At 31.8% G+C, this 72089-nt stretch overlaps 2 protein-coding genes across 2 annotated transcripts; one reads left to right on the top strand and one right to left on the bottom strand.

Annotated features, from left to right (window-relative positions):
* Positions 1-12793: 12793 nt before the first annotated feature.
* On the top strand, positions 12794-53711 carry LOC139523184 (uncharacterized). Its single transcript, XM_071316996.1, has 19 exons — positions 12794-12853; positions 15131-15157; positions 16706-16808; positions 17098-17151; positions 18971-19026; positions 25624-25657; positions 26412-26582; positions 30907-31074; positions 32609-32713; positions 33611-33715; positions 34927-35019; positions 36195-36287; positions 37937-38239; positions 43642-43757; positions 46183-46292; positions 46807-46883; positions 48220-48345; positions 50147-50584; positions 51608-53711. Exons 3-19 carry the CDS (start codon positions 16727-16729, stop codon positions 51649-51651), a joined length of 2175 nt encoding a protein of 724 aa, XP_071173097.1. The 5' UTR covers positions 12794-12853; positions 15131-15157; positions 16706-16726; the 3' UTR covers positions 51652-53711.
* A 13485-nt stretch (positions 53712-67196) lies between these two features.
* LOC139522318 (uncharacterized) lies at positions 67197-71883 on the bottom strand. The gene is made up of 4 exons (XM_071315858.1): positions 71828-71883; positions 71282-71617; positions 69464-69601; positions 67197-68666 (listed from the first exon to the last, which is right to left on the bottom strand). The coding sequence occupies exons 1-4, from the start codon at positions 71871-71873 to the stop codon at positions 68083-68085; spliced, it is 1104 nt and encodes a 367-aa protein (XP_071171959.1). The 5' UTR covers positions 71874-71883; the 3' UTR covers positions 67197-68082.
* Between the last annotated feature and the right edge of the window lie 206 nt (positions 71884-72089).

Here is a 72089-nt window from a genome sequence, read left to right as displayed (position 1 = left end):
TTAAGAGTATCAGAACTTCATTGCTACAAATTACACGTAACTATGTATAATGATGTAGTAATGTGAATGTGTTCAATCAAGTATTTAATGAAAAAAGTAGAGGTGATAAGAGTTCCTCTTGTTCTATTCGAAGACAATTTTTGAATATACTTTCTATAATATCGTTGTTTTTGAAATCATGTAAGATAAGGTTCAAATCATAATTATTAGTGTTATATAATATAGATTATGATATACGTTAATAATATTTAAGATAATAACCAAAAACTGCAACGGGTTGTCTGAAAATTTATGGACAAATAAATCTGATGAATATTTTTATCCGATATCAAATTTTCTCTATATGCTTTAGTTTCAGAGATACTAGAACACACCCGCGAAATCTCGGGCATTCAGAGCGTAGTTTAAAGTATGTAAAGTGTTTTTGGAAGAATTTTGTAAAATATTGAAAGACTGGAGAAATTTCAGCAAGAGTATCATAAGTTTATTTCCAATATTCCAAATTTTTGGTTTTCTATCAATTTCAATACGAACATACATTTAGTATATTATGAACATTTAAGTAAGGAGCCTGTAATTCAGACTCTCTCTTTATAATAAACTCTGTGACCGCCGTAGATAGTAAACTTGAAAATGATAGCAGATAGAATTCTGAAAATACACTTTATTCTTTGTATATGTTTGTTCAAAGCCGTATACAGAAAAACGCAAACCGGAAGTCTAATCTGACTTAAAATTTCGTCCAATGACGGGACAATATCCGGATGCCTTTTTTCTCGTTTTTCTCCCAAAATAACTCAATCTGAATAATCATATGAATGGATGACAAATGCGACTATGCTCTGTACCTATAGGACACAGAGGCGTGTTGATTAATTTATTGTGGAAAGAAGAGAAGCGACACACAAAATGAGGTCTTCTCGTTTTATAGTATAGATAAACCAAAAACTGCATTTTATCCCCCATGTTCAGTTTTCAGCCATGTCGGCCATGTTGGTTGACAGGCGGGGTCATCGGATACGTTTTTTAAACAAGATAATATAAGGATGATTATGGAAAAGTTTGGTTAAATTTGTCTATAAAATCTAGTTTCAGCGGAGAAGATTTTTGTTAGAGATAACAAAACGTTATGAAAAATAAGAATTTATTATTAAGGCAATCACTCCCTAAGGGGTAGATTGACAATTTTGGCCATGCTGACTTATTTGTAGATCTTACTTTTCAGAACATTGTTGCTGTTTACAGTTTATTTCTTTCTTAAATAATATCGAAGATAATAATCAAAAACTGCAAAATCTCCTTAAAATTACCAGCTAAGGAGTAGCAACCCTACAACTTTTTTTGTATTCTTCTGAAAATTTATAGGCGGATAGATATTAACCTGATACACATTTTTATCCCTGTTTTGTTTTATATCCACCATTTAAACCACCATTTTCTACATTTGAAAATGCCTGTACCAAGTCAGAAATATGACAGTTCTTGTCCATTCGTTTTTGATGTGTTTTGTTATTTGATTTTGCCATGTGATTATGGACTTTCAGATTAGATTTTCCCCTAAGTTCAGTATTTTTGTAATCTTACTTTTTAATCTAAATGCTTTAGTTGCAGAGATATAAACCAAATACAGAATTTTCCCCCTTTGTTTTATGTTTATGCATGTGGGTTAGGTTGGTTGTAAGACAGGAGCGACACACATTTTTAAAAATCGATACCTTAATGATGAGTGTGGCCAAGTTTGGTAAAACTTGGCCCAGTAGTTTCAGAGGAGAAGATGTTTGTAAAGGTTTAAACTACAAATTGAATTTTGTAGTATCCAAAAGCAATTACATATTTTTACATTGAATTTCATTTGTAATGATACCATTTAAGTAACATACCCCCTCCCCGATTTAACTTTAGATGATGGACCTAAAAGGAAGTATGAAATGTCAGTTCGATCTATTCTTTTTCGCTGATAGGTCTAACAATAAATTTAAATGACACACCTATCCCAGGTAATTGGTACTTTTCACAAACAAAGATTTATTTAAAGACAATAAAGAATAGGGATTTTCTGACCATACAAAAAACCCACAAAAGGCATGGTAAAATTTTTAAATACACACATATTCTGGAAGTGATCATCGTCATGTGTTGTGAAGGTTTCTTCAATTGATTAAACTTGGGAAATACAATGTAGGTGTTCGGTTAAATATGTTTATATTTACCTTGTTGAATGAATGCATTATCATTAAGTATAAAGTGGAAATAGCATATCGAAAATTGACCCGGGGTCATTATACCGCATACTGGGGTCAGTTTTCACATACAGTACTTTGAACCCCAACATGGAAATTTGACAAATAGTATTTTCTAATGTCAAATATGTTGACTGCTTTTTTTTCATATAAATTGCAGTTGTAAAGTAAGGGGTTCAAAATACCATTGCAGGGGGAAAGGTCAAAATACCATGGCTAAGTAAAATTTTCCCAAACAACAGGATGTTTTATACATACCAACAACTTATTGGAGAAACATTGTTATATCAAGGAGTTAAATAGATATAACTCTCGAAATTTGAGGTGTTAAGAAGGTGGTTAAGTATACCATACAGGGGTTCAAAATATCATAGATATGTTAAATTTTCCAAACATCTTTATAAGCATGTTTAATTCATACCAACTACTTATTGGAGTATTGTTACTATATAAACGATAAAGTACAGCTTTTATTTTATAAGGTGTATAATATATCATGGCAGGGTATTATTACTATATAAAGGATAAAACTAGAGTTTAGAGTATTTTGATCCCTTGTTAGTGTATATTGAACCCCCTCATATACAACTCCAATTAAAAAATTAATAGCTATTCCTCCTCATTCACATAGTTTTTTAATACTCCAATAGGTAGCTTGTATGTGTTAAACATATTTGAAAAGATGTTTGGCACATATTTCTATGCCATGGTGTTTTGGTCCCCTGCCATTTCATATTGAACACCCTCATATACACCTGCAATTTCAATATCTATAGCTATTCTAACCCCTTTACATAGTAATAAAACTGAAATAACTAACTTAATTTTTTTATGTTTTAAACATGATTAGAATTATGTTTTGAAAATTTTACCTAGCTATTGTAGTTTGACCACCTGCCATGGCATATTAAGCCCCCTCATATACACCTTCAATTTCACACAGTATATCAATTCTTTCACGTTGACATAGTAATAATACTTCAATAAGTAATTTGAATGTATTCATGTTATAAAGACGTTTGAATTTTTTTTATTAACCATTGTATTCTAACCCCCCTGCCAAGGTATATTGAACCCATTACAAAACAACTCCAATTGAAAAATATCATAGCTAGTTTAACTCCTTTACATAGTAATAGTTATGTGTACTTTACATAGTAATAGTCGTGTGTACTATTGTTTTTCTGTTTGTCTTTTTTATTTTTAGCCATGGCGTTGTCAGTTTGTTTTAGATTTATGAGTTTGACTGTCCCTTTGGTATCTTTCGTCCCTCTTTTATGTATGTAGTTGGTATGTATTAAACATGTTAGATAAAATGTTGACAAATTTCCTGAGACATGGTTATTTGACCCCTCTCCCAAATTTTTACAGTGGAAAATATAACTCGCTAAATATGTTAAGATTTCAAATAATCAAATCATTTAAGCTACATGGTATAGTTATAATGCTTCAATAAGTATTTTAAATGAAATTATATTCAATTTTGGTAAAGACTTAAGAGCGTTTATTATACCAAGCCATGGTATTATTTTACCTACCATGGAAAATTGACTTTCCCGTTTTGTATCTGATTTTCAATCTACGATAATTTTAAAAATAATGTATAATGTTCTAAAAATTATCTATAACAAAAAAAAAACAACAACCAATTCAGTTCTTAATGAAGATCGAAGTTGGTCCTATGAGTGACAACCATGTAAACGCCTTACTTTGAAGGATCTATAAACTTACCTACAACAGGTTTTTGGCTGGTGATTTTTTTTTTTACACAACGATTGATTAAACGACAGTAAAGAATAGGGGTTTCTATTATTCTCTACCCCAACAAACAACGCATGGAAAAAAATAAAATCATTTGCAGTACTTAAATCCAAATCAGTTCATGTTGAAGATGGCATATTGCATATTTAAGAGTGGCTTATTTGCTGAGCTAGCAAGCGCTCATCTTAATTGAAGGGATCTTTAAACAGTCTGAAGTGAAAGATGTTATACGCGTAAATACATATTGATATGCTTTTAAACATTTCATATTGATATACTTTAACATTAATATATATATATATGAACTTAAATTATTTAAGTAGCGCTTTTCGTGACACCTCAGCGCGACTCAAGTTATATTAGTGGGGATATATAAATGATAAAGGAATGAAAATACAAATTGAATTTCATATACGTCTGCTTAGATTGACTTTCGTTTATATGATATAAAGAAATTAACAAAACAAAACAAACTCACTCTCATATTGTAGTCTTAAAGATTAATTTAAAAGGCAGAATAAAACAGTATTTTAATTCCTTTTTATTGATAACTCTTTAACAGGTCGGGACCACTACCTTATATGGAAATGCATAAATTAGCATACTTATGTTCTCGCACATGTAATTGTTTATTTACATGTGACGCAATTTATTTTTACCTATGTTTTTGACCATTCCACTAAATGAGTAACAATGCATGATAGACTACTACGTGTTTACAATCAAGCGAGAACACGTGTTATTTACTGAAATACAACACATACTTTCGTGCAATGCGGGATTCACAATTTCGCTTAGTTTTTCATTTTGTGTAATTCTAATTTATTGTTCGTGATACAAAGTATTCATTCCATGCTCATATTAACGAAGAGTTGTTTCTATGCGAAGAAAAAAAAAGTTTGAATTACCCGATATATAGCCATTAATATGTTTGATGATGGCACGGAGATTTCATGTATTGCTTAAGGAATAACACGTGATGTACAGTTAGCCAATCAGAAAAAACGTATTCTAATGAAACATACATCTAATGTAATTATAAGTATTTATTTTTTGTCACATTTCGGTATATGAGACTCCCAAACTGTTCCCTTTGTTTTGAAGGTAGTGTAGTCAGCAACTGTAGTTTCATTTTGTTTTCGTTTTTTAACGGGTTAAAATAATATAATAATATAATATAAGTAATAAAATCATTACAGCTGATTTCCTAATGCTTGCAAAGTAAAACTTTGGTTGGCTTGCTTGCTTTGTGTGTATAGTTGTTTATACAAGCTTTGAAAATAAGATTGACATTTTTAAACAATATAAATAGGCATAGTTTAATTTGTATATTTTATATTTGAATTTAATTGGTTGTTATCCTAATATGATTGTACAATATACGAACAAAGCAAACAAGCTAACCAAAGTTTTGCTCTTCATGCATTAGGAAATAAGCTGTAATGATGTTATCCATTTGTATGTGCGACGAGGTGGAAAATTTGATATGTTTTGTGAAAATATCAGCGTTGAATCTTATATAAAAAAGAAGATGTGGTATGATTGTCAATGAGACAACTGTCCACAAGAGACAAAAATGACACAGAAATTAACATTTATAGGTCACCGTACGGCCTTCAACAACGAACAAAGCCCATACCGTATAGTCAGCTATAAAAGGCCCCGAAATGACAATGTAAAACAATTCAAACGAGAAAACTAACGGCCTTAATCATATAATTTTTTTTAACGAAATACAAATATGTAACACATAAACAAACGACAACCACTGAAATACAGGCTCCTATATAAAAAAAACCTATATACGTTTTTATTTATCAGATAGATTTCTTCTTCTTTTATATATTATATTGGGCCGGTTTTTTTTTTTTTTTTTTTTTTTTTTTTTTTTTTTGATTGTTTTACACAAGTAATTTTTGGGTCATTTATAGCGTAATTTTCGGCATTGAACCTATGACTGCTTACTTTACTAGATTATGTCTTTTTTGGAAAGATGTCTCATTTGGCACTCATACCACATCTTCTTATTTCTATATACAAAGCACGTTTTAGAATAAAAATAATAGGTAATATAGCACCCACTGTGATCCAGATGCTTTAAATATTGGAGATATTTCACATACATTTTGTACGTCAACATGACAGCAGCCGAACGATAAAAAACCTCTGAGGTATATTTTGTGATAAAATTAGCAACAAACGTACTTTATCGATGGATGAAGCTTTACAAATTGTATTAAGCTATATACCGTAACCGCTCAGTGGCGGATCCAAAAGGAGGGGGGGTCCGGGGGTTAGACCCCCCCTTTTTTTAAACGATCAATGCATTTGAATGGGGACATGTAGTTGGAAACCCCCCCCCCTTTGTCCTAGGTTAGGACCCCCTTTTTAAAAATGAATATTATGATGTTCTTACTTTCAGTTCAGGTCCTGATAAAAAGTTTACACATCCAGTACAGAAAGAAGTGTGTCAATGAAAGTTTTCGTGTTTTTCTAGGCAGAAATGATTTTGGAATGACATTATACAGGTTTAAAAGAGCTAAAAATTTCATAGTGGACAGTAGTCATTTCATCTGAAATTTCACTGTTTCAGGTCGTAAAATTATTGCACAGATACAATGCATTACAATGGAAAAAAACCTGTTCAACAACATTAACAAGGCGAAAAAGAAAGTCGAATTGTGAAGCCCGTAAATAATACTTTTTTTAATCTGAGCATGCAAATTGAAGATTATGTTATATATTTTACAATAATCACATTCGCAGAAAAAAAAACATAAATTTTGAGAATCCCAGACACTATATTAGTTGACATTTCTTCCACTAATTCACGTTCGGCTGCTGTCCTATTGAATAATTGACGTGTGTGCAATATCTCCAATTCTCTAAATCCTAGAGGATCATAGTGGGTCCAAATTAACTATTAAGTTTTTCTAGAACGTGCTTTGTTTATAGAAATAAGAAGATTAGGTATGAGTGTCAAATGAGTTATCTTTTAATCCAAGACACAATATAGTAGAGTAAGCAATCATAGATTCAATGCTAAAAAGTAAGCTATAAAGGGACCACGAATCACAAGTGCAAAAAAATCCAAACAACATAAAAACAACGGCCTTATTTTATATACTAAAGGAGAAGAAATTTATCCAATAAATAAAAGAAATACAATAGGTTTAGATCCAACGCTGCAATTTTCACAAAACATATCAAAGTTCCCACTTTGTCGCACATAAACATGGATAACATCATTAATAATAATAATCTTTATTTTCAAATAAAAAAAAAATAATCATGTGTGTGACAAACTGTAGAAAAAAACCGAACATACACTCATAATAATCATTTTATTAAGGTTGGCAAATGTCCGAGTCCGTTACAAAAAAATCAAAAAATGGGATATGATTGCCAATGGGACAATTATCTACTTAACCTCAAATGAAGTGGATGAAACTAATGATATGCAACCGTTATACCTTCAAAAATGAGAAAAACTCATACCGTATAATCGGCTAAAAATGGTCCCGCTTGATGATTATACGTTGTTGTTTCTTAAGAACAAACGAATGAACATATTCTTATCGTCAATTTAAATTACTTTTCAATCATAAAGGACGGTACAATATCATAAAAAAAATTGTGAAACCCCATCAGATATTTGACAAACTCTAAGTCTTCGCCTTTTTGTACGAATTCAAAATTCAAGGATCACACATTTTTCTTTAACTTTCTATACAAAAGTTGCTGCCCTCATAAATATTAGCACCGGCTGTAATCGACGGCTAACCGGACACTAGTAAGTTTGTCGTATGGGTAAATAAAGGCAACAGTAGTATACCGCTGTTCAAAACTCATAAATCCATGGACAAAAAACAAAATCGGGGTAACAAACTAAAACTGAGGGACACGCATTAAATACAAAAGGAGAACAACGACACAACATTAAAATGTAACACACACAGAAACGGACTAAGCATTAGACAAAATCCTATGAGAATAACAAATATAACATCAAAACCAAATACATGAATTTGGGATAGATAAGTACCGTGACACGTCTTATAGTAATGTGAATTCACACTCAAAAATAAGAGAAAACAAACGACACAACGGAAACACAACGTTAAAATGTAACACACACAAAAACGAACTATAATATAACAATGGCCATATTCCTGACTTGGTACAGGACATTTTTCAATGAAAGGAAAAAATGGTGGGTTGAATCTGGTTTTGTGGCATGCCAAACCTCGCACTTTAATAGCAATGTTAAATATAACATTAAAATGACAACATAATATTACAGGACTACAATACAAATAAATAAGAGAACGTTTTATGCAAAGAAACACATGAATAATAGATAACAAAAGGCATCAGGTTTAAAATTCAATACGCCAAAAACGCGCCTCGTCCACACAAGACTTACCAGTGACGCCCATTAAAAGTTCGATAGTATTAAGAAAAAAGTACAATGTTGTACAGCACTGAGGATCAAAAGTTGAAAAAAGTGTTTTCACTGTTGTTTCGTTGCTGTCTGGTGGACGAATACCTGAAATCTCCATGTCAAACACCAAACATATTAATGGCTATATATCGGGTAATTCAAACACTTGTTTCTTCGCATAGAAACAACTCTTCGTGAATCGGAGCATGAAACAAATACTTTACATCACGAACTATAAATATGGATACATAAAATGAAAAACTTAGCGAAAACGTTAATCCCGCATTGCACGAAAAAATGTGTTGTATTTCAGGAAATAACACGTGTTCTTTGTTGATTGTAAAATCGTAGTAGTCCATCCTGCATTGTAACTCATTTAATGGATTGGTCAAAAACTCAGGTAAACATAAACTGCGTCAAACGTATATAAACAGTTACATGTGCGAGGACATAAGTATGCTAATTCATGCATTTCCATATATGGTAGAGTTCCCAACCTGTTTAAATAAGTTTTAATGAAACACCTATACAAAGTTCATCAGCCTAAAAACCAGAAAATCAATGTGCAATAATTTATTTATAGACAATTTTTACGCCCGAATAAAACCAATGGTCATAAGTATTTAAAAAAAAGATACACACTGTTATGTGTGGCTTATTGAACAGACTTGTTCAGTTCCAGATTTAGTTTAATTATAACTTGTCTAGCGGCCATCCTTCGATAACTGTTTTTGTTAATTCTTTGTGTTCAAAATCTTCGGCTGTTGACTTTTGAAATCTATCGTACATCTGTTGTGAGATTGGCAAATACGCTAATAAAGTTAATTCGTTTACCGTTAAATCAGGAACCAAGTCTTCTTTGGTTTCCTGCAGGTAATTTCGACTCAAGTGATCTGCTAGAAACATTAGTTTCCCTTGCTTGTATTGTACATTGAGATCGTACTTTTGTAATGACAAAAGTAGACGTTGCAATCTTGGCGGAGTTTGGTATAGCGGCTTTTTAAATATCGCTTGTAACGGCTTGTGGTCTGTTTCAACAAGTACCTTTCGTCCAAAAATATATTGGTGGAACTTTTCACAGCCATACACTATTGCTAGTGTTTCCTTTTCTATTTGTGCATATCTCTGCTGACTTATTGTCATAGCTCTCGACGCATACGCAATCGGTTTTCCTTCTTGAAGAATCACTGCACCCAATCCCTTTTGACTTGCATCAACTGAAAGAGTTAATGGTAATTTTGGATCAAAGTATTTAAGTACTGGCGAGTTCGTAGCCATATGTTTCAGCTTTTGGAAGCTTGTTTGTTGTTGCTCGTTCCAATGCCATGCAGTTTTCTTCTCAAGCAGTTGCCTAAGAGGTGCGCTAACTTCTGACATATTCGGTATGAACTTGGTAAGATAGTTTATAAATCCTAGAAACGTTAACAACTCGCTTTTGTTTTCAGGCGGATTCATAGCTTCTACAGCTCTAACTTTTTCTTGATCAGGTTTCACTCCTTCAGATGTAAGTAAGTGTCCAACATACGATATTTGATTTCTTCTGAATTCACATTTCTCAGGACTCAATTTTAGTTTGTTTTCTCTTACTCTATCTAAATCTTTTTTAAGTCGTTCGTTGTGTTCTTGTAAATCTTTGCCCCATATCAGAACTTCATCTATGATAGATACTGCGCCCTCTATGTCATCAAACATTTCAGACATTGCCTTTTGAAACACTTCTGAGGCTGAGACGATTCCGAACGGTAGTCTTTTGATGAATCTGTACCTCCCAAATGGAGTGTTGAATGTACAGAGTTTCGAGCTCTCTTCTGTGAGCTTGAGCTGCCAAAATCCATTTTTTGCATCAATTTTACTCAGAATTTTTGCTTCGGGCATATTAGCTATCACTTCTTCGATAGTCTTTAATGGATAATGCGCTCGACGGATCCCTTTGTTGAGGTCTATTGGATCTAAACAAATTCGGACCTTGTTATTTGGCTTTATAACCGTAACCATAGAATTAACCCAAGGAGTAGGTTCAGTTTGTTTTACAATTATTTCATTTTGTTCCATTCTCTGGAGTTCCTCTTTAACCTTGTCCTTTATTGCTATTGGTATTTTTCTAGGTGCGTGTACTACAGGTTGTACTGTACTGTCAATTTGAATTGAGTGTTCTCCTGGTATACACCCTATGCCTTTAAAAATGTCTGCGTAATTCTTTCGGATATCTTCCGGTATTGGATTCGTTTGATTGCTTTCAATGATTTGGTTGTCATCTGTTTGTATTGTGTAGAGTCTTTTAATTATTTCAAAGTCTGCACATGCTTTTCCTCCAAGTACTGATGTTGAATCAATATCAACAATATAGAATTTGACATCACAAGTTTGACCTTTCTAAGTGCAGGGAATGTTCATATCGTGGTTTGATACTGTGACCTGAGTTCGACTTTAATGAGATGTCTGGTTTTGTTTTGATTACATCGAGATTTAGCTTCGAGAATGTTTTTGTAGAGATGACGTTGCATTTAGCTCCAGTGTCTAGTTGAAATCTGATTGGTTGATTGTTTATTTTCAAGGTCTCGTACCACGTGTTATCTATAGTGTGTACAGGAGTGTCTATAGTTCCTACATAAAATTCACCTTCTGATGAGCTGTCAGATTCACTTAACGTGTGTATGCTCTTCTTGTTGCGAAAATCACGTGATTTATTTTGTTTTGTTTTACACATTGCAGCAAAGTGGTTCATCTTTAAACATTTGTTACATTTCTTACCTTCGGCAGGGCATTGTTCATTTCGGCGATGATCACGTCCACATATTCCACACTTTGAATTCCTTTGTGAATTGTACTTTCTAGGCACATATTCTTCTCTTCTTGTTGATGTGTGCGCGGACGGTTTCTTTTTTAACGCATTAATTGATGTATCCTCTCCATTCATTGACCTTAGTTGTTTCGATAGTTCGTATGTTCTTGCAATATCGATTGCTTTTTCTAGAGTTAGATCACTTCCTTCGTTTATTAGTTTTTCTCTTATTTTCTGTGATTTAACGGTAAATACGATTTGGTCTCGTAACATTTCTTCTTTTTGTTGATAGTCACAATCATTAATCAATATCCTTAAATCGGTAACAAACTGTTCGAAAGTTTCTACGTCTGATTGCTTTCTTGTTGTGAATTTGTACCTTGCATACAATTTATTTGATTTAGGCTTTACATAGTTTTCGAATTTCTCATAATACGTCTTTAAAAGCATGGCCTCTGCAACTTGTAAATTCCACGTGGAGTAAATATCCCGGCCTTTATTTCCAACCCATATCATGAGGTAGTTACATTTCGTTTCCTCGTTCTTTGATTTAAGTGGTCCTTCGAACATAAACTGCACGTGTTGTTTGCTTTTTGAACGTTTTCCATGCTGTCGGTAAGTCACCACTTTCCCAGTCCATTTTGGGCGTTGATCCTAGTGTGGATTCCATCTTAAATTCCTTTTTACAGAATCTTAACAATTTGCACAACTTTTTACATTGCGAAGTGTTCTTGATGGATAGTCCTCATCTCCATTTTCAATGGATTAATCTGACACCATGCTATGTGTGGCTTATTGAACAGACATGTTCAGTTCCAGATCTAGTTTAATTATAACTACATAATGACGTATACATATATGAAACAGAGGTGTAACCGAGTATAAATAGAATACAGATTTAGGACACGTGACACACACTACATTTAGCATGCGATCATCATCATTGATGTATTTTGAAGATTAAACTTTAGAAATAGTTATTCAATTTAAGGTCAAGTAAAGCATTTAATATAACACAGTGACGATCAGAGACGTAATAAAAGTATGTATATACTTGTAGAAGTATAGGAACATAAAAGAGATGTATATAATTAGATACAGTGTGCCCAGATAAAAACTATAAATAAATTCTATGATGACCCGCGGTATCGATTAAAACATTTAAAATATGCTAGTACGTGGACAAACAACTAGGAAAAGAATAGTTAATGTAGATAACAAGGTAAGAATAACTTTTGTACGGCATGATAATATCTCAAGGATAATTTTTATACTAAAATTACTACTTTTGTTTTTAAATCGAAAGTATTGAACCTTTTTTTAGCTAGCACTTTTTTATAATCAGAAAAGGAACACATATATTTGTATTTGGCCTCCGCAAGTGTAATGAATGAACAGGCTTATTATACAAACTAGAAACACTGACAAATATACTTGTATGAATGTTTGCTAAAACAGTAAATTCCCAAAAACACAAACTTACTAAAAATAGGGAAGGAATTTTCTAATTTACTCTTGATGATATCATATGATTTATTTTTAGATTTAATAACATAACATATATTTATAGCATATGTATTTTTTTAAGATACTAGATTCATTTTACTTCACAGCCACTTAATTAAGGTAAAAAAATTATATATCTTTTAACATTCAAGTTGGCAGTTGCTCCTTAAACCTATTTTTAAATAACTAGAATACATGTCTTTGCTACAGGGAAACATCAGAATTACATTTTCCAATCATTAGGTTGGCCATTTGTGTACCCAAGGTAGGTAGAGGAAGTCAAATAAGAAGCGCTGTGTTATAAGGGTATAATATATTTTTGTAATTATCTTTGAAAAACTGCAGTGTGCATATTTACAATATGAATGTTGATACCGATAGAACAAGTTGTTAGAGAATTATTCGAAAAGACTTTCCATTCATAAAATTTGTGTAAAATGACGGTGGGTATTGATAACATAAACAAGCTTCGTTGAAAGTTTGCCATGAAACTATTTGACTTCAATTTTTAAAGCAGAATAATAAAGTAACACCAAAAATAACTGTTTTGTCCAGGTTTTTATTACTAACGAAAATTTCGCCTATGGTAGAATAAATACTACCGTTTTCCCTACAGTTACTTTACATTTTTAAGAAAACATTTGGATGTAGATCTAATTCAATGTCGGGCAAGATAAGATATAATAACAGTACTGCTTAGAAAGTGTACCTGATTCCCGACCTGATTACGGATATAGGTTTAGTAACCGCTTATAAATCCTTCTATTTGTCTGCATGCCTGCCTTTCTGTCTGAAAGAAAAAAATTTAGGCTTCCACAAATGAATTATTAATGGGTAAAATTTAAGTCTGCAGCTTGATTCAGTTGACAATGGTTGAGTTGTAGTGATTAATCGATTTTCACATCTGCTGTGTAGCCACTTCCTGATTTGTTTTCCATTTAACAACACTCATTGTGCAAGGAAAACCTTTCTTCAAAATTTTTTAGGCACCGATTGGGCGGGCAGCACCAGCTATTTCCAGTATGTAATAGCCTTTTTTTCGATGCTTTTCAAACTATCATAAACATATGTTACTGAAGTTTTTTTTTGTTGCTTTTCTCATCACTTGGCGTCCGTCGTTCGTCGTCGTCCGTCGTTGTTAACTGTTACAAAAATCTTCTCTGAAACTACTGGGCCAAATTTAACTAAAATTGGCCACAATCATCATTTGGGTATGTAGTTTAAAAAATATGTCCAGTGATCCGGCAAACTAACCAAGATGGCCGTCATGGCTAAATATAGAACATAGGGGTAAAATGTAGATTTTGGCTTATATCTCTGAAACCAAAGCATTTAGAGCAAATCAACATGGCATAAAATTGTTTATTAGTTCAAGATCTGTCTGCCCTGAAATTTTCAGACAGATCTTTTACAAACATCTTCTTCTCTGAAACTACCAAGACAAATTTAACCAAACTTCAGTAGCGGATCCAGAACTTTTCCTAAGGGGGGGCCCGCTGACTGACCTAAGGGGGGCCCGCTCCAGTCATGCTTCAATGATTCCCTATATAATCAACCAAATTTTTCCCACGAAAGGGGGGGCCGGGCCCCCCAGGCCCCCCCTGGATCCGCCTATGAACTTGTCCACAATCATCTTTCATGTCTTTAGGGAATCTAGTTTAAAAAAATGTGTCCGATGACCCCGCCTGCGAACCAAGATGGCCGACATGGCTAAAAATAGTACATAGTGTAAAATGCAGTTTTTGGCTAAAATCTCCAAAATCAAAGCCTTTAGAGCAAATCTGATGGGGATACATTTGTTTGTTAGGTCATGATCTATCTGCCCTGAAATTTGCAATTCGTTGTTGGGTTGCTGCCCCTGAATTGGTCATTTTAATAAAAATTTTGCATCTTTTGGTTATTATCTTGAATATTATTGAAGATAGAGATAAACTGCAATAACGTACAGCAAAGTAAGTCCTACAAATAAGTCAACATGATAAACATGATAAAGGAATTATTGCCCTTTAAAGTCAATTTTAAACAATTTTCATAAATTTTGTAAATTTTTACAAAATATTTTAACTACTGGGATAGATTTATAGGTTCATTGTAAATAGAGATAATTGTAAGAAGAAAGAATGTTCAGTAAAGTAAGATCTACAAACACATCACCATCACCAAAACACAATTTTGTCATGAATCCATCTGTATCCTTTGTTTATGATATGCACATAGACCAAGGTGAGCGACACAGGCTCTTTAGAGCCTCTATTTTTTTTTTTAATCTGAAAGTATATCTTTGCTAATGCTTGTAAATTGTTAAAAGGTTGAATAAGATGCTTCCAAAAACAACATAACATGTATATGAATTGTACTTTTTTATTCAGAGTATTAATTTTTTTTTCTCTTTTGCAGGTGGTTGTTCAAGACAGGAATACAACTGTAAGAGTTCTATTATTATTCTTTTTTTGGGGGGATTTATAATTTCATATCCTCCTTTCAAAAAATAAGTTATGATATACAATATAACATCACAGTGGAAGTTGTGGTACCCTTAATGCACACGTAACAATAATACAGTTATCTTTTGTCAGTTATTGTTATTTAGACAGCTTGCATAAGATCCTCATAAAGGGGTATTATCAGCATTTTGTTTAAATTTATTATCTCTCTTTTTGCTGTTAATTCAAATCAGTTACCGGTACCAACAAATATATGATGTATAATTTTTCTATGTGCATATCAATTAAATACTAAAATCTATCTATATCATGTACAGATGTGATTTCCCAACAAGACTAGTAAACTCTGAATTTATTCTTATAACACACTGCATTCGAAACTTTTTATATATACAAATTTTATTCGCTGATATACATAAAATCATTAAATATATGATCTTGTGATAATTTGTGTTTAAGAAATATAAAGGAAGACTTAAACACTGGGTTATTTTTTTCAAATAAAATTAACAGTTGTAGAATACATAAAAACAGTTTCATTTATTTCTTCATTGTCTGTATTAATCAAGAAGTTCGAATATAAATTGTTCACCTCAAACATACGTAAAACATATTTTTGTCATGTGTTAATGGGTGTGCCCAACGTGGAGGCATGCCTGCTTGAATCAACGCATATATTATTGATAGACATATCAACAGTTCTGGGATGAATTTTTATATTTGTACGTGTTTTCCTTATTGATAATGTCACTGTCTCACCCATTTCAGTCTTGTTTGCGGAATCAATGGGCCAACCTGTAAACCTTTAGAGTGACGGGTTTCTGCAGTAGATTAGATAAGTGGATGTTTTGAATATTGCGTTGTAAGTGATCTCATGTCTGTCTGACTTTCTATCGGTCGGTCGGTCCATCTACCAGTCCAGCAATTTAGTTTCCCCCATACCCGTAGCCAGGGGGGTTCGGGGTTCGGGGGGTTCGGATGACCCCCCCCCCCCCTTGAAAACAAATAAGCACTGTTAAAGTCAATGTTCTGTTCGAATTGTGACTCTTAAAGTCGAGTTTGTGAGTCCAACGAACCCCCCCCCCCCCCCTGGAAATTCCTGGCTACGGGCCTGTCCTCACTTGTTTTTTCATGCTTGAATATATTGATTTAATATTTGGTGTATTGTTTTACCATGACAAGTTTCAGATCAAGTTTGAAAAATATTTATTTCCGGTCTAATAATATTATGCAGAATTATGGTTCTTTGACTTTGAAAATTCAACTAAACAATTAACTTTCAACACTTTTTTCATCATGCTTGAAGATATTAACTTGATTTTTGTTATAAAGATTACATAATTACAAAGTTCTAGATCAAATGAGCATTTTGTTCCATTACAACGAATTTTAACTGCAGTTCTCTCTAAATACTTGTTCTAAAAGATTTTCACATTTGAAATATCGATATCCTTTTGAAAAAAGTTATGATGTTATCGTGATTGATACACAGATGATTTGTAATAAATATATCAAAATTAACATTCAGGATTAAAATATATTTGACAATATGCCAACAAGTCCAATCGACCCCTGGGATTCAGAATATGGACCACGGCTTGGAGGAACTAAAAGACAAGAAGACTATAAAGGTAAGTGTAAACATATATTCTGTGCAGACATAGAAGATTATATCTTGAAAATGTAAAGTCCTTAAAATGAGAAAAAATATAAATATCAATAGAATTCCACAACATCATAGTTTTAATGGATATTGATATATCAAAAGGTGAAACCATTGTATGTTGAGTGTGATATTAAGAACTACAAATATAGGCATCCGAATTTATCAAATATCATGCAATGAAATAAAATTTTGAATGTAATTTTGATCAACAAAATGTAAAAAATATGAGGTTGTTTGTTTTTTTACTTTTGTAGATTTCTTGCAGTACTTAGGGAACACAGAGGATTATTATGATCTACATGGTGAAGGTAATATATTAGTGAAATAGCCTACTGACTCTTAGTAGTATCTTTATATCACAGGCAGTTAAATGTTAGGTTTTGGAGGACGTGTTTTTCAACAGATTGTCGGCATTACAATGGGCACCAATTGTGCCCCTCTTCTTGCCAACTTGTTTCTTTATTATTATGAGACCGACTTTATACAGACACTTCTTAGGATGAAAAATAAGAAGTAAGCAATATCCTTAGATTTGACTTTCCGCTATATAGATGATGTTCTCTCACTAAATAATTCAAAATTTGGTGACTATGTTGAACGCATCTATCCCATCGACCAGGAGATAAATGATACAACAGATAATTCTGCCTCATATCTTGACTTTCATATAGAAATAAACAATGAGGGTCGGTTGAAAAAATCATTTACGTCAAACGAGATGATTTCAGCTTCCTAATTTTGAACTTTCCATTTCTATCTAGCAGCATTCCAGCAGCGCCTGCATACGGAGTATATATCTCCCAATTGATACGATATTCCCGGGCTTGTATTTCCTATCATGATTTTCTTGATAGAGGGTTGCTGTTCATAAGTAAGCTATTAAACCAAGAGTTCCAAATGGCGAAGTTGAACTCATCCTTTCGTAAGTTTTACGGACGCCATCCCGAGTTGGTTGACCGTTTATGGGTATAACAATTTCACAGATAATATAGGATATTTTTCTTACGTCGTAATTACTATTCCTTTCTCTTTTGTATGAGGGTGCAATCAACAGTTTTTTACGTGACGTCATTCTGTAACAGGGCATGTAATAGTGGACCCATCATGCAGAAGTCAGATATTCATAGTTATATAGATATCTATACATCAATGGAAAGATAATTCTATGAACTTTCTGAATAAATAAAAAAAAATCCAACATCTCTTGTTTAAACATGCAAATTGGTACAAGTTATCAGCTGGAAATTAGGCATTTTCCCCCTAAAAAACCTTAAAAACAGACCACCTTTGGACACACGGATCAGTAACCTGTGCATATATTTGAGATTTCTTATAATATGCATTTCGAAGAGCTTATCCGGCTGATTTAAGAAAATGTAGTTTCAGCCTACGTTCGCCTGCTCCGAAAGGAGCTATCTTACCTGACAAATCAAAGTGCTTTTTGCAACAGGTGAAAATCAGCTGTTTATGGAGTTGCCTCCCATATAGTAGGAAGTCACAAAAACATTTTTTTTTTAAATCTTGACAAAAGTGGCATTTTAATTGAACTTCAATATATGTTTTTCACATTGAACATAAAAAACAATCAACTTTTTCATTTAGTGGTATATAAATAGCAGGGAATTCCATCAGTATGTAAATCTCACTGGGGAAATACCCCTAGTTTTTAGTACGAAACTGTTTATAGCACCCTGAATGTTTATAAACTCATCATAGATACCAGGACTAAAATTTTATACTGACGTCAGACGCGCGTTTCGTCTATAAAAGACTCATCAGTGACGCTCGTATCAAAAAATGTTCAGAAGGCCAAATAAATTACGAAGTTGAAACACTAATTTCTGCTGAAACAAATGGACTGAATACAAGACTCTTCATTTAATTCGTTTTATTTTTATTTGTATGCCCCAAAAAAAAAAGAATTTGAATCATCAAAGAACATTCTTACACATAGTAATAGAATGTCATAACTATGTACATAAATGACTATTTACACAATACTCAACTTGCTAATGATAATGTTCTATATCATACTTTGATTTTAAACATTTTGAATACTGAAAAGGACCAGGCATATGCAGTTATAAGCTGTAATTTGTTAATATGAAAAGTAACTTTCTTTTTTAGCTGGAGTGAGGAACACTGAACCCGTTATAAAACTTGGACACAATCGTAATAATCAGGTAAAAACTTATTATGCATGAATCTTTAAAAGATTTTTCAAGTGATTACTTTTGTATGCATCCTTGTCAAAGATTATGGAAAATATCTTACTCTTTTTGAAATAAACATATGTTCAAATCTCACGAAGCAATTACGAAGACAAATCAAGGGTTACAAGAATTGGAAGAATTACTGTAACTCAAAACGGTTGACTACCCGGTGAAATAAAACAGAAAAAAATCATAATACAAGTATGACTTCTTCATTAAATCCACTTAAAGGTACGTTTTAAAGCAAATACATACATAAACGAAAGCTCCATTTTTTAAGAGCCCAGGCGGTCGTGTGGTCTAGCGGAACGGCTGCAGTGCAGGCGATTTGGTGTCACGATATCACAGTAGCATGGGTTCGAATCCCGGCGAGGGAAGAACCAAAAATTTGCGAAAGCAAATTTACAGATCTAACATTGTTGGGTTGATGTTTAGACGAGTTGTATATACATTATGTACACAGCCATGTATCACCATCATTGATGGCGATCCGATGGATACATCTGTTGTAGGGTTGTCACTGACTCAGACGTACTTATAAATATAATTATTTTCTGTGACTGTATCTTACATTAATTTGTAGGATCCTTTACTATAGATAATTTAGCTGATCTGTAACAATAACATCTTCATGCCTTATATAAGCATGTTTCTCTATTGTCATAAAAATTCATAATATATAATAAAATTAATAGATTTAGCTAACAAAGTCCTTATATTTCAATAAGGTAACTTTTTTGTTAATGGAAAATTGATTTATTGTTAATTAGGCTTAAATTAAAAATTGTTTGTATTCGCCTCTCTGTGATTAAAGTATGATAACTCTGGTCAATTTTCCTAACATTCAATCATTATAGGAAGATGCTATAGTTCTGTTTTCATTTATAGTCTTTTTCAGAAAAGTTCTAAATGTTTTGGGTAGGTCCCAATTACAATTTTACACTATAGCATTCGGCATCAGTTAGAAGCTTCTGGAATAAAATGGTGGCTATGGTGTACTGTTTTGTGTTTGTGTTAGGCGTTATTACACTACTTTCATGTATTTGTCTTAAGGGATCGAGTAAAGCAGATAAGTTACATCAGCTTTCTGCTCATTTGAGTTCTGGCATAAATGGTATACACCATACCGATCTTAGAAACAAATGCCTTTACGAGTAGAATGACGAATGCTGTTGGACAGTTTTTGATGCATACCACAACTTGAAACAGTGTATTCTTGACAGCACAATTAATGTTTTTCACCGGCATATTGTACCTCAAAAAGTAGGGAAAAAGTGTGTTTTTTTTAATAATTTACAGGATATGGCTTTAATAGAGCGCAATTTCATGAATACTTGGAAGATGCTTTTTCTGTGACCTATTCGCTTGTTCCAGAATATTTTCCCCTATAACAAAGTAAAGTTTTATTCTGTAAGTGCCTGTGATCTGTGATTTAATCAGTTTCTCATCGCTCTAAAAAAGTTAGTGATGATGAAGGCAGATTTGAACATGTTTATTTTTTACGTAAAAACACGGTATGAATACTTACAGATAACAAAAAAAATATTTATAAGATAACAAAATAATTCTTTATATTGGTATATATTAATTTTAAACATTTCAAAACAAATAAAAGAAATTATAGATATACATAAATGTCTTTGATAAACTATTGAAAAATACGAGTATCTAGTACATTACAGATTTTGTAACGATTTTAAATTCAACAAAAAAAACTATATTTATAAGATATAATTATAACCCTGTTCAAGGTAGACAATCAACATATTGACTTTATGAAATTACACATAGACTCATAGTTCAAAGGACTATAACTCTTGTATATAAATGACACATCAATCGAGTTATTAAGCTGCAAATTCGTGAACCACCTTCAAGGAAGATTCTAAATGATCAATATAACCACAAGTTGTTAATCTATAGATACTGACGACTAAGTAATGCTAACCACAGTAAAGAATATTTGTTTGAAATTTTTTAACACTTACTCAGAAAAATGCTCGAACTACTTGACTTTCAAAGCTCATAATTAACGTGTTTACACACTGATATAATATGGTTGTTAAACATTACAAACCTGTAATCGTATAAGACACTATACACCTCGTGTGCTTGCATTAACTTATCCAAAAATATATTTATTTCAAGCCTAAATATTTCGACATGTTGTTGCCATTTAATAAATTTTAGAATCACAATTTCCGGTTAAGATTTGACTAAATACCAAATTCTTGATATCGTCAGGTAAATATGCTACTTATATATCATGTACTGCAGTACGCCGCTGGATTAAAACTTACGTAGAAAGGTAACACACGGCCAGCGAAAGCTCTATTTTTTAAGAGCCCAGGTGGTCGTGTGGTCTAGCGGGACGGCTGCAGTGCAGGCGATTTGGTGTCACGATATCACAGTAGCATGGGTTCGAATCCCGGCGAGGGAAGAACCAAAAATTTGCAAAAGCAAATTTACATATCTAACATTGTTGGTTTGATGTTTAGACGAGTTGTATATACGTTATGTACACAGCCATGTATCACCATCATTGATGGCGATCCGATGGATACATCTGTTGTGGGGTTGTCACTGACTCAGACGTACTTATAAATATAATTATTTTCTGTGACTGTATCTTACATTAATTTGTAGGATCCTTTACTATAGATAATTAAGCTGATCTGTAACAATAACATCTTCATGCCTTATATATCATGTACTGCAGTACGCCGCTAAATTAAAACTGACGTGGAAAGGTAACACAAGGCCAGCGAAAGCTCTATTTTTTAAGAGCCCAGGTGGTCGTGTGGTCTAGCGGGACGGCTGCAGTGCAGGCGATTTGGTGTCACGATATCACAGTAGCATGGGTTCGAATTCCGGCGAGGGAAGAACCAAAAATTTGCGAAAGCAAATTTACAAATCTAACATTGTTGGGTTGATGTTTAGACGAGTTGTATATACATTATGTACACAGCCATGTATCACCATCATTGATGGCGATCCGATGGATACATCTGTTGTAGGGTTGTCACTGACTCAGACGTACTTATAAATATAATTATTTTCTGTGACTGTATCTTACATTAATTTGTAGGATCCTTTACTATAGATATTTTAGCTGATCTGTAACAATAACATCTTCATGCCTTATATATCATGTACTGCAGTACGCCGCTAGATTAAAACTGACGTGGAAAGGTAACACACGGCCAGCGAAAGCTCTATTTTTTAAGAGCCCAGGTGGTCGTGTGGTCTAGCGGGACGGCTGCAGTGCAGGCGATTTGGTGTCACGATATCACAGTAGCATGGGTTCGAATCCCGGCGAGGGAAGAACCAAAAATTTGCGAAAGCAAATTTACAGATCTAACATTGTTGGGTTGATGTTTAGACGAGTTGTATATACATTATGTACACAGCCATGTATCACCATCATTGATGGCGATCCGATGGATACATCTGTTGTAGGGTTGTCACTGACTCAGACGTACTTATAAATATAATTATTTTCTGTGACTGTATCTTACATTAATTTGTAGGATCCTTTACTATAGATAATTTAGCTGATCTGTAACAATAACATCTTCATGCCTTATTTATCATGTACTGCAGTACGCCGCTAGATTAAAACTGACGTGGAAAGGTAACACACGGCCAGCGAAAGCTCTATTTTTTAAGAGCCCAGGTGGTCGTGTGGTCTAGCGGGACGGCTGCAGTACAGGCGATTTGGTGTCACGATATCACAGTAGCATGGGTTCGAATCCCGGCGAGGGAAGAACCAAAAATTTGCGAAAGCAAATTTACAGATCTAACATTGTTGGGTTGATGTTTAGACGAGTTGTATATACATTATGTACACAGCCATGTATCACCATCATTGATGGCGATCCGATAGATACATCTGTTGTAGGGTTGTCACTGACTCAGACGTACTTATAAATATAATTATTTTCTGTGGCTGTATCTTACATTAATTTGTAGGATCCTTTACTATAGATAATTTAGCTGATCTGTAACAATAACATTTTCATGCCTTATATATCATGTACTGCAGTACGCCGCTAGATTAAAACTGACGTGGAAAGGTAACACACGGCCAGCGAAAGCTCTATTTTTTAAGAGCCCAGGTGGTCGTGTGGTGTCTTGCTTTTTTTCCCATCTCCATTCCCTTGCATTTTCTAGCCAGGATGTTGTCAATAATTCTTATCATTCCTAGTTCTCTTTTTTTCCTTTTGCACTCTGATTAATTTTGTCCTCTGTAGTACTGAAATACCTGACCTCTAAATTTATATTAAAATGTAAATTTGTATATTAAAAAGAAAAGCTACTTCAAGTAATTCAGACAATAATTTATAGTCTTTATCTTTTATAAATATCCGTACGCGTCTGTGTGGTATAGTCTTTTTTTAACGCCCCCCCCCCCCCCACCCCCCCTATTTTTTTTTATATTTCAAGCGTTATCTTTTTATAAACTTTTTATATGACTTATAGTTACTCCTACAAACCATTCAAATATCAAGGGTTTTTTGCAAAAGTTTTACCAAGGACAAAAAACTAAATTCAGCCGAGTTCGTATAATTATATACAAAATACAACACATTTTTGCAATGAATTTAGATAAGATTTTTGCATAAGATTAAGAAATAAATACTCTGTTTGATATCTAAAACACTGTTACACATGCAAGTGTGTATATGATCAGGTTTCACAAATATATCGTATATGTTTGCATGCGATTTAGAAATACAATAAAACTAACAAATTCATTTATATTTCATTGAAGTAGGTATTATTATATATCACATTTCTGAAACATTACGGAATAAGGTACATCTTAAGACTGACTTTTTCCATTAACTTCAGTAATGGTCATAAATGTTATCGTTATAGGTTTTAGAAAAAAAAAACGATTAAAATATTGGTAATTTACAATTTGTTTGAAGATACTAATGTTCAGTGGCAAATATTTCACGATGATTAATACGATTGAAATGATTTAAAATCTAACAAATATTTTGCCCGAAACGTATAAACTTCAAGATTAACATTATAAAATGATAGAGTAATATATGTTTTAATTTTTAACAACATCCCTCAGATTAAAAAAATCAAATTGTATTTGTCATTCTTAATCGTATATATCAGATTTTTTAAAGTTACAACTTACATGTTACTTTCTTTCTCTTTGAACCTCAGATGATATGATTTTCTGTATTGTTTTCTTCGTTTTACTGCTTTCTTTCAAATACACAACAGGAAATAACCACAAAAGTGACCATCTCATTACATTCAGATTTCTTATAAACTTAATTACCATAGCAACTATCTTTGAAAGTCGAACATATGGTCAACCTTATCAGAATGTGCTTGATTAACAGACTGGCTATATCAAATATCACTCTACATGTAATTGCTAAATTATTATGTTTCACAAAGTTTAATGAATAAAGTTATTATAAATAATGATTGCAATAAATTTAAACTTTTAACCAGACAATCTTTATGTTTACGATATACATTTTTTTATTACAGTAATGATATCCAGTATAAATTTTACCGGGCTTATATATAGAGTATAATATATGATCAATGTTGGCCCATCATTGGCCCAACATAGAGTTGTAAATGTAAATGCAGTTGATAAACACTTTCGGTCTCTGCTTTCGGTATACCATCAACTTTTCATAAAGCCTGCAGCAATCGAAATTATCCGCCTCCCAAAAGAAATAATTAAAGAGTATAATATTTAATAATCAATTTTTATTAACAAAATTTCATATCGGCCCTATGTTGCTACTAACATAATGCCAACATTTGCCCGATTATTTATAACCAACATGAGATAATAATATGAATTTACAACAACAGACCAACGTTGGGCCAATGTTGTGCAGCCATCAACAACGTACGACCAACATACCGACAATTTGCCAACATTGGGCCAATATTGTGCAGCCAACATTAATTTGCGACCAACGGACCGACAATTTGCCAACGTTGGGCCAATGTTGTGCAGCCAACACCAACGGTCGACCAACGGGCCGTCAATTTGCCAACGTTGGCCCACTGTTAGTCTGTTGACTGGGATGGTGTTTAATAAATATATAATAAAATAAAGGGGAAAATACTCTTTGTCATACATAAAACATAAACAACATGCATCAACACTATGTGTATATTTAGACAATGGAACGCAATACTTTCTCTTATTTAAAAACCAATCCCACTAAATCTTGACACTATTAAATCAAAATTTAAATATTGACGAAAAATCAACTAAACAAACTGTTCGTCGTTCTATAAAATATTAAGGAAGTTTTTCAATTGAACGCATGGTTCCTGAGGAATAAAATAACTTAAGTTGTTCCAAAAAATATACCAAAATGTTTCAATAATTCGAAAAACATTCCAACGCATAGGAAATTAAGTTAGGAATAAATTTGTTTAAATTAATCTGCCAAGTAAACAATTAAAGATAATGTGAAATAATACTCTTTGCTCTCCTCTTATATTTAATGAGTTTTGAACAGCGGTATACTACTGTTGCCTTTATCTAAGGCCTTTTTGTAATTTTAGAACACTGAAAAGTATCAATTTGGCCAAGAACCAGGTAACTATATAGTTAATATTCAGAAATTATTGCATGCATTTATCATTGCGATTTCAAGAAAATCTATACATATATTTAAATTTAAACAATTAATAAAAAATGTATGATCCTTTTTAAGAACTATGGTTAGGAATAGATAAAAAAAAATGAAAACAACCCGTATAGATGGAAAGCGTCCGAAGATCTTTTCTGAATATCACTTCATCAGGAATGTGCAAAGCCGTATATTTGAGAGCCTGAATAAGTTAAAACTTTAGTTTACTTCTATTTTCAAATAAGTTAACGGGCAAATTTCGATTAATTTTTATTATCTTGTCAGTACCTTGGTACTGACTACCGAACTGAAGATACCTCAGGGACTAATATTCCACTGGCTGGGGTATCGATCAAGTGCTGTAAAAAGTGAAAACAACACGTAAAAATGTTTTAGCGTCTTAAATGCTTTTCTGAATTTACTACATTCAGGAACGCCCACAGCCGAATACTTGAAAGTCAAGGATTTATAAAACCGAAACAGTTGAAGAGCTAACAATAAAAATGTTGTTCTTTTTTCAATAAGTGCATGTGAGATAAAGCCATGCTCTCAAGTAGAAATCAATTTCAGGGAGTGAACTATAATGTCGATGTTGAGGTTTTATGTTTGGGAAGAAAGGGGGTAGCTAACCTGTAGGCTACATAAAGTATTGCAGTAAAATAATCATATAATTGAATGAATATATATAACAGAGAGTGATACATATGTTTCTATTTATAGTTAGTTTACGAGAAAGAAGGCTACAAAGAAGCAAGGGTTCAGCATCCCTACCTGATACCATATTATCAGTGAACTCTGAAAGAGACCCAATAGATCAGTTGACACCACAATTTGATTTGGTCTCATCTACATGTGTGTTAAATGGACATGGATTAATTGTAGCAGTAAAACGTAAAGGTTTTTTTTTCAATTGTTTGAATAATATTGAATTTTCGTACTTTATTTGGCCTTTTCAACTCTTTTTGATTCGAGCGTCACTGATGTCAGAGTCTTTTGTAGACGAAACGCGCGTCTGGTGTATACACAATTTAGTCCTGGTATCTATGATGAGTTTATTTCCTAAACACGGTATTTATAAGGTAACACAATACAAAGATTTTACAACTCCAACTCCAAAGTTTTAAAATGCTGTAACTTTCTTAATATGCTGGAAAAAACAGATTACTCTTTCAAATGAATGCAATGTTTATGTAACCAATCATAATATTAACTGTGTCGAAAATATTATTCACCAAATTTCCACATTCAATTGAAATTAGCTTCTGTATAGGTATTCCTAGAGGGTTGATTTTATTATATGTTGTTCCTAAGGCCATTATCTACAAAAGGGTGTCTCAGATTTCAGATAGAATGTATAGAACAAATTTTACACTCAATTAGGTCTTTCCACCTTTCCGTGTAAAGACCTATTGAATTTGTTCTGATTATTATTTTTTTTTTCTTCCGCCTAAATTTTTTTCTTGCCTAGTATTGATGTTTCAAAAGATGTCGCTTAGATATTTGGAATATGATGTCGCATAGTTTATACGCTTTAAAAATTTACAACTGCGTCACAAATTACTTAACGTTGTAAGAGTTATCTCCCTAAACACTGTTTTTCTTGTGGCCACTACTCCTTCGCAACAGTAAAAGATTACGACAAATTTATTTTACCAAATTGCTCGTTACTTCTTCAGGATTAGGATATTCATTTGGACCGAAGCTATCCGGAGACTCCATATGAGAGTTATTTCCCCTTATGCATTTGATATAAGTGATATGCGTTTCTAACTGGTAAACCATCAGTGATATAGGCCTAGGGTCTTTGGATTTAAGTTCCTTGGTCCAAAAAAATGAAAATAAGGTCAAGGTCAAAGGTCAAGGTCATATTCTAAATTTTGATTTTGGCTATTTTCTCTTATTTTCAACAACCGTGAAAGATATTGACAAATTATTTTTACTAAATTGTGAGTTGCGACATGTTGTAACTTATAAATTTTGGTAGGAAGGGTGCATAAACAATAAATGAGAGTTTTCGCCCAGATTATATTTAAAATCATGCCTAAAGTGATATAACTCATTAACCATACATATTACAGACCTGGGGTCTTTTTATTTGAGGTCCTTGGTTGGTGACCTTGAAATTGAGGTCAAGGTCAAAGGTTAATAGGACGTTCTAGATTTTGACCTTTGCTTTAAATTCATATTTATACATTATTAAGTCATAGGAACTGACATTTTAGATTGATTTTTAATATTTTGATAATAAAATAGATCTTTACTTGTGGAACCTTCAATTGTTCTTTGAACAATTGGTTTTTAATTATTTTTTTTTTTCTTCCGCCTAATTTTTTTCTTGCGTAGTATTTCTAAAGATGTCGCTCAGATATTTGGAGTATGATATTGTATAGTTGATACGCTTTAAAAATTTACAACCGCATAACAAAATACTTTACATTGTAAGAGTTATCTCCCAGAACACTGTTTTTCTTGTGGCCACTAATCCTTCGCAACCGTAAAAGATTATGACAAATTTATTTTGCCTAATTGCTCGTTACATCTTAAGGATAAGGATATTCATTTAGACCGAAGCTATATGGCGACCCTTTTTCATTTGATTCAAGTGATATGCATTTCTAAATAGTAAACCATAAGTGATAGAGACCTAGGGTCTTCAGATTTGAGGTCCTTGGTCCAAAAAAACGAAAATGAGGTCAAGGTTAAAGGTCAAGGTCATATTCTAAATTTTTATTTTGGCTTATTTTCACTAATTTTCAAATACCGTATGACATATCGACAAATTTAGAATTACGCGTAAAGTGATATTACTCATTAACCAAACATATTACAGACCTAGGGTCTTTTGATTTAAGGTCCTTGGTTGGTGACCTTGAAATTGAGGTCAAGGTCATAGGTTAATAGGACGTTCTAGATTTTGACCTTTGCTTAAAATTCATATTAATATATCATAAAGCCATATGAACTAACATTTTAAACTGATTTTTTATATTTCAATATCAAAATAGATCTTTACTAGTGGAAAGACCTTCAATTGTTCTCTGAACAATTGGTTTTTAATTAAACATTTTCTTCTTTTATGTGGTTAGGATGTTTACACTAATTTGAGATTTATGAGAGAATGGAATACCATGGGGACAATTTGAGACACCTTTTTGAAGCCCATGCTTTGTTGATTAAGATTTCGTTAAAATTTTCTGTATAGTTATAGAGATGATAGAGCGAAATTCATTCAACTTATCTGACCGAGGTTTTGCTACTAATTACATAATAATTGATTACATAATGATTGCATAATAAAAATATTGCATTCATTTTAAAAGATTAATTTTTTATCCATCTATATATACCCCTTTTATTATTTTTTGTGCATTCATAAGAAAGTTACAGCATTTTAAAGGTTAGTGATTGAAAGTAAAAAAAATATTTGTATTGTGCTTGTTCAGTGTGGAAAAAGCTAGTTCATTTTGAATTGTTAAATACATCTCATTTTGATTTTGCTTTAATTATCAACTGTATAATGTACTTTTTTTTTTTTTTAGAAATATGCAACTATATAAGTTATCAAAAATAAAGGCAACAGTAGTATACCGCTGTTCGAAACTCACAAATCGATAGAAAATATCAAATTCGGGTTACAAACTAAATCTGAGGGAAACTCATTAAAATAAGAGGAGAGCAACGACATAACATGAAAAAAACATTATATATTTATATACAGTAATGCCTCATACCTGGTCGGTCTTTTGGTATTCTAATAACTAGAATTACAGATATAATCTTACAATCATACTTCATTAATACTTTTTTACCGAAACTTCATAAACAAATTGTTGAATATTATTTAATCTCTGCCTCCAGTAAGTGTTTACAACGTATACCTTTTAGTACTTGTAACTAGTTCTCGAACTAATATCTTATATCATTCATGTACAGAGCATCAATATAAAGTTATGATTAATTTACGTTGCATGTTTTTTTTACATACTTATTATTTTTTGGAAACACTTTGTAAAAATTTCTTTTAAAATAAATATGGGAAAAATCAGGAAAATGTTTACTACCATCAAACTCGGGGAACCATGATGATCTGTAAGTGTTCAATGATAATGTACCCTATTGTTATTTCAAAGCTGAACATATAGAAATATTTATACAAAATTCACAGCCTTTTTTCCCCTGTCCTCCTGTATTTTTCAATTTGGTGCTTAATATATAGATGATTATTGCATGCAGTGCTCGCAACGATTTCCCTAAAATAAAGATGTAGATGTAGATGAAGATCTTGTTTAAAATTTTACAAGTATAAAATTGAAGTAAGCTTTCTGTGGTATGCTGAACTGTAACGAAAAGTAAAATCACATAAATACTGAACCCAAAGGACAATTCAAAACGGAACGTCTCTAATAAAATGGCAAAATCAAAAGCTCAAACACATCAAACGAATGGATAACAAATGTCATATTCCTGACTTGGTACAGGCATTTTCGGAGAAAGTGGTAGATTAAGCCTGGTTTTATAGCTAGCTGAACATCTCACTTGTATGACAAATAACACTTTGAATAGTGCGTAAGATATTTAAATTTTAGTTTCTTGTGTATAATTCGGAGTTTAGTATGACGTCCATTATCACTGTACTATTATGCATATTGTAGGGGCCAGCTGAAGGACACCTACGGGTGCGGGAATTCTCGCTACATTGAAGACCCATTGGTTGCCTTCGGCTGTTGTTTGCTCTATGGTCGGGTGGTTGTCGCTTTGACATATTCACCATTTCCTTTCTCAATTTTATACAGAAGGGTTAAGAAACCTTAAAATGTTGGATAAACAAAATTATATCTTGCAAAAGTATTTTTTTGAAATGCACTGTGTAAAAGAATCGACTATTGTTTTTGTCAGTTTTTAACATTTACGATACAGTTGCATTTTGCAATATGAGTAGTCAACTGGTTGACATATTGATATTACTCCAAATCCGCGTGAAAGTGCGGATATATGTCAAGTGATATATTTTCGTTGCTTATAAGATTTTTTCAGTTGTTTATATGACATAAACGACTGATCTATTCTAAGTCACATCATGTCAATAATAATTCAGGTTGGTCATGGTGTGGGGGAGGGGACAACTAACCTGTAAGCTATATTTAGTATTGTAGTGATATATAATCACAAGTAAAACAAATAACAAAAAAGGTGATGCATATGTTTCTATTTACAGTTGAGTTTCAAAGAAGCCAATGTTTAACAAGTCAACATGAGAACAGAATAGCTAGGACAATGGAGAAAAAGCTAATTTGTAATTTCAAATCAAAGTTTGTTGATGTCTCATTTATAGTTAGAGTGGTGGAGTATGGACATATATTATTTGTTTCAGTAAATCTAAAAGGTTATTTTACAAATATTTAGAATGTCAATTATCAAAAATACTGAACCCCCAAGAAAATTCGAAACCAGAAAAGTCTTCATCAAAGGGCAACATCAAAAGGTCAAAGAGATCAAACGAATGGAAAATAGTGTCATATTCATGATAATCAAGCTTGTGTCAGTGAGGACAAAACTAATTTTGAATTCATAAATACCTCTCATTTAATTTGGCTTTGATTAACTACTGCGTAATATGCCTTTTAAAGGAATATGCAAAACGTTATAAAAAAATCATTCACTTTGTACATTAATAGTTCTAATTTGAATTTGTTTTAAACCATAAGAAATTATTAGAACGGTATGGAAGATATTAAACTTAAAATGAACACTGAGATAATGACAACTTGAAAGTGGTATGAATATTAACCTTTTTGTATGGGTTATTTATTGTTAAATTCTTGGACTTGTTTACAGATGGATTTCTTGTAAGATAGGTTGAAGTAAGATCCTTACATCGATATTCTTGTAGATTCTGAAACTATTGGAGACAGCTTTTTGAACAACTGACAAACTTCTGTATAGGCAAAATATTCTGTAGATATTTCCGATAATAAAATGTACTTAACTAAACAGTATTCTTAATATTCAGTCTGATTTGAAAATAGTCCTTAGTCTTTCAAACTTGAAAAAAATAGATGGCGAAAAGACGGTGCTAGATAACAATCACCGGAACAATTTGTAACTGTGTTTTTCTTCTTTCTTTCGTCTTTTAACTTGTATAAACTATGTACTCTTATATCAAATGTTTGTTATAAGATTTATTTAGGACAGTGTTTTGGTTGAAAACCCCCCAAAAAAACATATCAACATTTAAAATTTTCAACCAAAAAACTACAGAAAAAACAATATGAATAGTTTTTGATATATTTTAAGATAATGTTATGTATAGTTGTGTCTTATGGCTGGTCTGTCATTTGGTATAATTTGAATTCCTCACAAACATGGTTTTGTCAGATGATGTGAGTTTAAAGTTTTCTAAAAAAAAAATTGAACCGTAAATATGATGATAGTTCAATTTTTACCAAAACTGTTGAAGTGATGAAATAAAGGTCTGTAAAAAAATGAAAATAAAAAACCAAGGCTACCGTATGACATCTTTTAATTTTGATTGGTTGATTTTCTAAAATCATTTTTATTTAAACTTTAAGCAAAATATTTTTGGAGGGGAGGTTTGAGATTTAACACTCTACAAATGATCATTGATTAACCTGATTGGATTAAAATATTTGCAACTTTGGTTGTACATTGATCATATTGAAATTATTAGGTCAATTTGAACCATCTATGACAGAAACTCATAGCTGGTGTGACTTTTAAATTCTTTTGATAGATATTATATCTTGCAAAATAGTATTGTTAGATTATTTTTAAGTATACATTGTCTCAAAATTCAAGAACTGTTAATAATGCTGCTAGTTCCATGATGTATATAAATACCTAAGCGTAGAAATATTTATTCTAATTGATAAATCATAGATTTTTTGTGTACTTTTAAGATTTGCCTGTATGTAGAGTCAACAAGAGTATCAGTAGTGGTGGACAAGAAGCTTACCAGACACTGCTCTGTATTAAAGAAATCTGTAAAGATAAAAGCATTTTAGGTATTTGACTATAACATATGTTTTGTGCATTTGAGAGGGTATATCTAACATGACAATAAATACCGTATGAGTAACTGCCACCATTAGTCATCTGAGGTTTGTGTTCTATATGATTTTCACATTTACACCTTCTCTGAAACAACATCTCTTATTTTAACCAAACTTTGCGTGAGTGATGAACAGAAGGTATGTTAAACAAAACTTTGTTTTGGCTCCATTTAAATAAAAAAAATAGGGTTCTCGAAGATCCAGTGGTCTAACTATTTGACCAACTGTAATACTTGCATGTCAACTCTGAGGTGGTTAGTTCGAATCCCGCACGGGGTAGGTGCACTCAATTCCAATCTTAATTGACTTAAATTGCCAGTTTACCTATCAAAAGTTGTAGGGTCTCTCCAGGCAGTCAATAATATGCTTTCTCCAACAATGGTAACTGACCAACACGAAAAAGCACGATAGTTTTGACAGTGGCGATAAACACAAACTAATCAATCAATCAAATGAAAACATGATTTTTAGAGGCTAACATTGATTTTTGAATTTTCAGAAATCTTTTTTTGTGGAACTGCAGTCGAAAAGGGGGTTTGCAGTAAAACTCTCTCTTTAAATCCTGTATTAATGTGATTGGTCGGTAGCAGACATTGCAACATTGGTAGTAGGCTATTAATATCGAAAGTTGTAGGTCAATTTGAAACAACATTTTTTTCTTTTGATATGTTTAAATGACTGATATATAATCTCGCAAAGCTGGTATTGTCAGAATATTTTTGAATATGCACTCTCTCTCAAATTTTAAACTGTTAAAATAATACTAGTTCCATGATGTATATAAATAGTTATGTATTGAAATATTTTATTTTAATTCATAAATTATTAAGTTCTTTTGTATTTTTAAAGATTTGCCTGCATATAGTGTGAACAAGTTTATACGTACTGGTAAAAAAGAAGATTCCCTGAAACAGTCTTGTTTTGACGACATCGGTAAAGGCGATTGCATTCCAGGTATTGAACTATAAAGTGTTATAGGGGGTTTAAGGGGAAATATCCTACATAACCATAAGGACCATATGAGTTACTGCGATTAGTGGTTATCAGATGTTTGTGTTTTATAGAATTTCCACATTTAAACCTTCTTTAAAACAACATCTCTAATTTTATCCAAAGTGATGGACAGAATAGCTGTTACAAGCAAATATTAAATTGACCCCATTTAAACAAAAAGCTTGAAAGTATAACCAGTTTATTGCCAACATTTTTATGATACTGAATTTTTTCAGCAAGAATATCATGAAAAGTCGAGCTGATATTCAAGCTGATGAAAGAAGTATTTAAAATTAAAATGCCATGTTTTTTTTTATTTGTTCAAAAAACAAAATGAAGTACACAGATAGTTAAACTGCTTTACGTGTATACAAACCTTCTTAAATTGTTCGTTGGTATGAATGCCGTTGTGTGCATTTAATTGATACATTGACTTGGATGGACAGGAGCGTGTTACTCTGCTGCATTGATATGTGATGTTATTGCCTAATCATTTTCCTGTCAATGACCAAGAAACTTAGCCAGTGGGATCAAAGTACACATTGATAAAACACTGGGATATTTTTCTTGCAAGTCCATGGTCAAAGTTATGAAACAACAAAAATACTTTAAATCAGTTTTAAAATATTTTAAATCAGCTTTTTAATTCAACCTCCATTTGTCCTTCGATGGAATATCTATTAAATATTGACAGATGTTGAAGAGTGGTACTTTATTCTAATTTCTGTATGATTCTGGTCATTCAATGTTATTACTGAGCTTAACCATTTGTGCCGGTTTGAATAGCAAATGACCGTTAAATAAAGATTAAAAAACGATAAGTCATGAAATGTACCCCAAAATCTTAATTTTTAAAGGATTTTTTGAATGAAAATTAAAGACACAAAAGAATCTCACTTCAAAAACTTTTGATTCATTCGTAAAAACTTCCGAAACTAGTCATCATATAAACATATCCAAGTTTACGATATTGGCAGAGGAAATGAGGAAATGGCTTCCATAACTGCCTACTTGAAATGAATTTCTATCTTGACCCAGATTAAAAGGCTTAGAAATATTCACCTTTAGGTATGTTTAAAGAAGATGACCTATGGCAAACATCCTTAAAAAAATTCCAAAATGTTTATAAATATAGTTGTGTTCATTGTTAAATTGTTAAATTTATGTTGTAGATACATTCACGGATAGATTAAAAGAAGCCAGATGTTTTAGACTAGTCACTTTTTGGCAGACATTTCTATTACAAATTCTGAAGAGCTGTAAAGGTAAACAATTCTATTAAAAGTTCTAGATGATAATATGTATTTGGCAAAAAGCTTTCACAATGTTCCCTTTTAATTAAAACATATATTCACCTTTCAGCTTATTACCAAAACCATAAAGACAAAAATATATGGTAGAAGTCAACTATTTAAAAAAATAACTTTTTCTTTTTGTCTGTAATAAGTTGAGTGCTTCTTTATTAGCTTATGATACAATACTGTACAATGATCTAAACATCGTTATAACTGTTTTTACGCAAAAAGGGGTTCATGATATAGTTAAAAGGGCTTGAATTTATATTGATTTTTACCACATTTAAATATTTTATATCAGTGATAGCTTATGTGTATGGATCATTTATAACAAAATTAGCAATTTGACGGGTGCCACATGTGGAGCAGGATCTGCTTACCCTTCCGGAGCACCTGAGATCACCCCAAGTTTTGGGTGGGATTCGTGTTGCTTAATCTAAACATGTACTTAGATTTTTGATTATGGACCCAGTTTTCAAGATGGTCCAAATCGGGGTCCAAATTAAACTTTGTTTTATTTCAACAAAAATTGAATATATGGGTTCTTCAATATGCTGAGTCTAACCATGTATTTAGATTTTTAATATTTAGGCACGGTTATCAAATTGGTCCACATTGAGGTCTAAAGGGTCTACAATTGAATATCATTTGATTTCATCAAAAATTGAATTCTTGGGGTTTTATGATATGCTGAATCTAACCATGTATTTAGATTTTGGATATTGGACCATAATAGGTGAATGTCCAATTTAAAATTTTTAAGTTTTTAAGTTTAAGTTCTTAGACCACATTCATTCTTTGTCAGAAATCTATGTTGTGTCAACTATTTAATCACAATCCAAATTCAGAGCTGTATCAAGCTTAAATGTTGTGTCCATACTTGTCCCAACTGTTCAGGGTTCGACCTCTGCGGTCGTATAAAAGCTGGGCCCTGCGGAGCATCTGGTTTTTTAGCCATGGCGTTGTCAGTTTATTTTTTATCTATGAGTTTGAATCTCCCTCTGGTATCTTTCGTCCCTCTTTTATAACGATTAATTTCTATAATAGTAACTTGAAAGGGATAACTATGGATTTTGAAAGACTTTCAAACAAAAATTTGATCATAATCAGGCATTATTTCATTATAATGTATTCTTATTTTACAGTTTTACTACATACAACAGGAATTGTTGCAATATGTTTGTTACTGGTGCTAGGAGCTATATCTGGTACCCAACCTCCGAGCCGTGCCTGTTCAGGTAACATTGATAATGATAGAATAACTAATCGAAGAATTCAAATAGAGAAAAATATTCAACGAGTGACCGAACAACACATTAATTCACGAATGCGCGTAGCGCATGAGTTAATTATCAGTGTTGTTCGGTCACTCGTTGAATATCTTTCTCTATTTGAATTCTTTAATTAGTTATTTTTTTATTACATTGGCAAATGGCTTTTTTAAAGAAATTAATGTAAAACACTTAAGGAAATATATATTTTTTTTCTACGCATTCACTTTTGTTTTGATCCGCCGTTATCGACGTCTTGACAACGTATATTGGTGTATGACGTCAGAGAGTGAAATAACCACGTTTATTTCACATGTGAAATTATCGGTTTTTATTTGACTGGGAAATCAATGTAATTCATTGCAACCAATATAATAATATATTTTAAGTAAACAAATGGAACGTTTAGAAGCTCATATTTCATGAACAGTTGGTCTCATGTCGAATTTGTCTTTCTAAGTAGTTATCACTTGGTTAAAGAACGAAAAGTATATGTTGCTTTGATTTAGTGAGAATAAGGAAAATCATTTCATTTATTTTTATCACACCTTGAATGGTTACTTTATAAAGTAGGTACAGTGCCTTTTTAAAATGCACAAAAATCCTAAATCTTTAGAACTATTCAGATACTAAAATATTGCAATGGTTTTTGGTAAATTGGTTATTTCCTAATTGTATCTTAACTTTTACCTGCGTTGCAGAAGGTGGAAGCAGGTATTGTAAAAGGTCACCTCTATCTCTAGAAAAGAAAACTTTCATCAAAGTTGGTTAAGCTTCTTTGAAAGTGAATGATTTGATATTTGTTGTACAGCTTGATAATGTTGAGTTATAGCAAGTAAGCATTTTAACATCTGCAGTGTAGCCACCTTTTTTACCACAGCTGGAAAATTTACAACACACGTTGTACAGGGGAAAACGTTGGTCCAGATTTGGCCAATAAGACAACTACTCACAAGCCTACTTCTGGACCTGTATTTTATAATGCAGTTTGTTATCTTAGAGTATTATGCTTGTAAAGTGAATATACACCGCATTAATGCAGTTACGATTAATTGATTAATTGTTGGTCTTTTACTTGTTTGGCTTTATAACTATTTTGATCTGAGCGTCACTGATGAGTCCTATGTAGACGAAACGCGCGTCTGGCGTATTAAATTATAATCCTGGTACCTTTGATAACTATTTAAGGCAAATATAATTTATCTGGTCGATATCATACCAACCAGATGTTTTAGTGTAGGAAATTGAAATATTTGAAGAGATCACAAGACCTTAGACAGATAAACTGGACATCTTAGCCAAGTTAGATAGGGGTCTTAACGCACCTAGAAATGAGCTAAGTTTAAACTTACTACCTAAATGATTACTTGCTTCTGATCAATGTACATGCACTAATTTGACTGACCACTCTGCCACCAAGACTCAATTCAAATAGGACAAGTTGCATTATAATGAAATATGGAACCTACATGATTCAAATTATATATACATCAACATTATCACAAAAGAAAAATAAATCCAACTTCGAGGTCAAGGATTGAATGACAATTGAGTTCAAATTTCCAGGGTTCACATTTTTAAACTATAAATATGTGATTTTATGTATTTTGTTTTAGTTTCAAGTCATTTAGAAGGAATTCCTTCTGAATCATTAGAAGTTGGAAAAGGTATGAAGCTGATTTGCAGACACAATTGTAGTAAAGGTACACCTAGATGGGACCAAGATAAGCCGAGAGGTAGAGATCTAACCTTCAATGGAAAGGTTCGAACACAAAATAAACAAAATATAGAGTTGGAAATAATCGAGAATGAATACAACATCATTTTTGTGAATGCCACATTTGCAGATATCAATTCCACGTATACCTGTCATTATGGTTTTGTTAAAACACACATCAGCCCAATTGATTATTATAAAGGTATATATAGTATTTATATATGAATATGGAAAAGCTTTTGTATTGCTTTATATGAGATATAATTTAACAGTTGTTGAAGTATTCGAGAAGATAGGAGAGATGACTGTTAACTTTATATTTTTTAAATTTTAGATGACATTGTAGTAAAAGTCGTTAAGCTAGTTATCAAATCGCTTAACAAAGAATATGAAAATATGAAATAAAAACCATTGAATTATCGATAATACCATTTGTTGTTATATTCAAATAAACCCTTAGTTAAATATGATTATGGTAAAATAATCTACTTTCAAATTTGATGGGAGACTTCAAATCAAGTCATGTTTTCAATTCGTTTGATGTGTCTTGCCATTTTATTTTGACATTTGATACGTTTTGAATTTTCCTCGGAGTTTTGTATTTTTGTGAATATACCTTTGAAATGGAATTTAAAAAATGCTTAAACCACATGATTTAGAAGTGGTCTGTTTTTGTGTAAACAATGTTCTTGTAATGTCCATGGTATTTTTCATATTAGGTGAATCGTGTTGTTCAGTGTTGTTAAGATATGTCAAATGGTAAGGTTTAAATTTCTCATTGACACTATAACAGCAGATATTTAGAGTGAGCTCACACAAATAACAATGCATGATGATGTTTATAAAACTTTTATCCAAGTGTAAGTACCAGTATCCTAATATTTCATTCAGAATTAAAGCATGCCTATTAAAAATAATATATCTCAGATCAGCATACAATAGATTACAAATTGGTATTTGCATTGAATGGTTTTACTAGACATGTTTATATTTATTTTATAGCATCAAGAGAGCATGTTGAAAATATCAACATAATGTATAGAACTAAAGTTAAACCATAACTTTCTAAAATGAGTTTTTACAAGAACTTTTTATTTATAATACAACGGGTTTGTTTTGCTGGTCACCAAAGATTTTGTTTGTTACTGTCTTTTAATTCATTTATGACAGAGAGGCATAGCTGATGCTAGCTTTTTAAAAAGTTCTAAGGGTTAAAAACAATAGTGTGAGGGAAAAAAATTTTAGGGTTACAATTCTCACAGCATTTTTGTCTGCAAGTTTGGTTTTTTATTGAAGAAATAATGACATATCTCTTTTTTTTCTTATTGAAATTTTTGTTGATATGTTTATGGTTTTGTGGTAGCATTGCACCTCATAATATTCTATAGATAGAAGACTTCTTTGATTTGTTTTAAAATTCATTTTTTAATAATCCCATTTAGCTCATAACAATGAAAATGTCTGATGAACAGTTTTAGAGCAACATGCATGCTTGCATGTTCTGATTTGCTTATCATTTGGAAAGACAAAGAGAAGTTACTGTCGTTCTTGGTATTGGTTCTTCTCTTGAAATGACGAAGGATGAAAAAGGTCTTGCATACTTTTAAATGTCCTCCAGGCCAACATGTTTATCTTTGCATTCTCTATTACAAAGACATGCAAGATATTCCTATAGTTATATTTGCCAACACACCTCTAAATTTAACCTTGTTTTTCTATTAGGCAAGGATTAATGTTAAGAAACCAATTAACAATCAATCAAAGGTAGGGTAAGCAACTTCTATCAATAATTCGTTCACTATGTTCACAAATTTTGCACCCAGATAGAAAGGTTATATATACTAGTTAAGAACAAGATTTGATTTACGTGTTTGCAATGCCTTCATTTGTCACGAGTGAAAACAAGCACAATCACAGCAGAGATTGGTTTTGATTGACTAGTAGTAAATGGTCACTTTCCTCTCCCTTGATTAAAATTAAAAATTTTATACCAATATGATTTGTGTTGACGTTCACAAAATTACACTGTGTCTAAACCACACCGGCAAAATTTGCTCGGACTCGATGGTATCTAACATCTGGCACAATGACGGAACACCATTAGACAAAAGAAAGGTAGGTTTCTCCTTATTTTTTAATTATTTTTATGATATCGAACAATATATATATATATATATATATACAACTATTTTCTATTGTGAGATGCAATATTTTCTACAACCGTTCTATATTAACAGAGAAATAAGTCAAAATGCATGTCAAAATGACGAATTGAGTGAACCTTGCCTCGAAATTGTTTAATTTCTCGTTAAATTGTTCACATTGTACGGAAAGAAAGGTACGGGAAGATAGATATTGACACGGAGATTGCAAATTTAGTTATTATGTGCATCTCCATAATTGTATCTCTGTGTATGGAACGAAAGAAATGGGTCATGTCAAAATGGAACTGGCCGGTTTCGTCAATGTATACAACCCGGTTTCGTCATAGATTTCAAAATGCATAACCCGGTTTGGTCAAATAAAAAAAATCATAATCGCATTACATTATAATTGATTATTTAACTTCAGCGTTCAAAAGGAGATTTGTGGGTCGTTGGAAAACAAGTTCGTTCACCGGACAAAAGCTTATTATTTATATGAGTCTCAGATTCAAATAAATAATAAGCAAAAACTTGAATTCCTACTCTTATAGAACACAAATATTTTAATTTACTTTGCATTCCGAAAATTTTTCCCTTATTGTAACTATACTGCTATGTACAAATTAGTATAATAGTCTCAGGTCATCGACAAAATTCAATAATAATTATTTTGTTAACATTACTAAAAAAAACGAGTCTGTACTGTCGCCGTTGTGTTATGATGATCGTACACTGACGTTGGTCAATATATTTTGACAATATATACGGACAGACGGATTCAGTTTATTTCAAAGTGGACGTAATTCGAACAACTTTTACATACCGCCGAGCGTAGCAAGTTCAACAATATTTTGATTATATTTTGCTTTACAAAATCGTTAAATACAGGAATCAATATAGTTTTGTCTATCAACATGAAAAGTTCATACAAATTTCAAGCGACAACAACCCGACCATAGAGCAGAAAACAGCCGAAGGCCACAATGGGTCTTCAATGAAGCGAGAAACTCCCGCATCCGGTGGCGTCCTTTAGCTGGCCCCTTAATAAATATTTATACTAGTTCAGTGATAGTGGACTTCATAGTAAACTGCGAATACATGACATATTCACCATTTCCTTTCTCAATATTATGTATATTTATTATATTTAAGGGATAATTTTAACTATGATACAAGTTTTCGCACACATCGCGCATTTACTATACAGGCTCTGTCATCGGACGAGTTAAGGTTTTTTCATCATTTTTTATTATTTGTACTTTTGTTGTACTGTTTGTGTCAGCGACAACACTTTGATTCACTCCATTCCCAAATCACACGCTTGTAATTCCATGGTTGTCTTTGGTTGCTTTATATCATATGCGTTTTGAACATAAAATAGGCAGGTAGTTTTCTTGTTTGAATTGTTTTACATTTATAATTTAGGGCCCTGTTATAGCTTGCTTTCATGCAGTTTGTGTGGTTTTCTCATTGTTTAAGGCATACGCTGACCTTAACTTGATTAGTTCAACATAATTTTTGTGTCTAAAAGAAAGTTGTCTCATTGTCAATGTTTATAAGATAAGTGGTTACCGTCACTTCTTAATAAAACCTAGATATAAATGACGGTCATGTTTTGCAAACCTACTTTTATTCACAACTGTCAGATATTGTTTTCGAAAGTTATCTTGAAGTTTCAATTGAATTTGAACTGTACAAAAAATGTGAATTTGAACTGTACAAAAATGAATTTGAACTGTAAAAATAATGTGAAAAACATGTCTGTGAAAATAAATGTGCCTACCAGAAACGGGGAGAAAGTTACAAATCTCACTGCTATGTTATGGATGCTTAAGTGTGAAAACTCGCTTTAGTGCGCAAGTAACACAGTATATATAGTACCAGAAAATCTGGCAGGACTGCATGCATGATTAATTTGTGCAGAACAGTATAGACTATAGTCGGTTTGGGACTGTTCGTCAATGATTGAATGCATAAATGTATTAATAATTGATAGTAAATATTGTAAACTAAGTGTATATAATATAGTATAGTAAAGTAAAATAAAATTATGGCACAATCAAAACACATCCTTTTATTTTTCATCTTTACATACTACTATTATAAACAAAGAAAATATAAAAATGTTACAAAATAATTAGATACCAGTGTTTGCTATTCAGTATTTATATTCCATTTAAAATTAGTTTGAAGTTAAGTGAAATAAGGGATACGCCTTTCATTAGGAAAATGTGTATTATCATAATTAACTATGTCCAAAAGTGCCCGTTTAAAATAGATTTTAACACGCCAAGTTTACTTTACAATAAATATATATTTAAATTCTCGAAAGACAATGTTCAGATCCGTGCCAAAGTTTCTTTTCATAAATTGTTTGTTAAAAAAAACACAAAAAAACCGGGTGATATATATAGACGAAACCGGGTGATTGTGTAGTAACAACATTGACGAAACCGGTTTATTTTAATTATACATGACCCTTTTCTTTCGTTCCATACACAGAAATACAAGTATTTAGATGCTCATAATAACTTAATTTGCAATCACCGTGTCAATATCTATCTTCCCGTACCTTTCTTTCCGTACAATGTGAACAATTTAACGAGAAATTAAACAATTTCGAGGCAAGGTTCACTCGATTCGTCATTTTGACATGCATTTTGACTTATTTCTCTGTTAATATAGAACGGTTGTAGAAAATATTGCATCTCACAATAGAAAATAGTTGTATATGTATATATATTCTTCGATATCATAAAAAAAATAAAAGAATAAGGAGAAACTTACCTTTCTTTTGTCTATTGGTGTTCCGTCATTGTGCCGGATGTTAGATATCATCGAGTCTGAGCTAATTTTGCCGGTGTGGTTTAGACACAGTGAATTATGTTCAATGGATTTTTCACATGAAATTGGAACAATGGGTTATAACCATGCAGTGCACGGCATCGTAAGATACCCAGGTGTTCATAGAAGTCAAAAATAGCTTTATGTTCATCCCTTGATGTATTATTAATGTACTAATTTCAATTGCGCTGGATTAGTAACTAGAGGTGTTTCTTTTTCTGATGCAGTATCTGTGATATTGCCTAAAAATCGAAACGATGTATTGATCGTGTTATTTTTTATACATGATGTATTAGTTTTGTGTCAGGAAATAATGCCTTTTTCTTTTGTTTTTCATTTACTTAGCTTTGAGGAATATGGGGGAAGTGTTTAAAATTCCTGAAATTCTCCGACTTCACACTGTAACCTTATTTTAACTATTCCAATAATACTGTATGTCTGCTTCAGTGTTAACATTTAAACCATGTTTACTTTTCATGTGTTTCATTACCACAATCAATTTTCCCAATTCCATATTTAAGAAGGCAATTAATACTACAGCAAGTGAAAAAAGGATTCCATGAAACAAAAAATAAAACTTATTCACAAATCTGATTTTTGTTTTTTCTATTTTCAGTTCTTCCAATGGATAAATCAATCAGTAAACAATCAGTCTACGAGAACAATGTTTTGAATGGTACTTTAGTGTTTGAAGAGGTTTACCCTTTACCTAAATGTGTTTCTTACTGTGATGTAAGTAATCAGTATTTTAAAGGGAAAGGTTGAGCGCTATAAAACCAGGTTTAATCCACCATTTTTTATATTTCTATAAAATGCCTGTACCAAGTCAGGAATATGACAGTTCTTGTCCATTCGTTTTTTATGTGTTTTGTCATTTGATTTTGCCATGTGAATAGGGACTTTCCGATTTAATTTTCCTCTGAGTTCAGTATTTTTGTGATTTTACTTATCAATACATTTTTTGAAATTTACAAAAGGATACTTCTTAACATAAGTGAGTCCATATAAAATTTGTTGGTTCTTTCTAGGCACTCTAGCTTCCTCAAACAATAGAAACTGGCCGCCATGAAAAAGCCGATTGTGCTTAAAGTGTACTGTTAAATTGCAGGAAAAAAATCAATGAAGATTGTTTTTTATAAATAGTGAATAAGATTATAACACGCTGATGAATGCTGTACCCCTATTTTTGACAATTTTACCTACTATATCTGTTTGTTTCGTTTACACATTGTTATCAATAAAAGCTCTCTTAAAAAACAGGTTTAATCCACCATTTTGCCCATCATAAAATGCCTATACCATGTCAGGAATAAGAAGTTTGCTATCCATTCATTTGATGTGTTTCAGCTTTTGATTTTGTCAATTGATTAGGGACTTTCTGTTTTTGATTTTTTGCAAGTCGTTATTTTTGTTATATTCTTTTTTTCATCTTGATTTGGAAATTATTGTTTGACTGGTATAGACAAAGGTGTTGCAAACATTTATGATCATTTAAAATTTCAATTTATAAAACATTTAAAGACTCAGATGCTATAATTAATATCTTCCCTTCTCTATCGATCCCTATCAAAAGAAAGAACATGCGGTATGATTGCCAAAAAGACAACTCTCTGCAAAAGACAAAATGACACAGGAATTAACAATGTAGGTCACAGTACGGTTTTCAAGAATGAGAAAAACCATACAGCATAGTAAGCTATACAAGGCCTGGTAAAACAAACTTTACAACAATATATATTTACTTTCAGTGCATAGCAGTATAATTCTACATACCTTTCTATATTGGTTAATATACCTTTCAAAGCCAACTCGTAGTCACAAACTTAAACTAGAAGTTCACCAACTCTTACCTTTATGAAATCATACTAACGACTTGTACCAAATCATAAAGGAACATACAAATAGGGAGTTTTGTATATTTGCATGATTACTAAAAATTAAAAACCAATTGTTCAGAGAACAATTGAAAGTCTTTCCACACCAAAGAAATTTGGATAAGAAGGTAGTTTCTGCATTCTGATGCAATAAATGATGGTTTAATTATCTTTTTGAGTGATATAAAGGAGATAATATGCTTCTTCCGGTGAAAAAAATGTCACATTCGGTCTCATATGATAGCTTCTTTCACACTGATTCCAAAAATAGATAGTTTCTATATACTTTTGTATGTGGAATGGGAGATAATTGGCCACTTCCGGTTTGTTGGAAGTCATTTTTAGTCTTCAGTAGTCTGTTCATGTATCTATATGACAAAATATATTGAATCTGAGTACTTTTACGTGAAAAAATTGCAAAAGAAGCTACTTCCGGTTTTCTAAAGGTCACTTCCGGTAGACATTTTTTAAGTCATTTGTCACTTAACCTTTTGTATAGAGTCAAATGTCTTTATAATGAACTTAATTGAAGTTATAATCAAATAACCTCATATCAAGACATTTCAGGGGCACCAACTCCTATAAGATGCCATTTAATTGTATAAGACTAAATGTAGCATATCTGCATTACAATAAAGCTGACATTTTGCACTTGTTTTTTTATATGTATCTCTCAAAGTGTCAGAGAAAATGCAAAAACAAGCAAAAGTCACAATTAAGAACTTGACCTTGACCTTTGACCTTGACCTAATTTTCCAAGTTTGGACCTGGGGGACTCAAATAAAAACATTTCAGGGTTATACGGTTAACTGTTTATGAGTAAAAAAAACATACCGACAAATTTATTTTGTAAAGGTAGATAACTCCTATAAAATTTCATCGAATCGCTTCGATCCAAATACGCCAAAAATTACTAAGGATGTAACAAACAATTTGTAAAAAGAATTTTGTCGCTATCTTTTTTTGTTACGAAGGAGATGCACACAGATGATAAACAGTGAATAGGGAGATAACTCTTACAAAGAAAATGGTTCGGCTTAGCAGGGTGAAATTTAAAAGCGCAAAAACTATACGATACAATATGAGAAATATCTAAGCGACATATTGCGAAACAAACATTTATCGCAAGAACAAAATATGGCGAAAAAAAAAAATAATAATCAGAAGAAAAACAATAAGTCTTTCCACAGAAAAGTGGAAAGACTTAATTATCATAGATTTAATTCAAGGTGTGTCCTTTTTCATTGGAAATTAATGCCCCATAGTTATGTTTTGCTTTCCAGGATAAAAGACAAAAGGAAATACCTATATGTAAAACATGCAAGATATGGAAAAGAAACTTTTATAAAGTTAAATTTATTTTCAACATAGATTTGAATTATCAAATCTGCAGGTAAGAAAATAACAAATGTAAGAGAATCTGGTTATATATAGTCCTTATTCTTTTTAATTATGGTTAACTGCTTACAAGTGATAAACTGTAAAACAAAGATTGGAAGATTTTGGAATTTAGGTCAGGAGTTTGTCAATGTCATATCAATGATTTTACTCAATGAATTCAGTTAAAATATTTAAATGATTTAGAAGAATTTGTTATTGGTTAAGTTTTCATTGCTGACTGCTCATGAATTTTGCACTTTAATTTTATATTCCCTTTTAATACAAAGAGAGAATTGAATTATAGTGTTTTATTCATGCCTTAATCTTTATTATTTGTACTCTCTGTCATTGGCAAAGAATCTGATGTGTAAATGTTTTCGGGGGGATCTTACAAATTGACCCTAGTTCTGATAATAAACCATTAAACAATTTGTCTACTTTCCAAATTGAAAGAAAAAAAAATAAGTAGTGTGGCGGGAAAATAATAATAATGTTTTTGTTCAATCAAATCATGTCTTTTTTTCAAGGGAGGAAAATATTTTAGTAAGATGTGCTGTTGGCAGAAATCACTATACGTATGACTTTTCAAAATTGCCAAAAATAAGTGAGTATGAGTCTTTTTCTCTGTCACAATTCATTTAACGAATAACCTGCATCAGGGATTCAGAATCTCTCAAATCCGCCATCTGTCTGTAAACACATACTGATACTTTTGTTCCAAAAACAAAAGTGGCAATACAAAATTGCAATCATTTTATCTTGAACATTTTCATTGTTTAGGGATCATCTACTTGATCTCATATTCATGATATTCATGGTTTATGGTCTATTCGTGCAATTCTTTTTTTAAAATGGCTTGTCTCATTAAGACTATGTTTTGTGGATTAAATTATTGTTAGGTCTACATTTACTACAGGTATGGTTCATCTGAATTTTTTTAATCTAATTTTCACGATTTATGGATTTTCATTAAGGTTTGTTTCCTAGATTGTCTACCCAATATATATAGGTTAACATTATTTTGTATTTGAAATGAATGCAAGGTGTTTTCATTTGTCAGACAGGGTAAACTTAGTCTAGACTTCATTTAAATGATATCAACATAAAATTCCACTATGAGTAAATCTGGATAGAAATTTTTGCATGTGATCTGTTAATTTAAAAAAAGAATTATAGAATAGTTAATCGAAGAATTCAAATAGAGAAAAATATTCAACGAGTGACCGAACAACACATTAATTCACGAATGCGCGTATGAGTTAATTATCAGTGTTGTTCGGTCACGAGTTGAATATTTTTCGATATTTGAATTCTTTAATTAGTTATTCTTTTTATTACATTGGCAAATGGCTTTTTTTTAAAGAAATTAATGAAAAACATGTAAGGAACTATATCTTTTTTCTACGAATTCACAATTTGTTTTGATCCGCCGTTATCGACGTCTTGACAACGCCTATTGTTGTATGACGCACTGGCGGATCTAGAAATTTCCATAAGTGGGGGCCCACTGACTGCCTAAGAGGGGGCCTGCTCCAGTCACACTTCAGTGATTCCCTATATAAGCAACCAAATTTTTTCAAAAAGGGGGGGCAGGGGGGCCGCCCCTCCCTGCCCCCCTAAATTCGCCTCTGTGACGTAGGAGAGTGAAATAATCACGTTTATTTCACATGTGAAGTAATCGGGTTTTTATTTAACTGGAAAATCAATGTAATTCATTGCAACCAATGTAATAAGTGTGTTTAGTGTCAACCGTGTATTTTTTATTGTTACACCTGTCCAGGCTTTTTGGCCATGCTATATCTCAGTGGCAAGTTTATGCACATGCATGTTACCAAAAAGTTAATGTCATTGATATAATGTATGACTGATTTTGTATCTTTGATGTACCTTACAGAATAAAATTCCAAACTCATTATCAAATATATTATTTCTTGTTTCAGGGAAAAACAACAAGGAAACAACAGGAATTTTGATAGGCATTATAATCTGTGTAATCGTACTAGTTGGATTGTTCGTACTTATATATAAGCTATATAAGCGTGGTACTTTCAGAAGATGTTTGAGAGGTAATAATTATGTCAGTCTACATCTATTGTTAAATCTGACCCTGTTAACTCATGCACAGGTATGCAATTGAATGTGTGTTTTTCAAAACTAAGAGCGCAAAAAACAAAATTTGATAGTTTTCTTATATGTGCCTATTCAGTAAGCTTGCTGAAGTCCTGATTTATTGACTTCAAAACTATTACATATCTTATGTATGTTAAATTTGGTGATCAGTTTAAATTAACGGAAGTGATTTGGGATATGTCAATGATATTTGATATGCAGTTATATTTGGCATATCACTTTTTCATGGAATTATTTGACAATGAATTAATGACTTTGTTGGTTGTGCATAGAAAGTAAATCCATACTTAATTTCCATATATGCAGTTCACTTTCATAACTCTATGCAGCCAAGACATGTCTCTGCAGGATGGACCTTAAAATGAACAACAAAGATTATTTTTGAATGTTTGCCTCGAAATGAATAAGAATACCAGGAGTTATAATTAGTACATTATACAACTAAAGCATAGACGTGTTCATATTCTTGTAATTTGTACAAAAGTTAAATGATTCAAATAAAATCTATTTTAGCTTATCTTGCCCAAAGGCTAGGTCCATTTTCTACATTTGAAAATGCCTGTACCAAGTCAGGAATATGACAGTTTTTGTCCATTCGTTTTTGATGCGTTTTGTTATTTGATTTTGCCATGTGATTATGGACTTTCCAAATTGATCTTCCTCTAAGTTCAGTATTTTTGTGATTTTACTTTTCACAACTCTATTTTGTCCTATATATTCCTGTTAATATTTCCTATACCTGTTTTTTAAAGTGAAACATTTTCACTTGTCAACTATATTCTTATTCTCACCTAAACTGTACTTCAGCTTTGCATTTAGAAATTTTAGTTAAATTGTACATACACTTGTCTGTTATTTCCACTTGAATAGGTAAACACCTCTTTTTCATAGGATGGTTTCACGTTTTGTATGTATTTGTTATATCTGTCACATTGGTTTTTATTAAAGTCATAAGAAACCTCAAATTAAAAAAATAATGCATATGTTTTTTATAACTCAATGGATAGTTTTCATTATAAAACTTAAGTACGTATACTTTTTTCTGAAGAAAATTCCTTAATTTGTTCATATTAAGAAGAAGTTTACTTAATTTTAATTGCTTCCTTCCAGGAAGCAATTCCCCCGACATATTTTCCGTATGCAAAGTGACCTCCGTGTGACATATCTCATAAAAATCCGGTGATCGCAATACGCATGGATGTCCTTAAAATAAACTATTATCTGATTTGTACATGTTAAACCCGTGTCAATATTCATGATTTTTTGTTGATTGTTGACAAACAGGTGACAATCGTTAAACTTCGACTTCAAACACGAACTTTAATTACCTGTCATATTTTCACAACAACACTGACCGATTGAAAAAAAAATTGACGATTATACGAAATTTATGCGAAAAAAATGATAAAATCGTGCACAGAAGACTAAGTTTATGATGTTTGTATGCATTGGTTCAAGAATTGGATTAACATTATTTTTCACCGGTCACTCATTTATTATGACTTTAAAAAAATTTAACTTTTTCTTATTTTCATATTTTCTGAAATACTTGACAAATTTAAACCTAACTTGTATATGATTATGTGTGGAACTTAATGAAAATAATATCATTGGCGTTGATTTAGGTGGATACAAATATTTCTCTAAAAATATTTCTTAGCTGTTATTACTGGTCAAGTTTTGAAGAAAAATAAAACTAACGACATGAAGTTTGTTACAATATGTCATCTATTTCAGATACTGGAAATGTTGAAAATTTAAGAGGTAGTAGGTTAAATGAAATTGAACAAAACAACAGCCAAGAAGAAGAGCGTTTACTCCATGAGGGAGCCCCAAACTTAAATACAAATAATTCGAACGGGCAAAAAAATGCAATCATAAAGCCTGGTGTAAAGAATGAAGGTACACCTGTTCAGTCCTGTCATAATGCTGTGAATAGTTGTGAAGTATGTAATGGTACAGGCCAGATGCCTCAATCACCTGATGGTGTAGCTATACCGGTATATTGTGATAGAAGAAAGTCAGGAGAACAACCTACAATGGCAATTGGAAGTGAAATGAGTTATACTGACTCAAAAAAGGAAAATTCATTGGAGAACACAAATGTGAAAGACAGTGAACAATTGACTACATCTGGTGTACCAAATTTACATGCAGATTCTTCACTTTCTGGAGGTAATGAGCTGTACATGTATTTGTAAATTTATATGTTAACATTTACCTAGGAATTTAAACTACCACCAAATATATTTTTATTTTTTGGGTCTGGTCTTGTTTGACATTTCATACTTATATTTGGCAGTTAAGTCATTGCTACGATGAATAAACTCATCGTACTCTTAGTAGATACCATGATTGAAATTTTTTATTTGCACTAGACACACGTTTCGTCTACAAAAGACTCTTCTGTGATGCTCGAAAAAAAATAAAAAATGCCATATAAAGTTTGCAATTAAAAAGCATTGAGGACCAAACATTCCTAAATGTTTTGCTTATAACAGCTAAGGTTATTAACAAATTAACAAATACTCACAAAATCACACATCAGATGAGCAGTTCTTGCTTTGAAATACCAAAAGAATATGATTTTGAAGGAATAACAATATAAGAACAAGTATTTCAAAATTGTCAATAATTTCTGGCAAGAAAGTTACAACTCTCTTTACAGTCAAAACATTTTTGTTTCAATTTGTTAACGCAACAAATAAACATTACTACCCTCCTGATAAAACATGAAGTTAAATGTTGATCTTACATGCCATCTGCATGTATCGAATAAAGGCTTGTATATATATTCCAGTTATATTCTGCAAAAATGAACCTTCTATACAGGAGTGTGAACTATAGAGTACGCAAAGCAAGAAATATGAGAAATAATTTGATTTTCTGCGGTTGGTTTACGTTCCATCTTGTTTGTTATTGAAATTAATAATTTAATATAATCCATATTAATATGTAATTTTATTCAACATTATATATAAGCTGATAAATTTTAAAATTAAACGTTTGACTACAAATTTATCGTTGCTTTTAACTACATTGCTTAAAACAAATTCCAAGCAAAGACTTACGCTCATAAACGAAGCAGACAAAACTATAAACAGCAATAAGTCATAACGGGTAAAAAAAGAGTCATACCCTTTATAGGTCAACAGAAAAAATTAAACAAAGGTTAATTAATATTGTTTTATTTTGTAGATTTTGCCGGAATAAATAAAAAAAGAAATGCAGAAGAAGAATGAGAGATTAGGGTAAAGCATTTTCAAGAATCTGTCTTGCCAGTATGACTCTTTGCAATACATGTACCAAGCTTTATATTACAAATAAATTATTTCAATGAAACAGATTTGCATATGGATGAGATGATCCTATCAGTAGATTCTTTGCTTTTATTAGCTCACTTTACGGACAAACATATTTTTTTCTCTAAATATTATGAATCAATGTGGATAGCTGAATTTAAAAACTATTTTTTAGTGTCAAAAGCTGTTTTAAAGTCTTAGCTTGAATAACATGAAAATCCAGACTAGCTAGGAAATGATTAAAAGGTCGACCTGGAATTTAATACATATTTGAAATTTTTGTGATAAATATAGGTACCTTTATGATAACCTTGGGATTTAATTGCCTTATAATATCTATTTTTGGAATGAAAGCATCTTTTTTGTAATTTCGTTAGATTAAATGATTATACTTTACCTTGGTCCAGTCCGTTTACACTATTAACATTATTGGTTGTATTTCTGGAACCAATTCAGTTCAGTATGACAATCATTGGTATTTTTAGTTCAGGGATTAAAACAATTATGCACACCTTATGAAATATATAACAGAACTAGATTTAGTCTCCTTTATCTGAAATGACCTGTTGATTGTGCAATTTTTAAGAAGAAGTGATTATTAGCAATATTCAAACTGATTTATCAAATACCAAATATTTTAGTTTGATCAAACCAAATTGTTGATTTAGCAATTAAAGGGTAGATAATTCACAAGTAAAACTGTTATAGAGGAATGATATAGAAATTTTCAATTTTTACTTGCAGCAAGAAAACAAGGTCGGTGAAATAATTTTTTCTTTTCTTTTCCCATTTTATATCCAAATTAAGTCAATTATGTACTTGTATAAAACTTATAGCTTGAATTAAAGCACGGTGACCCAATTTTGTTATCTTTATTCTGTTTTAAAAAAGCATAGAAAAATAAAACTTTATTTTGGAAAAGTATATAAAATGTAGCACCTTAAAACTATCTATGTTTTGCATTGTAATTCAGTAAGAATGTATGTGATGCATTGCAGAATAATGTTTCCATGTACTTTATATGAGATTTAAATATAAAATCTTCTCCATAATTGATTGCAATGTATGACAATATCATTTTATATCTGCATGTTGCCTCCTAAGATTATTTCTGAAACTGCATGCATTCTTAAATATACAGATATCATTTTAATTTTTTTGTTTTTGAGCTAGTTTTTATACCAGTTTTTATTATATTATATTTATGTTATACTGTAGCATGTACCTTTTATTAGTGTGGTGATGTTGCATACAGAGGGATATTCTAGTATGTCTAAAACAATTAACTTGACTCTTAACACTTAAGGATGGATTGGTTTATTCTGTATTTTCATTCCAATTTTTTTAGACTTTTAAGATAAAATCAAGACAGTGTTTTTCTTTTATTTTAAAGGATATTCCCCTAGTTTCTGGAATTGAAAAAGGTGAGTTTGTCTTTCTTTTTGAAAATCTGTTTTGTTATGGCAGAGCAAGGGGTCTTTTAACTTTTATGTTTAAATCACAATATCAAATGTCATACAATAACTCGAGGATGATTACCTCTTTCTTTTCAAACTCTACAGTAAAGAGCAAAGGTAAGAAATGTGTTTTCCTTCTTTTGAAAGGGAGTTATGGGACTTAATTAATCAGATTGCAAGCCACAGTTCACATGTCACAAACAAGCCAGGGTAATGATAGTATTGCCTATTGAAATCTGACAAGAAAGAAATGTTATAAATGTTAAAAACATTAATACATGAAATGTTATAAATTCCCAAAATGTTTCCTAAAAAAATGAATATATCCCGCAAGATCTGAAAACCAGTCTCCTGACTTTAATATTCAATGACCAAGGGTTATTATTCGAGAAGGTCTATAGACCACTTGGATGGGGAAGATGCCTGACTTGTTGATTCATCCTAGTTCGTTGTACATAAAGCTGGTTGCTTATCTTAATGGAATCAAATCCTTAATTAAAAGGGGGATAATGTGAAGGTTGTAATTGTCCATAACAAAACAAAGGAAAACCATTAAAAAATTAAACAGTGCCACATGTGAAGCATGATTTCCCTACCCTTCCAGAGCACCTGAAATTAGTCCCACTTTAAGAGAGGGTGTCGTTTTGTTTAGTCTTTAGTTTTTTATATGTTTTTTCTTATTGACTATTATTTGTTTGTTTGTCTTTTTCTTTTTAGCCATGGTGTTGTCAGTTTATTTTCGATCTACGAGTTTGAATGTCTCTCTGGTATAGTTCGCCCCTCTTTTAAATGAATGTTTTTCTGAATAATTTTACAATTTTATTTGCTCATAGTATCTTTTATTCAATATGCTGTTCTTCTTTTTAAAAAGGATTATGATTTACATTGATGCTTTTTGGCGTTTAAATATTTATTTGATTAAATGAATATTTAAATGAGTAAAAATGTATTGCATATTCAAAGATGTAATTACCAGTAATTGCCTGTATATAATGTGCTGTATAGTAGTTTTTAAATTTTCAAATTATTGTTTGTCTATTATATATTGTTAGCTTTTGACAACACTTTTATGTTAAACTTCTAGATTTGATTACAATCAACTATCCACTTTTTCTATATTTTTACAATTGCTCACAATCAAATATTGACTTATGCTATATTGTTAGATTTGCACACAATCAAATAATGAACCCTTTAATATTTTTCCTCAACATCTTGTTGTTTTAATAAAGGGACATAACACAACTACTCACCGTGAATTAAAATAATCTTCGCCTACTTGTTTTATATGGAATATATACAGTCACCACGCGTTTAATTACTTTTAAACAATCAAATTCCTAGAAATGTATAGGAGGTAGGATAATTACTGATGCTTCATTTCTACATTTGCACACAACACAATATCTACATGTACTATATTTCTACATTTGCTCACAATAAAATGTCTACTTATGCTATATTTCTACATTTGCTCACAATAAAATGTCTACTTATGCTATATTTCTACATTTGCTCACAATAAAATGTCTACTTATGCTATATTTCTACATTTGCTCACAATAAAATGTCTACTTATGCTATATTTCTACATTTGCTCACAATAAAATGTCTACTTATGCTATATTTATAACTTTTGCTCACAATAAAATGTCTACTTATGCTATATTTATAACTTTTGCCCACAATGGAATGTCTACTTATGCTGTATTTCTAAATTTGCTCACAATAAAATGTCTATTTATGCTATATTTATAACTTTTGCCCACAATAGAATGTCTACTTATGCTGTATATCTACATTTGCTCACAATAAAATATTCAATTATCATTTACTTCTACATTTGCTTTCTCTGAACCAATGTACATTTTGCCAGAACATTATCAATTACAGGTGAAAAAGTTCAATTCTCTGTGTGTTATAGCCTAGTTGTGATAACAATTATAATCTAATAGTTTCTACCGGATGTGTATGTTTTTGGAACATGATCTTTTCAGTCATAAACAACATCTTTACCAAATTTAATTTGATACTGCTAAAAGAAGTGAGAAAGATTTATTTTTTTATTTTTATGTCAATAGGACAAAGGCTCAGATTCACAGTAGATATTGGTGGACATAAAATCAGGCGTACGTTTTATTTCCTGTTTAAACTTTTAAATTTTATGTAAATCATTCACTGTTCTGCTTTTGTAATGACTCATGGAATATTGATTTGGGGCGGAGGGAGCAAGTTCACTCACAGCAGTTAATAATTTACTGATTTTATTAGAATTTTCTTTTGTGTCCATGTTGTATCCTTGGACTACAAGTTCAAGAGAGGGGCGATATACAAGAGGTTTGCTCAAACTCATAGATCGAAAATAAACCGAAAACGCCAAGGCTAACAAAGAAAAAGACAAATAGACAAATAATAGTACACAAGACGCAACATAGATGACTAAATATTAAGCAACACTAACCCCAACAAAACAGAGGGTAATTTCCGGTGCATCCGGAATGATAAGCAGATCCTGCTTCACGCGTGGCACCTGTCGTGTTGCACATGTTATTACAAACCCGGTAAATAGTCTCTTTCGCTAGATCACATTCGTGAAAAGGGAAGGCGATTGTAGTTACGACATAAGGAACATATCCGATATGATCTGGGAAACGGTTACTCAATAACTGCCAACCGACTCGTGATGGCGTCCGAAGAGATGATTTCAATATCACCATTAGGGACTCTTGGTTTAATAACTTCCTTGTAAGTTCAACATTCACCCAACTAAGCTGGATACTATCCCTTAGACAGAAGATTTCTGGGTTAATTTGGTAAAATATTTACAACAGGCTTTACATAGTCTTTATCACCAAGGCCAAAAACAATTAAGGCGGCCAGTTTGTTTATGAATTTTCGAAAATTCCACCTGACAACCGATCAGACAATAGTTTTAAGTTGAATCAATGCAGACAAGATTATTAACTGATGCGCATTAGCTAGTTGATACATTTGTCTTTAAAAATACAACTGACATATAAGGATCGTAATGGTGCAATATGGATAAATTTATCGGTTTCCAAGAGCAAAATTGGTAGCGCGTCATCCCTACAATGGCTTCCGTTTCTACGATTGTGAAAATGAACTGGCGTAATGGGGAGATAATTTTGACGAAGTAGGATCCTGACTGTCAGGCAGTCCGTCCTGTAAGAGTCATCACGATCCTGATACCACACAACTGAATTCAATGAAACTTTGAAGATAATAAGGACATTATATGTTGATGTGCACATCAACATGAAATTATAATTCAATTCTTTTTCTAGAAGTTTAACTCATTTGAACTAAGAATTAAAGCCTAAATATACTGCTGCAACAGTTCATAACATTACTTCTCTGAAACTCCATATGGGAATTTGCTAATACTTTGTAGTGAGTAAGTGTGGAGTTAATATGTAGATGTTCAAAGTCCACATGAAATCTTTTTTTATTTAGTTGACTTATATAGGAGTTGTGAGTCTTTGAATCTAAGAATTTAGTCAGATTGTGTAGCCGAGTGACAACATTTGGGTATCGGGTATGTTAGCATGATCTCAAAGGTTCTTCCATTTTCTACAACACAACCATAAAGCTTCCTACTCGGCTAATGCAACCATGGTGCTTCCAGTTTAATTTTGTATTTATCTTTTTAGGGATTTTTTATTCATGTCCGATATATAAAAGTCCTCATTCAATGTTTTCAAAGCAAAATATGCTATAATATATGAATGTGAGATGCCGTCCAAAATAGGCGCTTTAGAGCTTTAGCATACACTTGCCAATGATTGAAAAGTGTATCATATCCTCTAGATAAAATTTTGTTGTTTTGTATTGTTTGGTTGCTGTTTTGTTTTTAAATTTAGTATTAATTTTCGTATTTATCATTGTATCAAGATATTTTTTTACACAATAAATATATATAATGGTTTTATATTTATTCATACATTTTGTATAAAAGTATTTTATTTTCCATTTCTGGCATTTTCAAGAGCTGTCTCCTTCATAATGTCCTGTTTTATGTATCAAATTATACTCATGTGTTTAAGATGTAACACACAGTTGTTCGTATCTTGCTCACATATTTGAATTCTTATTTTAATATAAGTAACAATAAGCATTCATGTTCATTTTACATATGCTCCCGCAAGCAAGTTAAGTTTGTTCAATGCTCATTTTAATTATGAAATTATATGAACTTCGCGTCTCTTTTATTCTCATTTTATAAAATATTATTGTATTTGATTATAATGTTATTGAAATTGCTTCTAAATGCGCTTTTAAGAAATAAAACCATGAAGCAATTTCACTGATTTATTCATTTATTTGTCAGGCCCATGATCGTCCCCATCATCAGACCGCAAGGAGTGGTGTAAGTTAAGTTCATTATAACTGTAAAGCTACAACCACAAATATCCATAAAGTTAATATGATAGTTATATTCGATTGCTCAGTAAAATTATGTGATCTTTTATGGTTTATTGAGTCTTGTATTTTGAGATGACACATTATTTTTGGTGGGGTTTGTGTTGTTTATTCTTTAGTTTTCTACGTTGTGTCATATGTACTATTGTTTTTCTGTTTGTCTTTTTCATTTTTAGCCATGGCGTTGTCAGTTTATTTTCGATTTATGAGTTTAACTGTCCCTCTGGTATCTTTCGTCCCTCTTTTATCAAACTCAGAGGAAAGCAAGTTTGCATGATTGGATTTTGAACAATGAAAAAAAGTAAAATCACAAAAATACTAAACTCAGAGGAAAATTAAATTGGAAAGTCCCTAATCACATGGCAAAATCAAATGACAAAACACATCAAAAACGAATGGACAAAAACTGTCATATTCCTGACTTCGTAAAGACAAATAGGCTTTAGCCATCACTTGGCGTTCATCTTTTCCTCTGAAACTACTGAACAAATTCCAACCAAACTTAAGCTGAATGATCATTAGGGTATCTAGAAAAAGTTTGTGTTTTATTTTCTGTTTTGTCTAAAAACATGGCCGCCATGGCTAAAAATAGAACATAGGGGTAAATGCAGTTTTTGGCTTATATCTCAAGCAAATCTGACATGGGGTTAAAGTGTTCCTAAGGTAACGTTCTATCAGCCCTGAAATTTTCAGATGAATCTAATAACCTATTGTTGGGTTGCTGCCACTAAATTGGTAATTTTAAGGAAATTTGGCAGTTTTTGGTTATTATCTTGAATAGTATATTAATTGTAAAGATAAACTGTAAACAGCAAATACGTTCAGCAAAGTAAGATCTACAAATAAGTTCCTATGACCAAAATTTTTAATTGACCCCTTAAAGAGTAATTGCCCTTTAAGGACAATTTGTTTATCATGTTTTCTTACTTAAAAAATCTTCTTTTCTGAAACCACTTTACCATGCAATTCCAACCAAAGTTAAGCTGAATGATTCTTAGGTTGTCTAGAATAATGTTTGTGTTTTATTTTCTGTTTCGTCGAAAAACATGGCCGCCATGGATAAAAATAGAACACAGGGGTAAAATGCAGTTTTTGGCTTATATTTTAAAAACCAAAGTAGTAAAAAGTAAAATCACAAAAATACTGAACTTAGAGGAAGATCAATTGGGAAAGTCCATAATCACATGGCAAAATCAAATAACAAAACGCATCAAAAACGAATGGACAAGAACTGTCATATTCCTGACTTGGTACAGGCATTTTCAAATGTAGAAAATGGTGGATTAAACCTGGTTCTATAGCGCTAACCCTCTCACTTTTGTAATGACAGTAAGAGCAAATCTGACATAGGGTAAACGTGTTCATAAGGTAAAGTTCTATCAGCCCTGAAATTTTCAGATGAATCTAATAACCCATTGTTGGGTCGCTGCCACTAAATTGGTAATTATTCTTTTTCTTTCGCTTATGAAAAAAGTATGACAAAAAAACTGCATTTTCAAACACTTATTATAATACATAAAAACAAAAAACAAACTACGATAAATTGGACACTTAAACTCTTAAACGAAAGATAAATGCCCAAAAAAAATTGAAGGTGAACGATTCCGGAGCTTGAGAGCCTCTTGTTAAATGTAGAAATAGTGGATTTAACCTGGTTTTATAGCGTTATACCTCTCACTTTGTACGACAGTCTCATCAAACTAATGGACCGCACGTTATGAAGTACATGTATAAAGTATTATCCAAGTCAGATATTTCAAGTGATTTTTCCTTTGCACTCCATTGAGTGTTCTAGTTTCTGTAGACCAAATAATCTGTTTATCAACTAGCTGTCAGATAACTGCGAGTACTCTCAGATCTGTTCATTGTGTCTTTTTGTGTCGGGATGTATAAGTACCGGGCCACGTCCACTTGTATTTTTGTCTATCTGATGAGTTAAGCCTTTTTCAACTGATTTTTATAGTTCGTTCTTATGTTGTACTGTTATACCACTGTCCCAGCTTAGGGGAGGGTTGGGATCCCGCTAACATGTTTAACCCCGCCACATTATTTATGTATGTGCCTGTTCCAAGTCAGGAGCCTGTAATTCAGACGGATGTCAAGTTGGTTCAATATTCAACATTCAACATTCAACATTCAATTTTTTTTTTTTTTTTTTCTTGTATCCATTTTCAACATTCAACATTCGATTTCAACATTCAACATTCGATTTCAATATTCAACATTCAACATTCAATTATTTTTTTTCAATTTTTTTTTTGCATCCATTTCAACATTCAACATTCGTTTTCAACATATAGCATTCGTTTTCAACATTCAACATTCGTTTTCAACATTCAACATTCGTTTTCAACATTCAATTTTCAACTTTCAACATTCGTTTTCAACATTCAACAATCGTTTTCAACATTCAACAATCGTTTTCAACATTCAACATTCGTTTTTAACATTCAACATTCGTTTTCAATATTCGATTTTCAAAATTCAACATTCGTTTTCAACATTCAACATTCGTTTTCAACATTCGACATTGGTATTCAACATTCAACATTCGTTTCCAACTTTCTATTTTCTACTTTCAACATTCGATTTTCAACTTTCAACATTCGTTTTCAACATTCAACATTCGTTTTCAACATTCAACATTCGTTTTCAACATTCAACATTCGTTTTCAACATTCAACATTCGTTTTCAACATTCAACATTCGTTTTTAACATTCAACATTCGTTTTCAACATTCGTTTTCAACACTCAACATTCGTTTTCAACATTCGTTTTCAACATTCAACATTCGTTTTCACTATTCAACATTCGTTTTCAACATTCAGCATTCGTTTTCAACATTCGATTTTCAACATTCAACATTTGTTTTCAACATTCAACATTCGTTTTCAACATTCAACATTCGTTTTCAACATTCAACATCCGTATTCAACATTCAACATTCGTGTTCAACATTCGACATTGGTTTACAACATTCGTTCTCACTATTCAACATTCGTTTTCAACATTCAACATTCGTTTTCAACATCGAATGTTGAAATCGAATGTTGAATGTTGAAAACGAATGTTGAATATTGAAAACGAATGTTGAATGTTGAAAACGAATGTTGAATGTTGGAAACGAATGTTGAAAGTTGAAAATCGAATGTTGAAAGTAGAAAATAGAAAGTTGGAAACGAATGTTGAATGTTGAATACCAATGTCGAATGTTGAAAACGAATGTTGAATGTTGAAAACGAATGTTGAATTTTGAAAATCGAATATTGAAAACGAATGTTGAATGTTAAAAACGAATGTTGAATGTTGAAAACGATTGTTGAATGTTGAAAACGATTGTTGAATGTTGAAAACAAATGTTGAAAGTTGAAAACGAATGTTGAAAACGAAAGTTGAATGTTGAAAACGAATATTGAATATTGAAAACGAATGTTGAATGTTGAAAACGAATGTTGAAAGTTGAAAATCGAATGTTGAAAACGAATGTTGAATGTTGAAATGGATGCAAAAATTAATAATAAAAAAAAAATAATTGAATGTTGAATGTTGAATATTGAAATCGAATGTTGAATGTTGAAATCAAATGTTGAATTTTGAAAATGGATACAAGAAAAAAAATGAATGTTGAATGTTGAATATTGAAATCGAATGTTGAATGTTGAAATCGAATGTTGAATGTTGAAAATGGATACAAGAAAAAAAAAATTGAATGTTGAATATTGAAATCGAATGTTGAATGTTAAATTCGAATGTTGAATTTTAAATTCGAATGTTGAATGTTGAAATCGAATGTTGAATGTTGAAAATGGAAACAAGAAAAATAAAAAAAAAATGAATGTTGAATGTTGAATATTGAAATCGAATGTTGAATATTGAAATCGAATGTTGAATGTTGATATCGAATGTTGAATGTTGAAAATAGAAAAAAAAAAAAAAAAAAAAAAAATTGAATGTTGAATGTTGAATATTGAAATCGAATGTTGAATGTTGAAATCGAATGTTGAATTCGAATGTTGAATGTTGAAAATGGATACAAGAAAAAAAATTTAAAAAAAATTTGAATGCTGAATGTTAAATATTGAAATCGAATGTTGAATGTTGAAATCGAATGTTGAATGTTGAAAATGGATACAAGAAAAAAAAATAAAAAAAAAATTGAATGTTGAATGTTTAATATTGAAATCGAATGTTAAATGTTGAAATCGAATGTTGAATGTTGAAAATGGATTCAAAAAAAAAAAAAATTAAAAAAAAAATTGAATGTTGAATGTTGAATGTTGAATATTGAACCAACTTGACATCCGTGTAATTCAGTTGTTGTCGTTTGTTTATGTGTTACATATTTGTTTTTCGTTCATTTTTTTTACATAAATAAGGCCGTTAGTTTTCTCGTTTGAATTGTTTTACATTGTCTAATCGGGCCTTTTATAGCCGACTATGTGGTATGGGATTTGCTCATTGTTGGAGGCCGTAAGGTGACCTATAGTTGTTAATGTCTGTGTCATTTTGGTTTTTTGTGGATAGTTGTCTCATTGGCAATCATACTACATCTCATTTTTATATTTAAATTTGTCATTCGATATTTTCTTTTCACTCGTTTATATTCTATTTGCTTTTTTCTTGAATAGTACTGTTACATTATCAGTTGTCCAATTGTTCGGAACTTGTTTAAGGTATAATAACCTTTCAAGTTGTATATTTCAGATAAGGTAATATTTTATCATCTGTAAATATTACATTCTGCAGGATATTTTGTCTAAGCCGCTTGCTTTATTGGCGTTTATTGGTTGATTCGGTACCTTTTTTTATTCCATTTTTAAACGAATCTATTACTGGGTGTATTATGGTTTACCATTGTCCGTCCATCGTAAACATGTATGAAAATAATTCAAAAACACTTTAACCAATTTTCATGAAACCTTGGTGAATTGCGTATATCCAGTCCGATATGCGGTTTAATTAGAACAAAAGAATTCGACCTCTTGTGTTTAGAAGGTATAAAAGTATATAACAGGTTGGGAACAAACCATCTATATGGTGATTATACCTGTATAGAGGGATAATCCTTCTATAGAGGGGTAAAATTATCCCTCTATAGAGGGGTATTTTTGTTTAGACTGGATTTAAATCAAAATAGGGCAGAATGGCATTCTCTACTTATTATGGCAGTAACCTGGAACAGTTGATGCACGAATTGATGTACTTTGATATGCACATGCCCAGTTTGATGCTTATCTGACTATAAAATATAAAATCTATTGTTCACCATGATTGAAAGCTGTGATGATCAGGTAAATTCTACTCACTTATGTCTCACTGAACAGAATTTCTGTTGTTAGATTTAACATGAAATTTAAAGGTCAACTATTTCTTTTGTTGTTCATCAGGTGTTCAGATAGGTAAACAATAGATTGCAAGTTTTGTAACTTTTGCAGAAAACTGGTTATCCCAATTTTTAGTAAAGTGCAAATGTTGATGCATATAATACTAGAGATTATAGCCAATATAACTAGAGAATGCCATTCTGCCCTAATTTGCTTTAAATCCAGTGCAAACACAAATACCCCTCTATAGAGGGATAATTTTATCCCTCTAAAGAAGGATTATTCCTCTATACAGGTATAATCACCATACAGGGGGTTTGTTCCCAACCTGTATAATAGCACTACGGTAAATAGAATAATTGAAATTCATTTAATTGAGTGTGGAAGGATATTTTAATCCACTTTATGAGTGTGTTTTATATAATGTTACAATGTAACAAACCGGACTGTATCTATCGACATTAACTCCCTTTCGATTTATATACATTTTGAATTTTACTTTTCTCAGTTATGTTATAGATAATGCATATTTTAAGGTTTTTCTTGTCGTAGAACACACCGAGGGGTGTCAGGATTGATCAAATGAAAGACCGACCGTAGGGAGGTCTTTCTTTGTGCAATTCTGACACCCCGAGGTGTGTTCTACGACAAGAAAAACCTTAAAATATGCATTATCTGACTTATATACCGTCAAAAAAATATTATTTTTTATAAAGATTAGTAAAATTTAGCATCCTATTTTACCGACAACACTAAGTGGGATAGTCCTTTCTAATACGTCCAGGTTTTAACACGACCTACGGCTCATTTAGAATGTGAAATAAAACTCGCTAATTAATCTAGATATAAACCTTTTAAAAAATATTATCCATACACAATAAAAAATATTACTGTAACTGCATGAAGTAAGACACAAATGTATTGTTACCACCCGATAACGGTGTATGACAAATTCAAGACACTAAGTAATTTATTGTACCATTTAGCTTATGGAAAAGGGGGAGGGTATGTTTTTTTTTCTATTTGTTATGTCATTTCTATCGCGGAAATCAAAAGTGGTTATCTTTTTAACAATTTTAATTGAATCGAATGAAAAATTCAGAAAGATTGTCTTTTGAATAGCAATACATTTTATTAACAGATAATCAGGATATAATTATATACCCTCCGCACCCGACCCTTTTCTGAGTTACGTTAATATTATTCAATAGAATATAAGATTATCTTATTAGTTGATCATTTGATAGAATAAAAGGTGTACATAAATTTAAAAAAGTTAAGAACTGACACAAAGACGAATATAAATACATGTAGGTCACAGTATGATTTCCTATTCAGCGTTTATCGTCCTGAACATGCATGAAATATTTGCCACTGGACGTTAAGCAAGCAACTAAAAGTCAACCAACCTATTCAGTGTGACTCAATATGATTTTCAAAATCTAACACACGAATATGTTAAATCTGCCTTTTTATTTATGAAAGTCTATATCGAAATTCATCTCACATATATGATGTTTCTTTATCGTAGCGATAAATTAACAAAACTTCACGTTATTTGTTTCTAAAATTAAAATGCGGGCAATGAAGGTTTCTTTTACATCTATCATCGATTGAACTTTAAAATATAAATTTCCAAATCGGCAACAAAAAACTATCAGACGAATAAAATTTTGAAGTAAATTATAAATTGCATTTTTATCAAGGAAAATAATGACCTCACACAGGTCATTATTTTATGCCTTTGAACATATTTCATTGAAACATGGTATCGTCCGGGTTGATTCTGAAAAAGAATGACCTTTCGTTCTGAAAGAAAATAACTCCATATAGGTGTATAAATGATTTTATTAATAAAATAGGGGGATTTTCTAGTTTTCCAAACATGCTCAAAATGCTTTTAGCAGTCTTTATGAAATTTTAGTCATTGGTTTATATCTATCAATATTTATAAATGACATTGAGATATTATGGCACTATAAGGCGCAGCTCTATATTCTTAATGTATTCAGTCTTATTGTATTGACTTGATGCTGTGTTATATTTGAAGTCAGCAGGTTGTTGGTATTTCTATGAGAATTAACTGTAACACGACGGGTGACGTATACGGTGCAGGAAATGTTTACCCGTCCGGAGCACCTGATTTCACTCCCGGTTTTTAGTGGAGTTCGTGTTTTTTCTCATTTCTTATTTATATTGTTGATGTAAATGTCTTTTGGGTTTGTGAGTCTTTGTTTACTCCTTGGTTTCGATTGTTTTTGTCTGTGCACATCTCCTAGTCAACTTTTATTATAAGCTTGAGTTCCATCAGACACTTCTAAAAAACAGGAGGATCAAAGGTGCTATATAATTTCATTACCCATACATGTACGTATATTGATGATATTCTGTCTATTATTCTTGGTGGGTACCCTTTGTGTATCCTCCTGAACTAAAAATTAAAAAAAAAAAATAATACGGAAACAGTTTCCACTGCTTCATTTCTATACATGAGTCTGGTTATACATTTTACATATACCTCGATTTTAAAATTTAGAGTTTTCCTCACCACAGCGTCAACATACCACATTCACTTTGATGCAGTATAAATTTCTCAAAATATACGATACTTAAAAAAGTTGCAGCAGCAACTCAGACTTTGTGAAATCTTGTCTGTGGCTGAATGTATTTTCAATTAGCCGGGGTGTTGTCAAAACAAGTCTCGTCCTTTTTCTGAAAAAAAGATTATCGAAAGTACCAAGCCCTAATAGATAAGTCTGCTCAACAAGTAATACCAGATGTTTTTGAACTATGGAATATATGTGCAGAGATTGTTAACGCGTTTTCCCTTTTTCTATTATTGTACTATTATGCTCCTTTTTATCATATTACAACAGGAGTTTGTTACTATTTGCCGGGTTTGCTATCAATGAAAACCCCGAAAGCTCATTGGGAACCATGCTTCGAATTCTCGTTTGAAAATATTTCCAAAACTTTCACTTACTTCAATTGTCACCTGAATAAATGTGTTCCTACTTGATTTATCTCTTCAATGACAAATATTAAATCCCTTAAGTCACCTCTATTAACATTGTCATCCTTATAACGAACTTGAAATTCCTGAAATAAAATCCATCGAAGCCGTACATTTGAAAACGAAAGTACAAAAAGAGACTCCTCACTTATGTTAATTTATTGAACTTTATTCTTTGATATTAACATGTGCTAATGGCGCAGCTGTTTATCAGTCATTGTGTTGGCAGTTTATTGTCGACTTATTAGTTTGAATGTCACTTCGGTATCTTAGTTCGCCTCTTTTTTTTCGTAAGTATCACTTTGAGTAAAATGTCTATTATTTAAACACTACAGGTGCAGATCGATGAAGTGCGATTCGGATGCAATCGGCTTTACAGTGGTTTTTTTTCCATTTTGTTTAACCTTGTTTTCATATTTAACCTATGTTGTACTTTATCCTGTATTGTGTATACTATAAACTTAATGAACTATCAACTACGAATACGTTTTTGTTTGCATCTATGTCAAATTTACTATCAACTTCAACAACTTTGTTTTTTTTTATGTCTGAGTTATTAGTATATTTGTTTTGTTTATTATATCAGTTGTGCTGTATTTCTGGGATGTCTATTTCACAGTTTTTGGCTTCTGTACCCAAATTATTTTTAAGTCAATCTATTATTTATGTTTGGTTTGCTCATCACATTTTGTGAATATAACGGAATTATTAACAACTGCGATATGAGCGTCAGTTTTGTCTAGCTATAACACCAGGATTAACCAACCAGCTTCTTCGGAAATTGTCTGTACCTAGTTATGAATATGACAGCTGTTTTCCATGATTGGTTGATAAAATTCTATAGCTCGTTTTTGTTTCATCATGTTTTGTGCAAAGTTATTTACATTCAGTTATTGTCAGACCACGTTATTTGATATTTATTATCAATATCATCATGCCACCTTGGAAACACTTAATATATGCTCCTGTGTGACCCAACCATCCAATCCACGCTCAGAAAATCAAATGGTCGTTCCCTAAGACGTTCCCTAAGACGAAATCGAATTTTAAAAGGCAAAATATATCCGCTACTTCGTTCGTGTTGTATGGTTGAAAATGTATATCCTTTATGTGAAAAGAGTATCAGATTTGGAATACATCAATTTTGAATAATAACATTATATGTATGTTTCAGAATAATACGTTATTTTGATTGATTAATAACGCCTCATACTATATTTGTCCTTCATATTGTTTGTGCTTCAGTAATGACTTGTGGGGGAATAATTCCAGATTTCTAAAATGATTCGATACATAGATGGTTTCTATATCATATTCGTTTAAAAAAAGTTATAGCTGCCTTTTGCAATTTAGTAAACAGTTACTTAAAATTTTGCTGCAGAATTTTTATCTTAAATCTAATGTAGAAAAATATAATATACATTGCACAAGGATATAATCGCGTTATTATTAAAACAAAATAACTAAAATACTGAACTCAGAGGAAAATTCAAAACGGAAAGTCTCTAGTCGAATGGCAAAATTAAAACCTCAAACACATTAAACGGATGGATAACACATGATCTATTCCTAAGTTGTACAGTAATTCCTGTTTTTTTTGCAATCATCAATAAAGATCTCAACTACTTTTTTGATACCATAATAGAATAGAAACGATTAAACCAAGAACTATGTCCAAATCAAAACATTCACCTTTCGTAGAGGACTTCGACAATGCAATAGGACAAGTGGAATTCAAAAAACGCATTCAAAGATATTAAAATTGCAGAAATACATATCACGCTAAAGTATTTATGGATGTCATGTACAAAAATATTGCCGATATATTTACCACTTTCGCCAAAAGTGAAAAGTGTATATCAATATTGGATATTTTGACATAAAAGTCAACTTTTTGGAACATTTTGGAAGCTGCTGGATTACTAAATAAACTGTAATCGTAATTGATGCTTTGTGAATAAAATAGTCCATGAGCAATTACATTTCCTCAACTACATCTGTACCGAGAATTTTATCCTTACATATTGTTAGAATACTAATGTCGATCAAAACCCATCTATGTATCCCAATCTCCTTTCCGCTTTGTTTTACTTACTCGTTCTGGTTGTTACAGTCAAAATCTTGATCAAAAGTACTTTAAAGGTACATATGATCGTTCACTTTATCAGTTTGTTCTTTCACTAAAGATTCGTACACATTAACTGACGCACACTGTTCATAAACGTGTGTTCCGTCGTCCAAATTTTCTGCATCAGAAATTTGATCGTATATCTTTGGAATACATACGTCGTAATTGTGGGAGCTGGTCTGCCAATCTCCAGATAATGGTTGGTAAGGACTGGACGTGTCAGAAGTAGTAGTTATAAGTGAATGTGCATGATCTAAAGTGTGCTCAATAATTGCAGGCAAGTCCACTGAACTTTGGGTAACTGTGCGGTTAAAAACATTGTCGGAATGCTCATTGTTCGAAAGTCTTTCAACTGAAGTTGGATTATGTTGAGAACGTGGGCTGCTTTCGATACTTTCGTAATTGTTTTCATTTAAGTTTGTTCCGTTTGCAGATCCCCTATCCGTATCCATTCGTGCATTTGATTGCTTTATTTTGATGTTATTAACATATCTCCTTTGTGCTTGGGAAATTATAAATGATACAATCCCAACGAAAAGTATTATTCCAGAGACAGTAGCAGCAATTATGTATATCTGTAGACTAGCAAAACCTGTAAAAATTAAAGAAATATTATTTGTTTATATTTTGTAAAGCCAAAAGGGATTATAGATACTACAACAAAGTTCTTAAAAACATGAAATCGGCTCATTGTTGCTTTTATAAAGTTAACGTATAGTGGCAAATATGTCATGCATATTCAGAACGACTATAGAATGTACGTTTTTTTGTCGCTTCAAATAAAGGTAGCAGTAGTATAGCGCTGTTCGAAATTCATAAATAGATTGAGGAAAAACAAATCCGGGTTACAAACTAAAACCGAGGGAAACACATCAAATAAAACTGTCATAAAAGTGAGAGGTTTAGCTTGCTAAAAAAACAGGTATAATCTACCACTTTCCACATAAAAAATTGCCTGTACGAAGTCAGGAATATGACAGTTGTGATCCATTCGTGTGATTTTTGAGCTTTTATTTGTGTCTTTTTATTAGGGACTTTTTTTTTTGAATTTTACTTGAGGTTTCTGTTTTACTTTTTTGATAACATATACAAATGTCAATAGAAATATTGCTTTTATGCGGGATTCTTAAATGAAACTGTAAAAATCTGTTCTAGACCTGACTATGGTTGCAATTTGATTAAAAACAACCCTAGTTTCCGCGTTTTAATCTGAGTTAATGTTGTGACATACACCTTAGCTTAAAAGAAATTGTTTATTCACTGTAGCGTTGCAAAAATATGACATTTAAAACTGTTAGTCTCCCGTCTTCTCATCGCGTGTTGCGTGAACACAGAATCGGTATCATACAATTTTACATTTCATTATATAAACTTTTAAATAGTCAGTACCCGTAAACGTCTCATCACTGATCATTATATCTGATACCATATATACATTGACTGTGCTCTCAGATGACACTTTCAACAGCTTCTCGTCACCATTGTTGATTGTTTCTGTGTTTATGGGTTCAGTCGTCGATTTGTATTCTGAAGTTATAGGTAAAATAAATTAAATGAATGATTTAAAGTTAGGAAATTGATATACGTATCGACATGAAAATAATTCAGCGAATTACATTAAATGAGATAGTCGGTGTCAATTTATGTCTTATTGCATACTGATACTTTTTAGAAAGATACAATCATTTTATAGGAAATGTTTATCAATCAACTGTTTAATATTAAATATCTATAACAACACCTTTTCTGTCCGAATATCTAATAATACGAGGCATAAATTTGAAAAGAAGTTGGTATGACTTCCTAGATTATATAATCAAGACATTAAATGAATATGATAACCATCAGACGTATTTTGAATCATATTTGGTTTTTGTTTTTTTTAATACACAAATCAAGTCGTTAGTTTTTCTCAATTGAATTGTTTTATTATTAGTACGATGATTTATAATTGTTCTACATCATTTTGGTTCCTGTTGGAGAGTTGACTGATTGGCAACCATACCACATATTCTTATTCTTTCACCTTGCAGTATAAGCGGGAGTTTTGGCGAGTCACAAAACCAGGTTTAACCCACCATTTTTTTCCTCAAAATGTCCTTTACCAAGTCAGAAATATGACAGTGTTATTAAATAGTCCGTTTTGATGTATGTTGACTTTTGTTTTGTTGCAGTTCAGTGATTCTGTTGTTCCGTTGTTTTCCTCTTATACATGTAGTTTATTTGTTTCCATCGGTTTTAGTTTGTAGACCGGATTTGTTTTCTCTTAATCGATGTATGACTTTGAAAGAACGGTATACTAGTACTACTGTTGCATTTATTTAGGTGGTAAAGTCTGTGCTTAGGTTAGTTTAAGTGGAACCACGTATGGCTAGTTAATAATATTTGATCAGCACTTCCCTATCTTTCGGAGAAGTATATGTCAGTATATATTGATTATGATGTTTTCGACATATTTAACAGAAGAAAACAGCCAAAGGCCACCAATGGATCCGCAGGCGGGCTTTAACTGGCCCCTAAAAATGTGTACTAGTTTAGTGAAAATGGACGTCACGCTAAACTCCTAAACATATAAATAAACCCAAATTATAAAAAAATTACAAGACTACCAAAGGCCAGGTCAAGGCACTAGACTTGGGACAGGTGCAAAAATGCAAGACAGATTTTGTTTCTTGTATTGGTTGGTTTAATGGGTATCACTAATTGTTAGTTAACGATATGTGGTATGCAGTTGCATTCGCATGGGCAAATCTCGTGTTCGTGACAATGATTTGATATCGCCTATGCAGGAATTATCCACTAACTTTGCCGGAAATTTTCTACACCTTTCGTATTAACGATTGTTTTTAGAACATATAAAGACTGACCAGTAGTTCTCGACAACTTCACATGGTTTAATCCGGCGTCATCACGATATTGTTATAATCAATTTTTCATGGTTTCGATACCATAAATCCACCAGGATTTCTTTTTCACTCAACTGTTATTTTTTAGCAAAATGACATGAGTAACCTGAATGACTCGCAGTTGTTATGAACAGGTTGAAGCCGCAATAATCTATTCATATATGTCTGTTAATCTGTTTTGTTCTGCTTTTGAATTGTTTCGTTGTGAGTTGTGTATATTCCTCTAAACTTTTCTTCTGATTTCCCTATTTGTGTAGATTGTTATGAATTTCTACCTTATAAATATTAATTTTATGTTTACCTTTTACAGTCAAGTTGACGTAGTTATACAAGGTATCATTTACCGTGTCAACAGTACAACAATATAAACCCGTATCTTGGAAACTACTGTTTGATATTTCTAAATCATATCTTACTCCTCCTTCTTCGCCAATAATTCGAAGTCTTTGATGGAATGCCAAATTATCATTGATTCTCCAACCATCTGTATATGTTATGCCAATTCCTGTAGATGTATCCCTGTTTCCATTCAGATTTAACCACTGAATTATTCTGTTTCCCAGTATATTCCGGCATGGAAGGATGACAGAATCGCCAACTATACTTCTGATATCAGGATATTGATCAGAAAACACTGCTGAAAAAAGAAATCGGCCCGGATGATTATAAAAAGTCACATATATACTAAATGTATATTTATTTATATATATAATATATTCTAGGCACATTATATAAATACAAATATAGTAGCCGTGTGAATGCTATACAATACATTCATAAATAGAATCTCAATCTAAACTTAATCTGCAATATTAACGATTACTCCTGTATCTTTCTATTTGAATACCTTTAACAAAACATGCATATAATGAGATATAAACGTAGACATCCATTCAATACAATGTCCATCAGTGTATTATTAAGATTACTTAGTGTTAAATTTGAATATATCGTCATTGGAAATTCAGGAAATATTGTTATTTATAACTGAGTATTTCCCGTTTCCGTAACCAATTGAACTGGGGGTAAACGAAAGTAAAACAATGAAAGATACTTATTATTGAATACATTGTACTTCCGTCGTTTTTTCAAAGTTTTGGTAAGAGGAA

This window comes from Mytilus edulis, chromosome 5, assembly GCF_963676685.1.
Source record: "Mytilus edulis chromosome 5, xbMytEdul2.2, whole genome shotgun sequence".
In the NCBI taxonomy this organism is placed as follows: Eukaryota; Metazoa; Mollusca; class Bivalvia; order Mytilida; family Mytilidae; genus Mytilus; species Mytilus edulis.
The sequence above is the reverse complement of the archived record's forward strand: the minus strand, read 5'-3'. Positions and strand labels throughout refer to the sequence as shown.

Coding starts and splice junctions, on each gene's coding strand:
- LOC139523184 (XM_071316996.1), top strand. CDS start 16,727: ATGCCAACAAGTCCAATCGACCCCTGGGATTCAGAATATGGACCACGG. Junction 19,027..25,623: donor GACACAATCGTAATAATCAG/GTAAAAACTTAT, acceptor TTGTAATTTTAG/AACACTGAAAAGTATCAATT. Junction 35,020..36,194: donor AATTCTGAAGAGCTGTAAAG/GTAAACAATTCT, acceptor CTTATTTTACAG/TTTTACTACATACAACAGGA.
- LOC139522318 (XM_071315858.1), bottom strand. CDS start 71,873: ATGGATGTCTACGTTTATATCTCATTATATGCATGTTTTGTTAAAG. Junction 71,618..71,827: donor ATATGCATGTTTTGTTAAAG/GTATTCAAATAG, acceptor TTCTTTTTTCAG/CAGTGTTTTCTGATCAATAT. Junction 69,602..71,281: donor CGTCAACTTGACTGTAAAAG/GTAAACATAAAA, acceptor CTATAACTTCAG/AATACAAATCGACGACTGAA.